Below are 72,089 nucleotides of genomic sequence, written 5' to 3' on the forward strand. Positions count from 1 at the left end.
ACAATGGTTTAGTAATGTTCCCAAATAAGGACTCACATTTCTCTTGGTCTGACACAATTAAAAACAAAAAGATATCAGATTGGAAACAGATTGGAAACAGAGCTTGGTTAAGTATTTGTAACTATAGTACCCAATCAAAAGGTTTAAATCTAATATGTGACATTAACAAAACCTGCTGGAGAGACAGGTTTGTCTCCCAGAGGCTGCCCCATCTCTGGAATAGAACCACCATACACGTCAAACAAAGTACGTAGCTGACCCTCTTCAAGCACAACCTTGATGAGTGAATGGGCAACCACAAATTTGTCCCAGGGTTCTACCTGTGTCCCTCATTGGCAAGGGCGACAGGTGCTGACTGAGTTTTTTTTGGGGGGATAAACTCTTGACTCGGCTTGTAAGAGCTCCAGAGCCATTAGCCTAGTAATCTCCTATGATCCTATGAGAATCCGGAACTAGTAATCTCCTGTGATCCTATGAGGAGCAGGAACTTGTAATCTCCTGTGATCCTATGATCATATGATCCTATGATCCTATGAGGAGCAGGAACTAGTAATCTCCTGTGATCCTATGATCCTATGAGGAGCAGGAACTAGTAATCTCCTGATCCTATTATCCTATGATCCTATAATCCTATGAGGAGCAGGAACAGTGCTGCCCCTGACCATTACGAAATGATGAGCTGCTCATTGAATAACAGTGACCCCAGTGACCCTATCAAAGAGCTTTATTTCCAAGATTTATATCTGAGATCTCATCCTTTCAATCACTGCCCAGAGCTCATGACCAAAAATGAGGGTGAAGACATAGTGTATCATGCAAAAGGAAATTTTCATCCTGTAACTCAGCTCCAGTTTTACTGACCCAGACTGACTAGGACCTGCAGTATTGCTGTCAGTGTATCCACCATCCAGTCTATCAATGCCCTCTCTTCCACTAACAGTCTTAAATTCCCCCACAGGTCACAGCTCTCATCTTACTTTGTAGAAACCAGTGGTCTCCTTTCTGAGATAGAACTATAACCTCTGATTTGGAGATGCTTAATTTCACATCATCCGCTTCACATTCAGTAGCAAATTGCTTCAGAGCCTTTCAGATATCAAAGTTGTTTGATGTCAGCAGGGCAACATCATTTGCACCCGCCATCCCCTGACTAAATACTGTCCTAACCTCAGTTGCCGCTTTGTATCCTTTGCATAAAGATTCACAAACAGGAGTGAAGACAAGACACAGCTTGACTACGTTTGCATTAATACTGAGAATGGAGGGACACTTGTTCCACAAATACATTGCGGTGTGCACTATTATTCATTCTGATAGAGAGATACAAAAAAACTCCTCTCTTTGAGTCAAAGAGTCCATTCACTTCAGAATATCATCCTCATTGGGTCAGGTCAGAAACATTTAATAGCATTTCAAAGTAATTTCTGAACACAGTAAATCAGCTGTCTAGTAACTGATTGCTCATATGTACACAAGAAATCACACTGCATTATGTAAATGTCATTTTTAATTGAAAATAACATTATTTGAGTGAAAAAAAAAAGAAATCATACTGCAATGGTATTAATTAACAGCACCTCCCGTCATTCAGTATAACTCATGCTGGAGTTCTTAGAGCACAATGCTTTGGCCATTATGTTGTATTTATTTATTTTATTCATTGGCATTTGTTTACCAGGAAAGTATGACTGGGCACAGATGGCCTTTTACAGTGGAGGCACGGGCCAAATGCTCCAAGGTAACAAATTTAATGCAAACAATATTTACAATAATGAATTTTATAATGCAGTTTCAGTGAATACATGGCCTAACAGCTAGTATAACAAAATATGTATTGATATTCACAAACACTAATATACAAGTGTTATATTGAGAATTTAATAACAGAAGAGTGGTGTATAAGATAAGTTGGTGTAATTTAAGAAATGCAAGAACATGTGGTATTAGATACATTAAACAAGTCTGAGTGTTAATAGAGAGGTAGTAATGGAATAGTAATTTGTTTGTGCTAATTAAATGTAGGTATAGTAGTTTAAGAAGTGCAATAAAGTGAGGTACTAGAGGGGGATGGGCAGGTTAAGTGATTTAGTGCTTTAAAGGGGGTATAAGAAAGGTGATGAAGGGTGTTAGAGAGCTATGTCTCAGATGAGGAGTAGCAACAAAGCCAGAAGGTAGAGAGGAAGTCTTTTAGTAATGGTTTGAAAAGATGAAGGTGTGTGATAGATTTGATTGATATAGGAATGTTATTCCACGTTCAAGCTACACTACTGGAATAGAGACATTCCCAGCAGCCCTTTGTTGTTTGTAGATGGAAAGCAGTTTATATACTGGTTTATTGACATTCAATTACTGAGAAAGTCCAATTGGGTAGGTGCCCATTTTCAGTTGATGGGAAAAAAGCTCCATAGTATTACAAAAACATTTTAAAAACAATAATTTTGCAAGCTTCAAAAATAATTTAAAAACATCTCCAGTTTAAATAACTATACAAATTAAGTATAATGAGACAACATTGGCTAAAAATAAATGCAACTTATATCATAATGATTTAATACATAGAGAAAAATTAGTTTTGAGAAATTAACGCTGTTATTATAATATGACCTGGAAATGCAATGTGAAGTGAGGGGGAAAAACAGGGTTATGGCCTACAGAGTCGATGAAGGAAAGTGATTAAAGTTAGGAAGTAAGGAAGGAAGCGGAAGGAAGGAGGCCTAAGTTATAAACAGATACTTCTCATATTTAGCCATATCGTTTATCCTGGGGTTGAGCAACAACAAGACGTCTTTCAGAATGGTTTTAAAGGACTGCAGAGTGGGTAGTGAACTGATCGATACTTTAGGAACATAGTATGAGTACAGACCGTGCCCTGCAGATTTGATATGATGTGGACAGAGTGGAGTTTGTCATCATGGGATCATAATTGTGTGGAATGGTATATAGTGACCAACAAGCAGCTGGAGGTTGGGTAATTTTATAGGTGGTGAGAAGCTTTGTATATTTTATTTGATGTGGTAGTTCTAACCAATTTAGGGTTTTTAGTGCTATACAGTAGTGGGTTCGGAAAGGGGGTATTTTCTGCAAATGTAGGCACTTCATTCTAGTTTTGCTTACATTTTGCCTTTTGGGATATCTGGAAATTAGTAAGGATGGGAGTGTCATAAAGTAGTGTGGGGAGGAGGTAACTAGTGGCAAATGTAATTTTATTTGCATTGTTGAGAACAAACATTTTTGGCACTAGAAAACTTCCATAGCTGTTGCTGAGTTTTTCTTGGGCAATTTTGTATATGCAGGTTGAGTTTAAGATGATTATCCCTAATAATTTACTATGAGAAGTGACTTCAATGGTTGTATTACTAAGAGAGATGATATTATTTATTCAGTCATGTATTTATTTATTTATTTATTTAGCATGAAAGATGGATTTGGGGGAAGAAAATAAGTATTTTTTGGGGGGGGTGGAGACTGGGTATGATCTGTGATTTAGAAAGCCATGTTTCAGTGGCTGCTAAATATTCCTGAGGTTTTTTTTTTTTGGTGGGGGGGAGATGTGTCATGTTGTCTGCTGTGCAAATGAATGTGGCATCATCTGTGTATTATATTAGGGAGGCCTGTTTAGTGGATGTGTACACAGTGTAGGTGAGAATGATGTTAAACAGGAGGGGGTCAAGAACAATTCCTTATGGTACACTTGTGCTGCCTGGAAGGTATGGAGAAAAGGTTGAATGCCATTCTATGACTAATACCTTGAACAAGTAGATTTTGGAACCATTGAAGGGTGGGCTAAGACAGACCTAGTCAGGACATTTGAAGTGGATGTTTGCTGTGATAAACTGTATTGAAAGCTGTGGATAAGTCTAGAAATAAGGAGGAGACTAGTTTGCTGTTCTCTCTAGCTTTATTGACAGTATCTATATAGGTTAGACGTGCAGCGTTAGCACTACATGAGGGACAAAACCCATGTTGTACAGGGATAGGAGTTTTTCCTGCAGGAGATAGTTTAGCAATTGTTTATGAGTAATTTTTCAAGTATTTTGGTGAGGGGGGATATGATTCTTATGGGTCTAACGTTAGTGATGCCTGTTGAATTTCCTTCTTTGTGTATAGGCATAAATTGAGATTATCTTTTCTAGAGAGAAGGAACAGGGAGGTATATCTCAGATCATTAACACCGCATGAACAGTGACCGAGTCATACTTCTGCTTGGGGTTAAGTGACCTGAGTGCATGAGAGGTTTCACGGATCCTGGACCTGAAAGGCAGCTGACCGTGATTCACTCTTTCCTCAGCCTGATGAATAGCACATCTGTGTGTCTAATTATGGAGTCTCATCTGACCAGAATACTCGGTTGTGTAATGATATGCCTTATGGACTTAGTAGTTGAACATCATGGATTGTGCTGTAAATGTTTTGTTGGTTGCTGTTTTTGGGGAGTGCTCTTGAGATTGCTGAGGACATTTTTGTGTACAGTGTCTGGAACGTGTTTGTAGTTTTGGGAAATTACATTTAAGAGCTTCAGCATATCTTATTCTCTGTGACTGGATTTAGGAAATAAGACAAGTAGTTGTGTTGAAAAAATGTAAATTCTAAGTGTTTGTATCTGTACAGGGCACTGCTAAATCCAGCTACACACAGCTAAGCTTTGCACAAATCAGTGCCTTTGTAGAGGGTCAAAATAACCAGTAAAGCAGTAAAATGTCAATCAAATGTAGTACAATCAATGGTTCCTTAAGTGATTTGCAGCTTAGAAGTTGACTAGCCTACCCTCAGCTGCCACCAGGTGGCAGTACTAAGACTTCCAGGCTCCTAATCACAAAATCAATTTGAAGTACAGAAAAATAACCATCTTTACAATGAAACAAGTCATAATGCAGCAGTTTAGCTTAACTAAACTGTAATCCAACCAAAAGACACAGTGAGAAGGCAAGAGTGAAGAAAAAAATGTTTAAAATGCAGTGGTAAAAATACAACACTCTAAAATGATTTAGGGTGTAAAACATATGGTAAAAATACAGCACTCTAAAAGGATTTAGGGTGTAAAACATAACAATTCACTCACAAACATGATGAATAATTCATAGAAATAACAGAAGCAATTAAAATAATTTGAAAGAAGTGCAATTTAGTAATGCAATATACTTAACCATTGAAGGGTGGTATTGGATTCATTCAAGACTCTGTCTACTCAGTGGCATGATCGTCAAGCATGTTTTAGCCTTGCGGAAATTATTAATACTCTGAAATTTGCAGTGTGTACTAAGTGAGTGGGATAGTATGTAACTCACGCTTTATGACTGTAAGAAGATAGCCTTCCCAGTTGATTTCTCAGTGTCCAGTAGAATGAGCATATAAGTTGACACTGAGCGTGTCCAAAGTCAAATTTTTAGGAGAGTAAAACTGTAAAACCACCAAAGTCAAATGCAGACTGACAACAACAGAGTCACACAACATCTCAGCTAAATAATAATACCACTGAATAATTGTAGATAAATAATAAATGCTATTTCTCATTTCCTCTCACTAATTAATGAGATTGGATTCCTTTTCAGTCAGTGAATGAAAAAGGAATTCCTTTCTAAATTACACTAAGAACTTTTAAGACTCTGAGGTAAAATGGAAATTATAATTATAACAAATTGTAATATAATAAAATATAATAAAAATGCAAGTATCCAAACCTTAAATGCATGAAGTCTAATCCAAAATAAAATGCAATTAGGGAACACAAATGCAAACAGCACAACAGCACTCCAACTAAGCTTTTGTAGAAAACAGCACAGCCGAGTAAGGCATTTTTTATTATATAAATTGTAGATTTTGACATATACAGTAGCATGCATGGAATCTAAATCCATGAAAAGGAAAAATAAAATAAAATATGATTCAAGTTTTTTTCTTCCGGGGGGGGGGGGGGGCACAAGCCAACCATGTTTCTGTATGTGAAGCAAAATCTTTACAAGGGCAACCATTCAGGTTTGATATGCCTCAGATGAGAAGCATTTCTAGAAGGTCTCCCTCTGACACTGCTATTTTTTTACAGTTTGCTCAGTGTTTAGCTCTTTTTTTATTTTGTCTATCTTTGTAGAATATTTTATATACAAATCTCTCACTCTCGCTCTCACAGCAAACCCCCCAGCAGCTAACACTGTTCAACCAGTCTACTTTATTGTGCCATGTGTACTAAAATGTTTTCATTTCTTTTTTGACATATTTTCTTTTTATTTACACCTTTCAGCATTTAGTAAGAGCCTTTGATTCATATGGTTTTGCAAAATGGCAATCGTTTCTTTTAAAAGATTGTTCATATTCTTTCTACAAATTGCTAGCATTGCATACGTTTTTGAGCAATTATATGAAGTGAAACAATGCTTTTTTAAACCATTTCTGATATCAACTGTGAAATATAATTCTACCTGATCAGCCTACTAACACAGTCCTCTTCAATGACATATGTTCAATTCTATAACACGCACAGCTGTTTTATGACTAAAAGTAGATTCATGCACTCTCCTCATTTTTAAACTTAAATGCTACTTTCAAATGACAGTGCATGCAGATCCTATACACACGCATCAAAAGTTCTGGTATTTTGGCACAAACTCAAACTTCAGATGTTTGTTTCCCTTTCAAAGACAATGCTGTTCACTCTTTGTTTTCTTTATTGTTATAAAGTAGAAGAATTTGATCCTTATGGAGATCAAGCCTTACATTAGTCAGAAATCAGCTTTTATTTCCTTTATATACTTCTTCCGCTGTGATACATTTATTTAGAGTCATAATGTGGATTTGAATAACCCATTTTTAAAAATATATTTTTATTTGTAGTTCATTTCCATTCATTCAAAGAATTACATTGCACAAAAGTGGGTAAGCTTAAAATGGCCGACAATGGCAGCTAGCCTACTATTTACATATAAACCTATGAACCTACAAAGTTTGTTTACATTTTACTACTTTAAAATCACATTGCAGAAGTCACATATGACTAAATCTGTCAGGTTCATTCTGTCCACAAAAGTATTTAGCATTAATAATTTATGCAGAAGCACAGTAATATAGCTTTTCCCGGTACACTCCTGCGTTGTCTACTTATAGTTTTCCAATCAAATCTTTACTCATAAAGTCCTCATTACCACCTTGGTTCATAGGTTCATAGGTTCATAGGTTTATACTAGGCTATCTGTCCTAAGGCATTTATAAGCCTAGCCCAAAGTTTTGTTTTTTACGCTTTACCCCTACCCTTATGTTAGAAAACTATTTAGTTGTTGTTTTTGTGTGTCTCTCCAGCAGAGAGACATGAGATGATTCCAGGGGTATAGGTTATAGGTTATAAACTAGGCTAACTGCCCTTGTGAGACATTTTAAGCTTAGCCAATTATCTCTATCTCTCTCTCAACTCAAACCCCTGTGCTTGTGTGTGCTTAACCTTTACACACCTACCCAACCCTCCCAACCAACCCATGGTTACCATGAGGTTCCCTTAAGCCTGCTGTACAGTTTTTTTTTCTGTATGAGGTTGTACCTACTCACACAAGCCACTCTTGTCAAGTTTGTTGTGTATTTATCCATAATAACATTTTATTACTTTTATTGAAATAAACACTTGCATGCTGACTGCCAAGATGCACTCGCATGAACGTGCACAGACATAATGCAGATGCCATTTAGGTGCCGACCATACATTTATCCTCCAATTAGGTACTAGCCTTACATTGGTCCCCCAGTTATGTTTTGGCCTTACATTCGTCCACCAATAAGGTGCCAGCCTTACATTGGTCCTCCAGTTATGTTTTGGCCTTACATTTGTCCACCAATTAGGTGCCAGCGTTACATTTGTCCTCCAATTAGGTGCTAGCCTTACACTGGTCCTCCAGTTATGTTTCAGCCTTACATTTGTCCACTAATCAGGTGCCAGCCTTACATTTGTCCTCCATTTATTTGTCCTCCAGTTAGGGGCCAGCCTTGCATTTGTCATCCAGTTAGGAACAGTAAGAGCCATGCTGTGTATACAGTGTTTTAGCTGGAGGTATTGAATTTACCTGCAGGATGTAAATGCTTTCAGGACCCTAGTAGAAAAGGAAAAAAAGAAACAAATAATACTAATAATGAAGTCTAATAATAATCCTTTTGCATTTGTTAGTTATCCTTTGACAGCAGTTTTTGTTATTCTCCCAAGTATAAGTAGCACTTGTTATGCACCAAAATAGTTTAACACTTTGACTGTTACATTAAGTGTTAGCAGAACACCTGTTATAACACAAGCTCTGACCAGTGCCATGTATGAAAGAGTCCTTTGATCTCTAACTTACCTGTTAATAAATAAAAGTCGAAACGTTCAGATGGCTAACCAGCAATAGAGGAAGATAATGCTTTAGTTCTTTCTTTAGTGCACAAAGGGCTTTCTCTGCAGAGCTGTATAAATAATATCATTCAATATATATATATATATATATATATATATATATATATATATATATATATATATATATATATATATATATATATATATATATATATATATATATATATATATATATATATATATATATATATATATATATATATATATATATATATATATATATATGTATACAATGTAGATTTCAAATGAAGTATAATTCTGTTTTTGTATAACTTTACTCCGATGTCCTTTAGGAGGGGCTGCCACTCTTTCAAATGCAATTCTAGCCAATCTGTGATCCATTTTGCTGTTTTTTCCAAAAAGAGGTTACATGCAATCATAGATTCAAACCAGATCATCTGCATGGATGGTTTAAAACAAGAAAGGCAGCCTCGTACTGATGCATAATGAGGCAGTAATAAGAGGCTGTTTTTTGCACTGTTTGAATGTCAAATACCACTATGTATGCATGCATGCATAATTACTGCTTAGAAGCAGAAACATATCTTTTGTCACTCCAGAATTCCTGTGAGGCACATGCTGGAAATCTAAATATATAATTCCGGTTTTAAATGTTCAAAAGAAAAAGCTAAGAGGGACATCATTTCAAAATGAGACAAGAAAACCTTGAATTTGCATTTGTTTTAGACTGTGTTGATTTGAGAAAGCTGTGTTACTTTCACAGTTCTCATTTATTTTTCTGGACGCCCCCCTGTATATGTTTTTTTTCATGCTTCAGTACCTCAGAAACACATAGGATCAGGGTTGATAGGTAAGATAGTAATACAATCTTTGTGGAAGTGAAGTCTGTTACTGCAGTTTCATTTACATGCTATTCACATTTACCGGACCAGGGATTTGAAAGCCTAGCAGCAATTCAACCACACTAACAGTTTCAAAACACCTATGTATTAGATTCATATGCACTATGAATCTCATTGACTGAAAATTACATATGAAAAATTGTAAGGAAATCTTTTTTTTTTAAGGGCTGAAGTGGGCAAACTAGGTTTTGCACTGAGTTACATATCCAAATAAATAATTCTGCTACTATCTTTGACAACATTTATCTTATACCATAAGCTGAAAATGCCATTTTCAGATGTACCCATGTCATACAGAACAGCAAATAATGCTGCAAGGTTAGACAGAATGTATTCTAATCATTTCTTGAAAATTAAGGATGTGGAAAGAAATACTATACATGGGAGAACATAATGCAAGAATATTGTAGTCCTTACTCTCCTGTCTATTAAGTCCTCCTACCTCCAAATAATCTGTGAAAGTCTTTTTCCCATCTCAATAAAGCCTGCAATATATACATTTTTAGAGATGCATCACCTTGCATTTCAGATTCCAGAGTTTCATTATAATTTAAATGTCAGCTCCAGCATTGTACGCAGAGTTGGCTGTATAAAATATGGCCAGGCAGACAGTGATCCCACATCATTCTGATTACCAGGCTTAAAGAACTCTGAAAGGTACATTTAGACTCTTGTAGTTTATCAATAGTGATAAAACATTCACACATAAAATTGATTAGCAGTCAATGCCAAGTATATACCTTCAAAAAAAAAAGGCAGAAGCATGTATGAGGAGGTGTTCACCATAGTGGTTAAGGTCTGCACCTCATAGACACAGGGTTTGATTCTGACCTTCAAGTTGTTGGCTATGATTAAATGGCCCTATAGGGGAGTTAGACTGCTATTTAACTATGAACATACATGTATCATTTGACTTATATAAGATGCCACTAATTGCATAAGTTGAAAAATACATGCATAAACACTAAAGCAGTAGAAAACAAACTAAACTTTTGCAATTAGTAGTTTATCCTACAAAACATCTTGTGGTCACTGTAACCCATTTATGAAGTGGTAAATAAATCATTTTACAATAAGGGGGGAAGCTTTCAAGTTTGTATGTGTACATAACAGATGGCCAACACTAATCTTTCTTGGAAATATAATTGCCAGACAGTCTGTTGATACAATATGAATAACAGAACAGATAATTAATAACTATGTAACATGCTAAACAATAATTATCTAGTTATATTCATAGGCAACTGCAATAAATATAATAGAAAGCAAATATACTGACATTAAAGGCAGAAGAGAGTATAACAGCAAAAAATAACTAAATTAACAGCACAGAAAATGCAATAATACCACCAGTCACAGGAGGTCAGAATTCAGACTGGCCCATCATATGCTGTAACTGTGGGCTGAATGTCAGAATTGCAGTTTAACTGCACTAAATTAAAGGAAATACATTATCATTTATTAACTGGGAGCCATTATTGAATCCCCAAATGATGTGGAGATTCTACGAAAGGGCCTTACTGAGAGAGATGCCTAATGTCAAAGCTATGGCCTCAAGCTCAACACCAAAAAATGAATAGTCATCTTTGAGAAAAAACATGTGCCCATGAACTACCACATAGGCAGAAGTTCACTTAACACAGAAAGTGTGATAAGAGACCTAGGGACATAGGTGAACAGTGGTCTCTCCTTTGATAACCACATCGCCACAGTAGTCAGGAAATCCTTCTGTGTGGAACACCTCATCACAAAAGGTTTCTCATGTAGAAAAAAGGAGGTCATTGTTCCTCTATACTCATCCCTCTTTAGACCTATTATAGAGTACAATACCCCATTTGGTCAAACCCAGAGCTGTTGGACATGCTTCACTTAAAGAAATCCCAATCCCTCTGAGTCACATGCTCTAGGGACCTAAACCTTGTCACCACAATAAACAAAACATGCTGGAGGGATAGGTTCCTGTCCCAGAGACTTGCCATACTCTGGAACAGACTGTCCATTCATGTCAAGCAGAGCACCTCATTAGCCCTCTTTAAGAAAAATCTTGACGACTGAATGGGAAATAAGAAATTCACCCCAGGGATCACTTGAAAATAAACACATATTCGCATTTCCTGTAAACACATATTCGCATTTCCTGTAAATGCATATTCGCATTTCCTGTAAACGCATGTTCTCATTTCCTGTAAACACATATTCGCATTTCCTGTAAACGCATGTTCTCATTTCCTGTAAACGCATATTCGCATTTCCTGTAAACACATATTCGCATTTCCTGTAAACGCATGTTCTCATTTCCTGTAAACGCATGTTCTCATTTCCTGTAAACGCATATTCTCATTTCCTGTAATTTTGTTTCCATTCTGTTTCTATAATGTCTTGCTTTCCAAACCATATTCCAAGAATTCTTTTTTCTTATTAAATTTAATCCCTGCAATTATATTTTCAGATCCCAATCCTTGACTTTTTTTCTTTATTTATTGAAAACCCTGTTACTTTAATAGTTTCCTGTAAATAGTTTTTCATTCATTCTACTCATACATATTTCATCTTTAGTAATAATAACAATATCATCTGCATATGATAACATAATCAGTATTTTTATTCCATCAGTCAAGTATAACTCATCCCCATGCTTCTGTTTATCTGTAGAGCTATCACATGCATTACTAACACAAACAATATACCACTGAAAGGGCCATCTTGTCTTATCCCTTTCTGAAGCTGTACATTTTTACTAAACCACCCGTTTTCTAATGTTTGACTATACTGAATGTAGATGCTGTAGTACAATTTATCTTTTCACTTATATACTTCAAATATTTCTCATAATAGCAAATGATGAATTGAATCAAAAGTCCTACTTAAATATCCCGTAATTCATTTTTCATGTGCATTTCTGTGCAGCATATCATCAAACCAATAAAATGCATAACTTAATTAAATCTAAATTACATCTTAAAGTGATGTACACAATACCCTGAAATAATGTAATTTGACTGTTAGGCATTATAATATTTTAATTTTAACACTGGGTATAATGAACATGAATCGTTGAGTCCTGGGATGCTTGTGGTGTTTAATTTGAGCTGCTAACCCAATTCATATTTATTTAAGTGCTCGTTAACAATAACCCCATGGGCATCCTTTTTCACTTGTTCAATAGCCATAAACCTAAATCTATGTGTATTAAACTCTTGTATATGCCTATATAAGGCATTAGTTGTTCTGACTTTTTTTGATATGTAAACAATGTTCATAAATTCTTTCTTTGAATTTCTTTACAGTTTTCCCTAAATAAAAGGCAGAACATGAATTGCAGCTTGTAAGATAAAAAATTATTTACGTATCACAAGTGAAATGAGCCTGAATATAGTATTTTACCCTTCTGATTTCAAAATTAGCTGCCCTATTTGGGTCTCTATTACAACGTTGAACTCACAGGAGTCCGAACGTTGTAATATCGAAGCCATATGTTTGAAAAGCCAAAATAGCGAAGCCACAGAACACCGATTTTTTTCCCAGGGAAAAAAATCGGTTGTCCATTTTCATGGCTTTACTATTTCCTCCACTGTGGTGCAATCTCAGAGTTGGTATATTTAAGTAGGGGGGTATGTGGGGCGCACAGCCCCTCATGTTGGGGGTGTGAAGCCCCCCTGCATTAGTTTATGTTTAAAGTGTACATTTTTTTTGTACCAGAACAGTGATTTTTTTTCCCTGGGAAAAAAATCACTGTTCTGTGTTTTCGCACTTTTTGTTTTTTGAACTTCCTGGTTCGATATTACATCGTTCGAACTCCTGTGAGTTTGACAATGTAATATAGACCCGCCTTATTTACGTTTGGACATTGGGAGCAGTGCCCACACTTAAACATACACAGTTTTAATGTGGTCTTGCTCTTACATCCAATATTTTGTCCCAATAAGTTTTTGAACGATCTCTCCCTTTTATACACTATACATTGACCTTCACCCACTTTAAAAGATCAGCTTTTCCACACAAAAAACCCCCACATTTTTGGTTATCCCAAATATCTAACCATGCCTGTGTCACCTTTGACATTAATAATACTTGGAATATGAACAATACTGCCATTTTCAAATTTCAAAATCACATTGCAGCTCCAAACCTCAGTCCATAAACCCCTGTATCATAACTTTTGATACATGTAATATGTCTTTACATAGCTTTAGTAAATGATTCTTTAAAGTCTCTTTTCAACTTCAGTCCTAAATTGAATGTTAATGTTCTTCTTAGTTTCCCTGTAAAATGCCTTACATATGTACAAGTGCCATGGTGAGCAGTCTTTTTTTCATATTCTGCTAAGCATTTTTCTATTATCTTACCAGTCTTAAAAATAATGTCATAAAAAATGTGTTTATTGATATTAATAAATGCTCTGATCTCATTTGGTCTGATGCCAACATCTTAATGACTTCATCCCACACGTTCTATCTATCCAACTCTGCATCTCCCTTCTTCTCAATCTGTATTTAAAGCGTCTTTTTTTCTTCTTTCTTTCTTTCTTACTTCCCATCCCTGCTTTAACCATTTCCACATGTGATTTTCTATCAAACTGTGTCCAACCTGTTGTGCTTCTTCCTTCTGGATACTTTCCATCAGCTTTCCCCACAACACATCCTTGCCATTTTATGGTTTGTTCTCATTCATCTCTATCAATAAATCATTCCACAACTCTCCTGACTGGAGGGTTGTAACAACACAATCTTATGCTGTAACTTCTACCTCAAAGAGGTTTCATTAAAATAAATTTTTAGAATCTGTGTTAATTACTTCCAAAATATACTTCTCAACTGTACAGATTTTTGCAGAATGTCCAGATTTTGGCCTCATATTTTTGTCTGATTTTCAAAAAATTGTGTTTTTGGGGGCAAATTTGTGGTAAACTATTAAAGACTGAGGTTAGAAAATAATAACAGACATTTAAGTTTCAAACTTCATATCCTTCAGAACATTCATGCTAAATCAAAACCTGTTAATCTATAGGTTCATAGGTTCATAGGTAGGTACTAGGCTATTGGCCCTAGGGCCTATATAAGCCTAGCCAAATGGTACCCTGGCTTTTGCCACCCATGAAAATTATTTTCCTGTGCCTCTGTCAAGAAGAGCCACAGAAGTGATCCTCGGGGTGAATTTCCTATCTCCCATCCAATCATCAAGATTTTTCTTGAAGAGTGCTAATCAGGAGCTTTGTTTGATATAGATAGGTAGTTTGTTGCAGAGTATGGGAAGTCTCTGGGACAGGAATCTATCCCTCCAGCATGTTCTGTTTATTGTGGTGACAAGGTTTAGGTCCCTAGAGTGTGTCACTTGGAGGGATTGGGATTTCTTTAGGTGTAGCATGTCCAACAGCTCTGTGTTTGACATAGCTTTGTATGTTAGGCAGAGATCGCCTCTGAGTAGGTGATATGCGACAGAGTAAAGCTGGAGTTTTTTGAGATGGTCTGCATAAGGCATCTGTTTGAGGCCAGTAATCCTCTTTGTGAGGTATTTCTGCGGCCTTTCTAGTTGTTGTAGATGTCTTGTGAGGTACATACCAACTGTGTAAGTTTTTAAGTGCAATATGTAAAAATTATCCCTATTTTTGGTCCTTTGTCACACTTTCATTTATGGATATGTCCAGATTTCTTGCTCTAAGAGGTTGAGAGGTATGCTCCAAAATCTTAGATTGTCTTTGAAAAGGCTCAGCTGCCTTTCTATTGTCTCCATCCTGCCATCATCTCCTCTAAACATCTCCTTATTATCCAATTCCTTCACCATTGAATGAAACACATCTGCTGTCCAAGTAACAGAACCAGAAGCACAAAATCCATTATCGTTAACTTCTCCATCCTCTCTGCTAGCTCGACCAACTTCCTTCTTCTCCAAGCCGCCTATGCACCCAGACTAGAAGAAAGGAGTGTCATTGCAAAACACATCCCCATACACATAAAGAGTATGGGAAATTCCCTTGTGCCCTAGACACATTTTGCCCTTGTCAGTATGAATACCGCCTTAGGTATCTACTGAAAAGATGCCACTGGCCTAGTGAATTTAACCCAGAATGCTAAAGATTAATATAGGGCTACGCACATAGGTTAGTACTAGGCTAATTGCCTTTGCGAGCCATTGTAAGCCCTAATAAATAGGCTACCCTCCCAAGATCCTGGTTTAACAATCTTCAAGCTATTAATATCTTCTTCTTTTGGCTTTTCCCAGTTAGGGGTCACCACAGCAGGCCACCTGTCCGCTCATGATTGGCAGTGGAGTTTTACAGTGTTGAGTTGTCAGCCCGGTGCCTAACCTTCCATGGAAGGCACACACATGCACACACTCACGTCTAGGGCCAATTTAGAGTATACAATCCACCTACAGCATGTCTTTGGGATGAAACCGGAGCACCTGGAAGAAACCCACATGACCACAGGGAGGACGTGCAGACTCTGCACAGAAGGCACCCCAGCTGAGGATGGAACTGGAGAACCTCTTGCTGCGAGGTGGCAATGCTAACTGCTGCACCACCGTGGCCACCCAAGCTATTAATATCTTCTGCTCCTTTCAAAACTCCATGCAACAACAAATTCCATATCTGTGTCTTGTTTACAAACAAAGCCAGATGTTCTCCAATGTACACCATTATGCCTGTAGTTTTCTGCAGCTTTATCTTTCATTTTACAGTGCCTCTTCTTTGACAGTAGTATGGTCTTATATTGTTCTTCCAAGAACTTAAAATTATGATCATCAGAACTATCCAGCTACCTAGCATATCTGATCAACATATACCAACTTCAGTCATGAAACTATTATGCTTGTAGATTTTAACCTTGACTGGACTATCTGCTCTTCCAACACCCCTACAAATTTTATAAACCTGTACAATTTCTGTCAAAAAATTAACCACCCCACATGCTTTGACAAACACACCAACAGGCAATCCATTCTTGACTTAATTTTAACAAACAAATCCAATATTAGCTATGATGCTGGGTGTCTCCCTGGCATACTAAACAATCATTTCCCTACCTACTTGATTAGCAAACATACAGACAATTCCTGTAACATTTCATTTTGCTACATTCACAATAAAAAACACTTTTATCCTACCTTATTTAATACTCGTCTTCAACAATTTGACTGGGCACCTCTAAAAACTCTTCAATTGGACCGTGCAGTACAGTACTTCAATAGTGCTTTCCTACAAGTACTTAATAATCTAACCCCAATTAGAAAAATTTGTACCAAATTTAAACAGCTTCCCTGGTTGTCAAAAGACACAATTCTTCTACTAAAACAGAAGGACATTGCCTGGTATCGCTTTCAAAATAATAAAAGGAAACAAAATTTCATTACCTACCAATAACATCGAAATCAAACCAAAAAACTAATTAAACAAGACAAAAAAAACACTACTTCCAAACAAGTCAGCTAAAATACCAGAAAAATCCCAAAAGATTCTGGTAAACAATTAATCTCCTTCTCAACCCAGGAAAATCCACTACCCCAGCCCCAACTCTGACCAACCCAAATGATTGCATAGCTACTCAATTTAACTCTCATTTTATTAACTCAGTAACCTCTTTACTAAACAGAACCCCTAATATGCCTCTGTCCATACCTCAAACCTCCAACAACAATTCTAACCACTCTATCTCATACCTATCTAAACAAGTTATGTTAAAAATCTCTTTTCTAAACTAAAACCTTGCACACTGGCTGCAGATCAGCTACCTGGTGACTTTCTACAACTAGTTGTTATTTCCATCACTTATCCTGTATCTATTCTCATTAACCATTCTATCCCTGAACAGTATGTACCACTCCTCTGGAAAATATCTCACATCATTCCCTTACATAAAGGTGGTCCCTCTACTGATGTATCCAACTACAAACCCATAGTCATTTTGTCACCACTTGCCAAAATCTTACAAAAATGTATATGCAAATAGATCTTAGACCACTTTCTGTCAAATAATCTATTATCTAATACACAACATGGCTTTTGACCTAGGCATAGCACCAGTGTAGCTCTAATTAGCTTTACTAATACCATAAATCAACTCAAAAACAAAAAACAACTAGTCTTTGTTACCTTCCTAGATATGTCGAAAGCATTCGACACTGTACCTCATCAAATACTTCTCAATAAACTGGCTTACTACCACTGCAGCTCTGAACCCCTAAGCTGGTTTCAGAGATACCTGTCAGATCGTGTCAGTCGTCCTGCTAGACAGGGGTCCAGAGAAGTAAATATTGTGGGAAGAAATATCCAGGGAATTGTTATGGCTAGGCTTGCATAGGCACTAGGGCTGATAGCCTAGTGCCAGCCTATGAACCTATGCACCTATGATGTACATGGATAGACTGAAAGCCCTGTCACTGTACTGTGGATTTTATAGGCTGATGAGAGGTGACTTGTGCCTAGCCTACAGGGGAGTGTCCGACCTTGCTCTAATGGAAATGCTACACATCTATAAATCAAATGGGACAAGAGTCACTCACTCCAGGGTTCTTAACCTAGCCTGTGACATCAACATAACATGCTGGAGAGACAGATACATCTCCCAGAGAATGATGCTCCTTTGGAATAGACTCTCAATTCATGTAAAGCAGAGCCCCTCACTGACCATATTCAAGAGTAACCTGGACAATTTAATTGAAGACTGCAAATTCATCCTAGGGGTAGTGCCCATGTCCTTCATGGACAGAGGTAGTTGCTGCTGACCTTAGACTCACTCTGCTAATAACACCCATCTAACCAAGATCATTTAGGGTAACTTGGGTATAACATGGCTAAGACTGTAAGGGTAACTCGGGTATAACATGGCTAGGCTTGTAAGAGCTCTGGGGCCATTAGCCTAGGAACCTCCTATGAAGCTATGAATCTATGCATGTCATGTTAAACAGAGTACCTTGTTTGCCCTCTTCAGGTGCAACCTTGATGAGTGGATGGCAAACCACAAATTTTTCCCAGGGGTTCTACCTGTGTCCCTCATTGACAAGGGGTGACAGGTGCTGACTGAGGTTTCTTTTTGGGGATAAACTCTTGGCTAGGCTTGTAAGGACCCCCAAAGCCATTAGCCTAGTAACCTCCTATGATCCTATGATCCTATAGGAAACAAGCCACTTTATGGGACAATAAACTCTCCCCCCCAGCTCCCTATATGTGTAGGAGTCCCACAAGGATCTATGCTTGGCTCACTTTTATTCACAATTTTTACCAATGACCTAAACTCCTCAGCAAATCCAGCCTTAATCATACAGTATGCTGACGATGCTTCCCTAATCTGCTCTGCTCCCTCTATCAAGGAACTCCAAGAAAAATCTCAGGCAGCCCACCACAATATGGAAAACTACTTAACACCCAATCAACTTATACTTAACCCCAATAAAACCAAGTGTATGGTCTTTTATAATAACTCAACAACTAGCAACCAATCTTCTATCTATATTTCCTCCTCCAATGGCACAAAAATAACAACAGTTGAACATACAAACCTTCTCAGTGTCACAACTGAGAGTGGACTTAAGTTTGACAAACATATTGCGCTAACAATTAAAAAGGTTCATGTCAAACTGGGTCCTCTCTATAGGGCTAAATCATATTTTACTGACCATGCCAGACTCACAAGACCCAGAACCCATCTCTTATCCTCCCTACTTTGCTGTTCACAAAAATTTACCAATCTTCACAAATATGAACTGAGTAGCTTTGAATCTTGCTGTAATAAAACAACCAAGTTTGCCACTAATCAGTCTCAAAGATCTCACCATTGCACTGCCCTTCTCCAGCTGAAATGGTTAGAGCTCTCTCATCTGCTTAGTCTGATGCAGCTACTAACTGCCCATGCAGTCTTATACAAACCTGACAACTGCCCTCGTCCGACCCTACACTAACCTAAAATCATTTAGGTCTGTTGATAAAGTACTGTTGAAGGTTAAGAAAACCCACAAGTCGCACGGCGTCTCCTTATACTCACATATCATTGCCAAACACTGGAATTCTCTACCTGAGCATATTCTGTCCATCACTGATACACATTCATTTAAACAGTCCCTAAAGGAATATTTCTTCACCAAACATAGGCTTTTCACATGTTCTCTACCAGGCTAACTAATTTAACCCTTTACTGTCCAACTTCTTTCTCTCCACCACCCACTGTCAATATTTCTTGGCAACTGACACTTCTTAGCTTCGGTTTGTAATATTTTTGTCCTGAAAAAAAAAAAAAAATATATATATATATATATATATTATTTTTTGTTTGTTTTGTCTGTATGAATAGTATAAGCTTATTGTACTACCATTGTTATATGCTTTTAGGTAGAATGTCAAAGAACTTGCGTTTGAACTCCTATTGTAATTGTCATATGTAAAAATGTATAATTATGTAATTTTCCTTGGGGCTTTTCTCCCCGGGTCTCCACTGAAAATGTGCTTCTGGCCCAGTCGTACACTACCTGGTTATCAAATGTAAATAAATACATAAATAATAATGAATAAATAAATCTGCCTTTACTTGTGCATAACCACATGTAATTTAAGTTTTCCATCTTTTGCAAAAAATGACATGGCATACTTCTTCAAACTTCTTTTCTTGCAGACAAGGCTAACTGTAAATACTCATCTACCCTCCGTACCTTCTAGTACAGCTTGCATATGTACCAGATGTTTTTAATTAACTTAGAACTTCTGTTGTTTGGTGTATAATTCAATCATAACAGCAATAGGGAGTGGACCAAACTAACAAAGCACAGTTACATCTCCCCATATAATTCTTAACATCACAGACTTCAACATAAATCTGTTCTTCTTTTACTGTACTGTTTATTAAATAAAGAGGGTCCTATTTTTGTGAACTGTTTGACAGAAACATCTACCTATTACTAAGGAGTCATCTACCAGCACGGTTAATGAAGCCGAACTCAAAATCATGGATGACTGTCTGCTTATTTTTCAATATGGCCATTTCACCTCTGCCCTGTTTTCTCCCTGTTAAGACCTAACACTACACTGCAAATTGTATGGTCATCAAGTTTAAGTGTTTGTATTATTTATGTATTTATTTATTTATTGATTTATGCATTATGGCAATTACATCAGGAAGTCCCCCATCCTTGGGTGATACCAAGATATTATGCCACACTCTGCAAAATCAGGGAGCTTAAGAGCCCAACAGTTAATCTAAATTTTCAAGAATATACATTCTACCTCTGTCTTAAATTCTAACCATCACTGGCGTTCAGACAAAATAGGTTCCCACTTCTCTTGGCAAGGAACCTCAAGTTAATGTAGTCTAGAATGTTACTTAATAATGTAGTCTCTACACTGATATATTGCATAGCACAAATCAGCAAAATTCTTACCCCATCACTGTCCTGTCCTGCTACTGTTACAATGACTGATCTTTCAAAAGCAAAATGATCTACTGCCTTCTATACGATGCCCTAAAATTTCTTTATCATGATTCCAAATTAACACACACTTAGAGTAAAGTACTTAAAATGCATGTCCCCTCTAGGACATGTGACAAATCAAATACGGCACTGATAAAAACTACACAAAGACTCCTATAGTCATATGTTACTCTGTAGCCAACTACTTTTCAACATAGCAAATATTGACCAAATTAAATATTTCTACGAGTAACTGCTCTTTTATTATGTACACCTGGTTACCTGCATCTGCTAATAACTGCCCTTCATCTAACTCCCTGACACTGCTTAGACTTCTCCATAAGAGCTGTGCATTCGTAAAATATAGGTCACATGTACTATCAGATCTTTGCATTCTTTTTGTCTCTATAAATAGTATCTATGTATCTATCTATCTATCTATCTATCTATCTATCTATCTATCTATCTATCTATCTATCTATAAGGTTTACATAATTATGCCCTGTACTCAGAACTCAGAAATGCCATTAAAATCCTTTGCTTATGGATTCAATTCATTTATTAGACTATGAGTGAATTTGTGTTTAATAATGTTTCTTAATATGCACATTTATTTTTTGTTATGCATTAGTGTAAACTATACAATCTGAAAAATGCCTTTAAAGTTTTTATTGTTGTGTTCAATTCACAACAAGTAAATTTGTTTTACAAATGGTTTCTGGTGTAAACACATATTTGTTATGTAGATTTTAAACTGTATTTCATGTATTATGATCTTGTAATCATAATACACATTTTTCTTGTATTTCTACCATCTTATATAATAATCATTGTTATTATGCTGGAGCTTTTCTCCCTAGGCTACCAATGAAAACAGACCCCGAGCTAATAGACATCACCAGCATTAAAACAGAAATAAATTAATTCTTACACACATAAATACATACTGATTCTTCTGATGCTTTCAGTACAGCAGATCTCAGCTTCTTACATGGGAATGTTAAATATTTGACCTATAAAACACATGAAATAATTGGATCGCTATCCAGTTATCCAGAATAGAATGCTGTATTCAGTTCGAAGGATAATCAAAGCTATGAAATAAAGTAGGACAGGGGTATGTCATTCCATTTTAGGCTGCTTCCTATTCCGTCTTCATATAAGAAAAATTAAAATAAGTAAGTCAGTCTTCTATCTATTCTATAATGATGGTACTAATGTAGGAAAATGATTTATTGTATACAAGGATTATCAATTTCCAGAATCCTGCAGTCAGATTTGGATAATATTGTGATGGAAAATAAAATACTTATCCACTGCATTAAAATGAAACTCATGTACCTTTATCTTAGAAGAAAGGGTGACATATAACATGAAAGCACACAACATAAAGAAGGTCAACATATTTAAAGACCAAGGATATAGATAGAGGCCATAGGAAGCTGCACGGAGTGGATAACAAATGTCTGTTTTGAAAGTTTGAAATTAATTGGAAGCCTACTAAGATTCATTAAATCAAAACGTCCTGTGATTTTGCTGACTATTCTAATTTAGGCTGGTGAAATAAAAATATGACAGTATGTAATGGGTTCCAGCCAGTGAACAACTAACCACAAAACTAGAATGTATTGAGAGAACAACAGCTATCAAAATAGAGGCACTAGAAAGTTGTAATAATTAGTAAATATTCAAGATCTTAGATCCATTTTCTGTGAATTACAGATGTGTGGGCTAATTGCTCTTTGTTTATAAGCCTTCAGAAATTCTTTCTTGTGGAATGTTTAGGATTTATTAAACCACTGAACATGAACACACACAAACAATATTTTAAATGTTAGTAAAAACAAAAGAGTAATATTAAGGTTCTCGGTCAGAATTGTGGAATGAAATTGATTACCTGAAAAAATAAGCTGCGTAAAACTGTAAGTTTATTTAAGATGAGGAAATATCAACCTTTAGGTGAAAAGAGGCAGGGGTTTGCATAATGGTTAAGGTCTTTACCTCAGAGATACAAAGAAGAGGGTGGCATTTGAACTTTGGTGTCTCAGAGAGTATTATACAGAAGAAAGAAACAAGAGTCTTAATCTGTATATAATGTGACGGTGCAGGATATATGAAGTTCATATCATTAACAACGCTCATTAGCCACTGAAGACCCAGAGAGGAGAAGGCTGTGTGTAAAATCTTCCATTATATTGACACATGGGTATCTGTACCCACGCATGCTATGCAGGAAATAACAGGCTTAACCGGTCTGAGACTGAACTTGATCAGAGTTAACCAATGCGCTCCCTCCGAAACAAATATAAATAAATAAATAAATAATTATATACAAGAATGGTAAGAATGCAGTCATCACAGGAGTTTACAGACTCTATGAGTCTTCTAAGCTAGTCTTATCAACGTGCGTAATGCTATGTCTAATAAACTTACATAATAAGGGCAGAATTTTATTTTTTAGACAATATCCTAACTAGTTCATCAGGCGTTATTGCATTAGCTGAAAACATTGATAACATCCTTGCTTAAGGGCCTGTTTTTCCATCTCAAAAGCTAATATTTAGATAAAGGTACCAATTAATACTAGTTATTCAGATGTGCTCCAATACAGCATTATAAGCAAACATTTCCCAAGCATTAACTTACTTCTCTTCTCAATGTAGCAAAACACAAGCCTCTTAGCTTCCCTTAAGGACTCCTCCCAAAACTCTTGTAAGAACAAATCCAAAAACAAATGAAACAGAGTCCAAACTGGTCGTAATCTTTTATTATAAAACACTGTAAGAACAAATCCAAAACAAACGAAACAGAGTCCAAACTGGTTGTAATCTTTTATTATAAAACACTGTAAGAACAAATCCAAAACAAATGAAACAGTCCAAACTGGCCGTAATCTTTTATTATAAAATGTATAAAAGATTACGGCCAGTTTAGACTCTGTTTCATTTGTTTTTAGATTTGTTATTTCTCTTTTTTGACTTCACAATCTCAAATCTTCCCTTATTACACCCCCATTCTGAAAGCTACCACTGAAAATTATAATGAAATGTTAAAGTCAAAGTAAACTTTATTGTCATTCAGAAATCACACAAGTGCAAAAACTGAACGAAATTCCTTATCTCCAGATTCAATATGCAGACAACATAGAGACTCTTTTCACAGACATTTACACAGGTAACGCCTGGCTATTACATCACAGACATGCAAGTAGACCGACTAATATTGCACATAATTAGAAACACATTTTAACACTTTTCAAACTGAACACGTACTTGCTTGAGGCTTTAGTATTGCACAGGTACTTGGTTAAGACATTGCACTGATCCTTGCACAGAAAGAGACACTGAGTATTGCACTCTGAATATTAGAGTATTGCACTATGGACCTTAGAGTATTGCACTATGGTTAATTTATGAATTTGCAAGTATTACACTGAAAGAAGAGATATTTCACTGCATTGCTTACTGCCATAGATGGCCTATAAGTTACAGTCATAGTGAATATTCCACTAAGTATTAGGTGAGACTGGTCACCAGGTTCTTGCACAAATTGAGACAGTTTCTACTGACCCAGTTAGACATCATGGAGTGTAGTGGTTGTTAGAGTTCAGCAGCCTGATAACATTAGGGAAGAAGCTGTTTCTGAATCTTGTAGTTGTGCAACGTAAGCTTCAGAAGAGCTTTCCAGATGATAGATGCAGGAACAGTCTGTAAGCAGGGTGAGTGCAGTCTTTAATTATTCCTCTGGACCTGCTGAGACATATGGATAAGTACAAGTCGTGGATAGGTGGTAAAATGGTCTTAATGGTCCTCTCGGCTGTCTTCACCACTCTCTGGAGGGATTTGTGCTCAGAGGTAGAGCAGCTTCCATACCATACTACGAGGTTGTTCGTCAGGATGCTTTCTATTGTACCTCTGTAGAAGGTAGCGAAAACTGCCGATGGGAGATTCGCTGTCCTCAGCCTTCTTAAAAAGTGCAGCCTCTGGTGCACTTTCTGGACTATGGCATTTGTATTTGTGTTCCAAGATAAGTCCTCATCGATGTGCACTTCCAGAAACTTCATGTTTCTCACTCTTTCAACTGTTTCCCCACTGATGGTGAGGGGCAAATGTTCCTTGCGATTTTTACTGTAGTCCACAATTATCTCTTTTGTCTTGTTCACATTTAGTGCTAAGTTGTTATTTCCCCACCAGGTAATGAGTAAGTTCCACCTCATCTCTATATGCTGTTTCATCGTCATTACTGATGAGGCCCACCATTGTTGTGTCATCAGCAAACTTGATGATGTGATTTGTACTGTACCTGGATGTACAATCATGTGTTAACAGAGTGAACAGCAAGGGAATACATACACATCCTTGTGGAACTCCAGTGTTAAGAGTGATGCTATCTAAGGAGTTATTTCCTATGCACATTTTCTGAGGTCTGTCTGTGAGAAAGTCAAGAATCCACTTACAAAGTGGAGTGTTGACGTCCAGTTGGAGTAGCTTCATTAGCAGATGAAGTGGGAATGACTGTGTTAAAAGCAGAGCTGAAGTTAATGAATAGTACCCTCATGAAGGTGTTTTTATTCTCAAGGTGTTCCAGCAATGGATGGAGGGCTAGAGAGATGGCATCTGCCCTAGAGTGGTTTGCTCATTAAGCAAACTGCAGAGGGTCAAGATCAGCAGGCAGCCCAGATGTTATGGCATCCTTGACCAGCCTTTCAAATCACTTCATCACTGCTATGTTCTCTCTCAGCCAAGAAGATACCTCCAAGCAGGAGGAGAGTAGGGCGCCCCACCCTTTCTTAGCGTGGTCTCTCTATTACCCAGCCAATGCTTCCAATTAACTCTCCATACCAGCCCCCTGCTACCACACTTCCACTGCCATATATCCCCAACAACCAGGCCTTCTGTAGCACTGCCCTTCTGCCTCCTGTCAGAGTGTGTTCCACCCCTTCATCATTGTAACAGCCAATGACCATTCCAATAAAAGGAATTTAAATTGAAGTAGTTGGTCTCAGTTGATCCTAGCATGCAGAAGGGCATTAATAACAACACCCATCACTCACCTCTTGAGAGAGAGAGAGAGAGAGAGAGAGAGAGAAAGAGATAGAGTCAGGTGACTTCAAACCAAGGAATAAACAGACTATAAGAATCTCACTGTGGGAGAGGATGGGCCTAACAACTGTCTCGAACGGGAGCCACTCGTGAGGGTGAATGACAGTGCAATGAATGTTATATAGGACTCTCATCCCCTTGTGGGGGGTACTCAGTACTTCTCAAGGTGTTAGGGTCAGAGAGCTTGCTCCAGAAGTGCAGTTCCTGAAGATGAACAAAGGGGTAAATTAAATGAAGGTAGTACAGCTACTGGATTAGATCAGGCATGGGAGGGTAAGCTGAACATGACTGGGCACAAAGTACCATTATGTACAAAAGACAGACATGGTTTTATTAACAATGTAAAATCTGTTGTAGTGCACACTGATGGTGTTTTGGCAGGATGAGATGTTTGTTCATTTTACTCATTCGTATCACCATATCACTTAATAATGGTTGTGAGATGCTATGGGACATTTTAGCAGATAGCAGATTAGATGGTGCTGACATGTATTTGCTAACTACACTTATTAACTAATTTGACATAATGGCTGGAATGCCTAGAAAACAAATTGCACAGTGCAAATTAGTTTGAGTCATGGCAAAGCAGAGGGTGTGAGCAATTTAGCGACATTGACAGCAGAGCTCTGCAATGGTCAAAATAGCCTGACATAATCTGCAAGTTAATGAGTGCATATTAACATGCAAATAAGGAACCCCATGCAAATGAGACACATGGATCATGCAAATGAAGAGGCCCAAATGACCAAATGATTCAGAAACATATAAAATGGCCATACTGAGCAAATGCACATACTCATTGTGAACAGCGTGATTCCTGATGCATGATGGGAGCAATGCCAGGAGTAGCAGCAGCCATAGCACACCCGCATGTGTTGGGAGTCACCACTGGAGCACAGCCAGCGGCCACAATGTTGAGTGTTACTACCCTTCATGTCACAACTGGAGTGGCAGACAGAACCTGACATTCTATAAGCTCACAGACTAACAGGCTGTGGACATTCTGGAGTGTACATGGGTAGAATAAGGGGGCCTAATCACGCTGTCACACACAAGTAGAATTGAAGGGACTGCATGGTATGCCTGTGCTTGTGGATTCAAAGGTTTCTATAGTAACTTTCACCACATTAGCTACAGCGACCTTCCAGCAAACCTTGAAGAAACTGTTAGCAATGATGAAAGAGTGAGCCGCATGAATCCTAAACTATTTCCTCCTTCTAGTACTGCAACATGTTTAGAATGAGATCTAGTTCCCCACTATAGGAGAGGAGATAACAAGCACCATGTGATTCTTTTATGACATATCCAGGTCCTGGGAAACATAGGCTGGATTCATGTTACTATGTCCCACCCAGTCCAGGGGACTATGATACATCAACAGGAAGGAATTTCACTTCCTGAACTTCTACGTGAACTGTAATTCCAAGTGTGTTTCTTAAAATGTCTCCATTCATGAGCTGGCCAGTTCACATGATTCATACATTTGGCACACATATGACATGTAACAATGGTTCCTCAAGATGACTACCAATAAGGTCACCTGGCTGGCATGTGCATATACACATGTTAAATAGACCACAACACCTGTCAGTATGCACCATATGTTTTATGTTGAAGGTGATATCAAACATGGGTTACAGTCCCCAGCTGATGATCCATATACACAGTCCCCAGCTGATGACCCTTATACACAGTCCCCAGCTGATGACCCATATACCCAGTCCCCAGCTGATGACCCTTATACACAGTCCCCAGCTGATGACCCATAAACACAGTCCCCAGCTTATGACCCTTATACACAGTCCCCAGCTGATGACCCATATACACAGTCCCCAGCTGATGACCATTCTACACAGTCCCCAGCTGATGACCCGTATACATAGTCCCCAGCTGATGACCCTTATACACAATCCCCAGCTGATGACCCATATACACAGTCCCCGGCTGATGACCATTATACACAGTCCCCAGCTGATGACCCTTATACACATTCCCCAGCTAATGACCCTTATACACAGTCCCAAGGACCATGGAGGAAATGGACTGTAACAGAGCCCATTCAGAAACACTTAATGTAGTAGAGCATGCATTTGCACAAATTAAGAAATGCTTCCAATGTCTAGCTATTCCAAGAAAGGCACTGAAATACACTCCCAACATAAGCAGCATGACCTTTATTGTGTGCCACAGTATACAACTTGGCATTTTGATAACAACTGAAGAAGCAGGCAAATATCATGGGAAGACATTCAAGTCTAGTAGTGGCAGTGTCAGAAGGCAGGGTGGACAATCAGGGAAGGAGCATACAGCAGCAGCTGCACCACCACCACCACAGCCAAGGCAGAGGTTAGTGCAACTCATTACAGAGATGGCATCTGGTCCACAGCTATAAGGCAGGGCACAGACAACACAGAATAAAATGATGCATGCAGTATCACACTCAGGCAATACAGGGCAGTGCATTGACTGGCCACACTGTATATCAGACATCACTATAGACATACAGGTTGGGAGAATGAGCGTGCCATACTTATCATATCTTGCACAAGAGTGAGGACACAGATTCAGGTGACTATAGCACTATAACATAAGTTGGGATCAGGGGAGGAGAACGTAGTAGCCACATACTTTGCAACTATTTTGGGAGCCAAGGATCAAATCCTCCAGTGGTGTGGCCAAAGTGTCACAATATAACCATTGGTGGAGGACACTATGCTTGCTTATAATATTTGGGATCAATACAGTTTGTGACAGAGAATTATTAAGAATATGGGACCATGTACATGCACCCTAATGGGGTATCCTGTGTGTTGAACCTGATGAGTATCATTGACTAATACCTGTGTAATGTGCATAACTAGATGCAGTAGGCTAAATGGCTGCAGGATATTGTACCTGTTCAACTGTGGGTAAAATGTGTCAGTTAGTCGACAAGCATGGTACATAAATAACTCTAGCAACAGCACACTTGCAGTATACACCTGGTTATCAGCTGCAGTTATTGCTGTCCACAGCCTCCATCCCTTACATGATACAGCCACATCTCAGCACATGGCCCCAGAACTCCATATCCCTAGTGGCACATAATTCCCATAATTTATAATGTTCCCAGTATGAACCCCCCACAGCAGCCACAGGCAGATAGTGAAGTGTCATGCCAGTGCCATGGGTTCCAGTTACACATGCACCAAGACATCTCCCTGACTCTCACTGACATCTACCACAAGGTTTATTGTTGTTGTTTGGTATTGTATCAAGAACTCCATCCTTAACTTTGGGAAACTCAGTTCTACAGAAACCTTACTAAAATGGTTCTATTTTGAAGATGAACAGTTGTAAGCAGTGTTGTGCAAAATGGATCTGACATTTCATATTGCGCAAATAAAAGGCAGCAAGCATAGCAGGTAAGGTTGTGATGCTACTTTGCACCACTAACTGTGAGTTGCTGTGGGTGACTACTGCAATAACTCTATATGTTATTACAAGCAATGCAAGTCAAAGTGAACATGAAACCTGTTACCTGTATAATCATGCATATAGCAAGAGTACTCCTGTAGTCCTGCGGTACAAAGTTATAGTCATATACCACTGCTGTGGTGTAAAGTTACAATTGTGTACTATTTATTGCAGTGCAACTCATAGCCATGTGGTAGTGCCATGGTATAGTACTATTGCCATGTCATAGTGTCATGTGCCAGGGTGCAGTGTTATCTCCATGTACTGGCATGATGGTGCAATACTATAAGCATGTGCTACTGTGATGGAGTGGTGTTATCATGTGCTAGCACAATTGTGCAATACTATAGTCATGTGCTAGTAAAATGGAGTGGTGTTATTGCCATGTGCTAGTATGATGGTGCAATACTATAGTCATGTGCTAGTGTCATGGAGTGGTGTTATTGCCATGTGCTAACATGATGGTGCAGTGCTATAGCCATGTGCTAGTGCTATGGTGCAGTTTTTTTAACTCTGTGCTGCTGTCATTGTGCCGTGCTATAGACATGTGCTAGTATCATGATACAGTGCTATAGCTGTGTGCTAATGCCATGGTGTAGTGATATATCCATTTGCTAGTGTCATGGGTCAGTGTTATAGACATGCACCAGTACCATGGTGCAGTGCTATATCCATGTGCAAGTGCATCTGTGCAGTGCTATAGCCAAATGCTACACTGTGGTCCAGTGTTATAGCCATATGCTTGTGCCATTGAGTGGTGTCATTGTCATGTGCTAGCATGATGGTGCAGTACTACAGCCATGTGCTAGTGCCATGGTGCAGTTTTTTTAACTCAGTGCGTCTGCCATTGTGCAGTGCTATAGCCATGTGCTATACTGTTGTCCAGTGTTATAACCATGTGCTAGTGGTGGTATAGCCATGTGCTAGCACCATGGTGCACTGCTATAGCCATGTGCTATAGTGAGGTACAGTGTTATAGCCATGATGCAATGCTATAACCAGGTGCCTGGGATATGGAGTGAATTTATAGCCATATTCTAGCACTGTGGAGCAGTGTTACAATTGTGTGCTAATGCCTTGCTCCAATGCCATTGCTATGTGCTAACATAATGGTCAGTACTATAACCATGTGCTAGTGCCATGGAGTGGTGTTATTGCCATGTGCTAGGATGATGGTGCAGTACTATAGCCATGTGCTAGTGCCATGGTGCAGTTTTTTTAACTCTGTGCCACTGCCATTGTACAGTGCTATAGATGTGTTACTACCACAATACAGTGCTATAGCTGTGTGCTAATGCCATGGTGCAATGATATATTCATGTGCTAGTGTCATGGGTCAGTGTTATAGCCATCTGCCAGTACCATGTGGCAGTGCTATAACTATGTGCAAGTGCCTCTGTGCAGTGCTAGAGACATGTGCTATACTGTAGTCCAGTCTTATTGCCATGTGCTAGTGCCATGGAGTGGTGTTACTGACATGTGCTAGCATGATGGTGCAAGTACTATAGCCATATGCTAGTACCATGGAGTGGTGTTACTGACATGTGCTAGCAAAATGATGCAGTACTATAGCCATGTGCAAGTACTTCCACCCATTGCTATAGCCATGTGCTATGCTGTGGTCCAGTATTATAATCATGTGCTAGTGCCATGCTACATTGCTATAGCCATGTGCTAGTGCCAAGGAGTGGCGGTATAGCCATGTGCTATAGCCATGTGCTAGTGCCATGTAGTGGTGTTATAGGCATGTGCTAGCACCATGATGCACTGCTATAGCCATGTGCTAGTGCCATGTAGTGGTGTTATAGACATGTGCTAGCACCATGATGCACTGCTATAGCCATGTGCTAGTGTCATGGGTCAGTGTCATAGCCATGTGCTAGTGCCATGGAGTGGTGTTATCAACATGTACTAGCATGATGGTGCTGTACTATAGCCATGTGCTAGTGCCATGGTGCAGTTCTTTAACTCTGTGCTGCTGCCATGGTGCAGTGTTATAGACATGTGCTATAGTGAGGTGCACTGTTATAACCATGGGCTAGTGCCACGGTACAGTGTGGTATCTATGTGCTAGTTCCAAAGAGTGTTGGTATAGCCATCGGCTATAGCCATGTGCTAGTGCCATGATGCAATGCAATAACCAGGTGCATGGGCTATGGAATGAAGATATAACCATGTGCTAACACCATGGGGAAGTGCTATAACCATGTGCAAGTGCCTCTGTGCAGTTCTGTAGCCATGTGCCATACTGTGGCCTAGTGTTATAGCCATGTGATAGTGCCATGTTACAGTGCTATGGCCATGTGCTAATGCCAAGGAGTGGTGGTATAGCAATGTGCTATAGCCATGTGCTAGTGTCATGTAGTTGTGGTGTTATAGACATGTGGTAGCACCATGGGACAGTGCTATAGACATGTGCTAATATCATAGAATAGTGCTACAGATGTGTGCTAATGCCATGGGGTAGTGCTATAGCCACATGCTAGTGCCTTGGGTCAGTGAACTAAGCCATGTGCAAGTGCCATGGTTCAGTACTATTTCACAGTGCTAGTGCCATGGAGTGGTGTTATAACCATGTGCTAGTGCCATTGTGCAGTGATATGGCTGTCTGATAGTGCCATGGTGCAGTGTTATAATTGTGTGCCAATGCCAATGTGCAGTGCTATAGCCATGCGTTATACTTTGGTACAGCGATATAGCCATGTGGTAGTGCCATGGTGCAGTGCTATAGCCATGAGCTAGAGCCATGGTTCAATGTTATAATTATGTGCCAATGCCAGTAGGCAGTGGTATAGGTTATAGCCATGTATTATACTGTGGTACAGTGATATAGCCATATGCTAGTGACATGACACAATGCTATAGCCATGTTCTAGTGCCATAATAAAGTGTTATAACCATGTGTTGGTGCCATGATGCTGTGTTATAGTCAAGTAGTAGAGCCAAGGTGCAGTTCTATAACAATGTGATAGCACCATGATGCTGTGAAACAGCTATGCACTAGTGCCATAGTACAAAGCTATAGCCATCTCCTACTGACATGTTCTAGGACCATGAAGCAGTGCAATAGCCATGTGCTAGTGCCAGTGTATTAGTGGCAGGGTTCAGTGCTATATGCTACTCCCCATGTGATGGTACCGTGGTTCAGTATTATATCTGTGTGCTAGTGCCATCGTGCACTGCTATAATCATGTGCCAGCACAGTGGTGAAGTGCTATAGCCATGCACTAGTGCGATGTGCAGTGGTATAGCCATGGGCTAGTGCCCATGTACTAGTGCCATGGTGCAGTGCTATGTCCTGCTGTCCATGTGATAATGCCACAGTGCAGTGTTATAACTGTGTACCACTGCCATGGTGTAGTGTTATGTTTTGCTGCCCATGTGCGAATGCCATAGTATAGTGCTATAACTGTATGCTAGTGATATGGTGCAGTGCTATATCCATGGGATTGTGCCATAGTGAGCTACTGACACATGCTAGTGCCACAGTGTATTGTCACAGCCACGTGCTAGTGTCTGTGTGTTAGTGTCATGGTGCAGTCCTACCCCCATGTGTTAGCACCATTGTGCAGTGCTATTGCCAAGTGCTAGTGCCATGGTGCAGTGCTATTGCCATGTGTAAGTGCCATGGTGTGGTGTTACTGATGTGTGCTAGTGCCATGGTGCATTGTTATAATGTGCTACTGCTCATATACTAGTGCTATGCTACATTGCTATAGCCATGTGCTAATGCAATGGAGGACTGAAAAGTTCTTTTTCTCCTGTGGTAGAGCCAGGATACAGCACTATAGCCATGCATTAGTGCCACAGTGCACTGCTATACTCATGTGCTAGTGCCACGATGCAGTGTTATAGCTGTGTGCTAGCGCCATGGTGCAGTGTTATAGCTGCGTGCTAGTGTCATGGTGCAGGGCTGTAGCTGTGTTCTAGTGCCATGGTGCAGTGTTATAGCTATGTGCTAGTGCCATGGTGCAGGGCTGTAGCAGTGGTATAGTACCATGGTGCAGTGTTATAGCTGTGGGATAGTGCCATGGTGCAGTGTTATAGCTGTGTGCTAGTGCCACGATGCAGTGTTCTATTTGTGTGCTAGTGCCGTGGTGCAGAGATGTAGCTGTGTGCTAGTGCCACAGTGCAGTGTTATAACTGTGTGCTAGTGCCACTGTGCAGTGTTACAGCTGTGTGCTAGTGCCATGGTGCAGTGTTATAGCTGTGTGCTAGTGCCATGGTACAGGGCTGTAGCTGTGTGCTAGTGCCACAGTGCAGTGTTAAAGCTATGTGCTAGTACCACAGTGCGGTGTTATAGCTGTGTGCTAGTGCCATGGTGCAGGGCAGTAGCTGTGTGCTAGTGCCATGGTGCAGTGTTATAGCTGTGTGCTGGTGCCATGGTGCAGTGTTATAGCTGTGGGATAGTGCCATGGTGCAGGGCTGTAGCTGTGAGAGTGCCATGGTGCAGTGTTATAACTGTGTGCTAGTGCCACGGTGCAGTGGTATAGCTGTGTGCTAGTGCCAAGGTGCAGGGCTGTAGCTGTGGGATAGTACCATGGTGCAGTGTTATAGTGATGTGCCAGTATCATGGTGCAGTGTTATAGCTGTGTGCTAGTGTCATGGTGCAGGGCTGTAGCTGTGGGATAGTGCCATGGTGCTGTGTTACAGTGATGTGTCAGTATCATGGTGCAGTGTTATAACCACCATAACATAATCACTTTGTTTTATATTTTCTAATGTTATCCAACTTATTGTGTAATCTATGTAAGTTTGTCTATTTGGAGCTTTTATCCCTGGGCCTCCACTGAACATGGACATGTATCCAGTCGGACTATCCCGGTAAACAAATGTAAAATAAATAAATAAACATATACTAGTGGAGTGGTGCAGTGCTTTGTAAACAGAAATTTGATACATAAATGTGTGTCTGTGCAGATGGTGCTACCCTTTTCCTCTTTGATTTAACCTTACAAAGAGACTCTTGCTAAGTTGGAAAAACAGCAGTAGCTTTTGGTTTACCAGGAAGAGCAGGATTTTCCTATTCGTCTTACACAGAAGGTTCAGACAGTGCCTGCTGGCCACTACATTTGACAGTTGTGCTATGCTGATGCCTAACATGAACCAGTACAAATGTTCGATACCACTGGCATAACTCATTTGGTTGAGCAATGCCTGCATTGATAGAGTGACCTGAAAGTGGGCCACCTTAACCTTCTACAGCAGTTGGAGGCAGAGGTTGAAGAGATAGCTCCAGAAATGTCCTGCACATATGATTTCAGTATGATTGTCTTGTAATATCTCACTTGTTGTAGCTGCATACTAAATATTACATAGAATGTATTCTTCCTTCAGGGAGAAACAGCTGAACATGGTTTGCTGCCCTAGAAGGTAAGATTTCCTCTCTTAACAGGAGCATGTATATGACATCTGTGCCAGTCCACTGTACAACTGTAATTGTGCAAACCCCTCAACCACTTAGCACAAGTAATCTTTACAAAACCTAAACTAATGGGGAAACAAGGGACCAAAAATATGGACAGATTTTAAATATTCCTCTTATAAATTTAGAAAGTAGTTAGAATAACAAGGTTTGTGTTAGCATGCATTTTCTAAAATATATGAAGTCTGAAACTTATGTGGCATTATTTAGACTTCATTCCTCAGTGATTTGCCAGAATACCACAAATATAATGAGGATCAGAACAAAAATATGAGACAAAAATCTGGACATTATGCAAAAATCTGTCCAAATGAGAGGTATGCAACTGCAGCTGTAGCATATTTATGTTATACTTTTTTCTAATGTTTCATCCTTGTGCACTTCCAGTTGTGGAATGGGTGAAGATACAACCACGGCCAACTCACTCTCTGGTGACTGCTACATCTAGTGCTGGATGACCAATGACTACCTTGTTTGCCTGTCAGTGGGAAGGTAATGGTCCTCCTGGTGGAAGTGACCTGCACATTACCAAAGAGAAAGGCTCTTCTCCTGAATGTGGATCGGAACGTGGATCAGAGGTGGTTCCAGTAATCTCGTGGATCAGCTGGTTTAAAAGAAGCATTGGCAGTTGAATGTCCATTTCAGCAGCAAGGAATAGCTTCTGACATGACATGCCCTGTAAGTCCCACCTACTGGGATATGAGGGGAGCGATGAGCCATACAATTGGCCCCCCAAATGAGTGATGCCAGGACAGGGTACCCTGTGTTCTGACTTGTCATCCATCCATTACACAGTTCCATCCTAATTCCCATTGTGGTGCTTTCCCTCCCATACGTGTCACTGCCTTTCTCATTCTCTACCCCCTTCCACATCACCGTTTGTCTACCATCTGTACAAATGCATCCAGCTACTGTTTTTGAAGTTTACAGCCTTTGCATCATTTGAACGTATTAACTATTCAGATGTGCTAGCATTTAAGAAAATAAACAGTGATATGTTATTTACAATAGCATTAGGAACACATTTTAAACTGTTAATCAGCTTGCTTCACTGTTCTATCTTACAAATTTACATGCCAATGCCTCGTCCCTATCAAATGATAACAAATGGTCTTCACCATCTCAGTTACAAATGCATCCATCTTCTACATCATAGGTTGGCAGCTGTGTTACACATACATACTTAATGATACTACCTGATACAAACATAGTGGCATTCCTAAATCATGAAGAAAACAAGTCCATAATTCCACCTCTTGTCATACCATCTGACATATTGATCCAAGCTTCCACATCAATGGTTTCCGTTTGTCTACCATCTGTACAAATGCATCCATTCCTTCCACATCACCGTTTGTCTACCATCTGTACAAATGCATCCATCATCACCGTTATTCACCATCTGTACAAATGCATAAATCCCATCCCACATCACCGCTTGTCTACCATCTGTACAAATGCATCCATCTCTTCCACATCACCGCTTGTCTACCATCTGTACAAATGCATCCATCTCTTCATCACTGTTTGTCTACCATCTGTACAAATGCATCCATCCCTCCCACATCACCGTTTGTCTACCATCTGTACAAATGCATCCATCTCTTCCACATCACCATTTGTCTACCATCTGTACAAATGCATCCATCCCTTCCACATCACCGTTTGTCTACCATCTGTACAAATGCATCCATCCCTTCCACATCTGCGCTTGTCTACCATCTGTACAAATGCATCCATCCCTTCCACATCACCGTTTGTCTACCATCTGTACAAATGCATCCATCCCTTCCACATCACCGTTTGTCTACCATCTGTACAAATGCATCCATCCCTTCCACATCACCGTTTGTCTACCATCTGTACAAATGCATCCATCCCTCCCACATCACCGTTTGTCTACCATCTGTACAAATGCATCCATCCCTTCCACATCACCGTTTGTCTACCATCTGTACAAATGCATCCATTCCTTCCACATCACCGTTTGTCTACCATCTGTACAAATGCATCCATCTCTTCCACATCACCATTTGTCTACCATCTGTACAAATGCATCCATCCCTTCCCCATCACTGTTTGTCTACCATCTGTACAAATGCATCCATTCCTTCCACATCACCGTTTGTCTACCATCTGTACAAATGCATCCATCTCTTCCACATCACCATTTGTCTACCATCTGTACAAATGCATCCATCCCTTCCACATCACCGTTTGTCTACCATCTGTACAAATGCATCCATCCTCCCACATCACCGTTTGTCTACCATCTGTACAAATGCATCCATCCCTTCCACATCACCGTTTGTCTACCATCTGTACAAATGCATCCATCCCTTCCACATCACCGTTTGTCTACCATCTGTACAAATGCATCCATCCCTTCCACATCACCGTTTGTCTACCATCTGTACAAATGCATCCATCCCTTCCACATCACCATTTGTCTACCATCTGTACAAATGCATCCATCCCTTCCACATCACTGTTTGTCTACCATCTGTACAAATGCATCCATCCCTTCCACATCACTGTTTGTCTACCATCTGTACAAATGCATCCATTCCTTCCACATCACCGTTTGTCTACCATCTGTACAAATGCATCCATCTCTTCCACATCACCATTTGTCTACCATCTGTACAAATGCATCCATCCCTTCCACATCACCGTTTGTCTACCATCTGTACAAATGCATCCATCCCTTCCACATCACCGTTTGTCTACCATCTGTACAAATGCATCCATCCCTTCCACATCACCGTTTGTCTACCATCTGTACAAATGCATCCATCCCTTCCACATCACCGTTTGTCTACCATCTGTACAAATGCATCCATCCCTTCCACATCACCGTTTGTCTACCATCTGTACAAATGCATCCATCTCTTCCACATCACCATTTGTCTACCATCTGTACAAATGCATCCATCCCTTCCACATCACTGTTTGTCTACCATCTGTACAAATGCATCCATCCCTTCCACATCACCGTTTGTCTACCATCTGTACAAATGCATCCATCCCTTCCACATCACCATTTGTCTACCATCTGTACAAATGCATCCATCCCTTCCACATCACCATTTGTTTACCATCTGTACAAATGCATCCATCCCTTCCACATCACCGTTTGTCTACCATCTGTACAAATGCATCCATCCCTTCCACATCACCATTTGTCTACCATCTGTACAAATGCATCCATCCCTTCCACATCACCGTTTGTCTACCATCTGTACAAATGCATCCATCCCTTCCACATCACCGTTTGTCTACCATCTGTACAAATGCATCCATCCCTTCCACATCACCGTTTGTCTACCATCTGTACAAATGCATCCATCCCTTCCACATCACCATTTGTCTACAATCTGTACAAATGCAGCCATCCCTTCCACATCACCGTTTGTCTACCATCTGTACAAATGCATCCATCTACTTTTTTTGAAGTTTACAGTCTTTGCATCATTTGAACGTATTAACTATTCAGATGTGCTAGCATTTAAGAAAATAAACAGTGATATGTTATTTACAATAGCATTAGGAACACATTTTAAACTGTTAATCAGCTTGCTTCACTGTTCTATCTTACAACTTTGGTGTGATTTACATGCCAAAAAGTGTAGAAGTGTAGGATTAGATGGGTAGGAAAATTTAAAAAAATGCCTCATGCCTATCAAATGATAACAAATGGTCTTCACCAAGATCTGTTAGAAGAGGGCATGGACCTCCATGAAACTGACTACATGCATAGGTTGGCAGCTGTGTTACACATACATACTTAATGATACTACCTGATACAAACATAGTGGCATTCCTAAATCATGAAGAAAACAAGTCTATAATACCACCTCTGCTCTAGGTAGTAGAAGCGTTTAGGTAGGGAGCAGGCATAGAAAACAAATGACAAGTGGAGAAAAAAATGGGTTGAAACAAAAAGTGCAAAAAAGCAAAATAAAGAATATAAATATTATGATCAGAAAAAAGAAAAGAAAAATTGAAAACCCAGTTATTGTGGAAAACATACAGATCTGCTGGAATGAAAACATATTGATCAAAAGCTGACACATAAATGGTTTAGGAGAGGTGGCGTTCAACCAAAGGATGAAACGGGAACAATGGCAGCTCAAAGTAGAGGTCACCATTATGGTCTACAAAACCTCTACTAAAGGTAAGAGACACACACATACCTCTTAATCTCTCACTGCAAGAATCTGGAAAAGCTGAAAATAATCATGGGCAAAGGCCAAAAATAGGGACAGATTTAAAATATTGCTCTTATTAACTTAGAAACCTGCTGGAATAGCAGGGTTTGACATATATATGATCATAGGATCATAGAAAGTTACTAGGTTATTGGCCCTGATGCCCTTAGCCAATAATTTAGCCCATGTTCTAACAAGTTAGCACTGAATGCCACTGTCCAGCAGCATACCAAAAATAAGATTCAAAAATCTAGACATTCACCAAAAATCTGTACAGTTGAGAGGTAAGGATCATAGACAATGTACGTTTGCAGCGTGGGAGTAGAAACTATTCCACACTTTATTGCAGATTGTTCACTTGTATACATAATTCTCATCTGTCCAGAATTTCCCAGACTGTCCAGATCTTTGACTCATATTTGTTGGTCTGTTCCGCATAAAATGTGCAGCTTTTTTCTGGCAAATCATTGAGGATTACAGTCATGAAATCATGACAGACATTTGGATTTTGGGCTTCATATCTTTCAGAAAAAGCATATATCTACATAACACATTTACATAACGTACGCACACAGCAACAGGTGAAGAGACATCCCTGTTCTACACATTTATATATATATATATATATATATATATATATATATATATATATATATATATATATAATTTGTGAGCCAGCAACAAAAAGCTGTGGAATCAGGTTTATTGGGTCAAGACTTCAAATAACAGATCAGTTTTGGCTTGGATTTCACCTAGCCTTCATCAGTGTAACATAACCAAAAGACAATTGAAGTCATATATACCTTGGAATTAATTAGAAACAAAAATTGATTGGAGAACTCATAAATATTAATGTAACCAATCATAAATATTCATAAATATTCATGAGTATTCATTCAATCCAGGATGAAAAAGTGAGCCCAGTTTAACAATCCATTTTTTCTCCTTAATATTCAGTTTACTGTGCCAACCAGATTTATGCGAACGATCACCAATGATCTTGTCAATGACCAAAAAATGAAATTTAGCTGTGCTGTGTTTAAGTGTATGTTTGTAAAGTGCATTACTTGTTCTTTTACATTTAATATCACTCAAATGTTCTGAAACCCTTAGCTTAAAAGGTCTAGACGTTTGACCGATGTAAAAAGCGTGAAAACTGCAACAAGCCATGTAGACAATCCAATCAGAATTACAATTAGCAAAAAACTTAATATCATATACAATGCTGCTGTTATTGCTGGAAAATTGTTTAGTTCTTGATACATATTTGCAGTTATTGCAATGGCCACAGGGCATACAGCCAATAAGCTTGTCACCCATAATGGTAGTCTGTGCCAACTGTAAATGCATAGAATCAGAATGGTGCTTATAGTGATTAAAATAAGCACTCAAATTTTTGCCCTTCCTAAAAGAAAAGGAGCATGTTGGAGCTATAATGGAAGACAATGTAGGATCCGCTAAAAGAATATTCCAATTATTTTTAATAATGCCAATAAACTTATTGGTATTTCTCCCATAGGTAGTGGTAAGACGTAGAATGCTGGATTTAGGTACTTGTTTGTGTTTATATTTGAGAAGTTCATCCCTGGGTAGATGTGATGCATAATTCCTGGCAGTGGAAACATATCCTGAGCTTTAGCCCCTGTTTTTAAACCTATCAGTCAAATCCTGGCTATAAAGGCTAAAAGTATCATCATCAGAACAATTCCATCTTACCCTAATAAACTGTGATTTAGGAATATTTCTGGCTATGTGTTTTGGATGAAAGCTGGATGTGTAGAGCAAGGTGTTGTATTCAGGAAATTTCCTGTATATTTCAGTATTTAGTGTGTTATTAAGTTTTCTGGTTATCATGATGTCCAAAAAAGTGATCTGATGTTGATCATAAGTAATGGTAAATTGTAATCCCCATTTATTATCGTTGAGGTATTGAACAAACTCATGTAAATATTCAATATCTGCCCTCCACACCATCCAGCAATCATCCAAATATCTACGCCAGATGTCAGTCTCTGGTAAGTAAAGATTATGTGTATCATCATAATGATATGATCCTCAATAAACGCCATATATAAATCAGCATAAATAGGGGCAAAAGATGCCCCCATAGCAATACCTTTAATTTGGAGATAACATTGCTTGTCATAAAAAATGCATTTTTAGTAAGCACATGTTCTGTCAAAATTATCAAAAAAGTGTTAAAGCCAGGTTTGTATATGTTTAATTTATGAAGCCAGTATTCAATGGCATCCAGACCTGCCCAATGGGGTATATTCGTGTATAATGAAGTCACATCTAAAGTACATAACCACCAATCATTCTCGATCTGCATTTCATTAATAATACCCAGAAATTGTGTAGTATCCTGTATTCTGGATCTTACCCAGGATAGTAAAGGTTTTAAATATTTGGTCAGAAATTCAGATAAAGGCTCAGTTAAGGAGCCAGTCCCAGCCACAATTGGTCTACCTGGTGGATGTAACAGATCCTTATAGAATTTAGGCAAGAAATAAATATATTGCCTGATGGGGTCTGTGTGTCCTGTTATTATGTCAGGATCATTGACCAGGATACACTTAAGGTCAGCAAGCTTATAGAGCAATGTAATCAATACCGAGATGAAACCTTTTTTCCCGGTTTTTTGTCCAAACTCAGTTCTGATCTGCTCAGTTTTGAAACACAATTGAAGGAAAGGAAACTTAAAAAATTCTCTAGAGACCAAACAGACTATGAACGTGGTCAACTGTTTAGACAAACTAGACATGTCAGGTTTGGGGATAGTCATAGAAGTACGAACCCAAATCCCAAACGTAAACATCCGAGATCTATTTTGAAAAGACATGGCAATCTTAGTGACACCACAGATGCTGAAACCTCCTCTGGTACAGATATTGATTCACAGCAAGCCACGGACTCCCCTACCCCTAAGCGTAATAATTTTGGGATCCCTTTAGGCCATACAAGAGGGGAGGCAGGAAACACAAAAAAAGTCACAAGTCTACAGAACCCTATGAAATTATTGACCAACAAGTAAACATTTCTGCAAACAATAATGTATGTAATATTTCCAACACTGTTTTAACTGAACAACAGATTGCTTTGTTAAATAAAGGGTTGTCTTTTATACCAGTATTTTTTTGTGTCTGAACACATCTTTGCACAAAATATAATAGCTTTTTGTAGGTTAATTAACCTTAAATTATTTTTTCAGGACAACAATGAACAGCATCACTTATCTGACAATTTCAGATATCATCCTTCTAGTTTTATACCACCCATGCATCCATCTGTGAGCTTATTCCAACATTGGGTCCTCAAGGATTTGCATTTCCCTGCTAATACTATTTCACCTATGTCTAACAATATTTCCGAGTCTGAGTCATTATGCTTAGCAGAATTAGTGCACAATAAAGAATTGGTAATCACTACTGCTGACAAAGGAGGGGCAGTTGTTGTAATGAACTGGATTGATTATGATATCGAGGCACACAAACTACTTGATGATGCCAGGTACTACATTAAGATGCCATTAGATCCTACATCCATGTTCAAGCAACAAATCAATACATTTCTTGATTCAGCATTGGAAAATGGGATTATAACATCTAATACTTAAGACACTTGACCATCACAGACCCAATCAGGCAACAAATTTAGTTCTTGCCTAAAATCCATAAGGATCTTTTACATCTACCAGGTAGACCAATTGTGGCTGGGATTGGCTCCTTAACTGAGCCTTTATCTGAATTTCTGACCAAATATTTGAAACCTTTACTATCCTGGGTAAGATCCAGAATACAGGATACTACACAATTTCTGGGTATTATTGATGAAATGCAGATCGAGAATGATTGGTGGTTATGTACTTTAGATGTGACTTCATTATACACAAATATACCCCATTGGGCAGGTCTGGATGCCATTGAATACTGGCTTCATAAATCAAACATATACAAACCTGGCTTTAACACTTTTTTGATAATTTTGACAGAACATGTGCTTACTAAAAATGTATTTTTTTATGACAAGCAATGTTATCTCCAAATTAAGGGCACTGCTATGGGGGCATCTTTTGCAACTATTTATGCCGATTTATATATGGCGTTTATTGAGGATCATATAATTTATGATGATACACATAATCTTTACTTACCAGAGATTGACATCTGGCATAGATATTTGGATGATTGCTGGATGGTGTGGAGGGCAGATATTGAATATTTACATGAGTTTGTTCAATACCTCAACAATAATAAATGGGGATTACAATTTACCATTACTTATGATCAACATCAGATCACTTTTTTGGACATCATGATAACCAGAAATCTTGATAACACACTAAATACTCAAATATACAGGAAATTTCCTGAATACAACACCTTGCTCCACGGATCCAGTTTTCATCCAAAACACATAGTCAGAAATATTCCTAAATCACAGTTTATTAGGGTAAGACGGAATTGTTCTGATGATGATACTTTTAGCCTTTATAGCCAGGATTTGACTGATAGGTCTAAAAACAGGGGCTACAGCTCAGGATATGTTTCCACTGCCAGGAATTATGCATCACATCTACCCAGGGATGAACTTCTCAAATATAAACACAAACAAGTACCTAAATCCAACATTCTACGTCTTACCACTACCTATGGGAGAAATACCAATAAGTTTACTGGCATTATTAAAAATAATTGGAATATTCTTTTAGCGGATCCTACATTGTCTTCCATTATAGCTCCAACATGCTCCTTTTCTTTTAGGAAGGGCAAACATTTGGGTGCTTATTTTAATCACTATAAGCACCATTCTGATTCTATGCATTTACAGTTGGCACAGACTACCATTATGGGTGACAAGCTTATTGGCTGTATGCCCTGTGGCCATTGCAATAACTGCAAATATGTATCAAGAACTAACCAATTTTCCAGCAATAACAGCAGCATTGTATATGATATTAAGTTTTTTGCTAATTGTAATTCTGATTGGATTGTCTACATGGCTTGTTGCAGTTGTCACGCTTTTTACATCGGTCAAACATCTAGACCTTTTAAGCTAAGGGTTTCAGAACATTTGAGTGATATTAAATGTAAAAGAACAAGTAACGCACTTTACAAACATACACTTAAACACAACACAGCTAAATTTCATTTTTTGGTCATTGACAAGATCATTGGTGATCGTTCGCATAAATCTGGTTGGCACAGTAAACTGAATATTAAGGAGAAAAAATGGATTGTTAAACTGGGCTCACTTTTTCATCCTGGATTGAATGAATACTTATGGATATTTATGAATATTTATGAATGGTTACATTAATATTTATGAGTTCGCCAATCACTTTTTGTTTCTAATTAATTCCAAGGTATATATGACTTTAGTTGTCTTTTGGTTATGTTACACTGATGAAGGCTAGGTGAAATCCAAGCCGAAACTGGTCTGTTATTTGAAGTCTTGACCCAATAAACCTGATTCCACAGTTTTTTTTTCTGGCTGTTTGCTTTTTGGTTCAGTTTATTTTGGCAGTGCAACACACTCCATGCAGGGGAATTGTTTTTGGTTGCTGATGTCCCCACAAACCCCTAAATGCTGGGGATATATGCATTTACACATCACAACAGTTGTCTGATGGGACCAGACCAAGGTGGCCACAGTATATAATCCACTCACCTACACACCCCTGTGCCTATAGAATTCACCCTGTAGACAGGCACAGCTGAGCAGGTGTTGTAATGTACAATGGTTGCAACACATGCCTTGGACAAGCCATATTGTCCCTCACCACATGTCTGCCTATCTAACCGCAACCAGCCACATATGGCCATAGTGGTAATTGTACACACATAGCAGGACTAATAAGAGGTATATCATGCTTAAGATACTAGATACAATAACAGTGCCAAGCAATATCACTTTGCAAGCTTTACATGCTAATGCAAGGCTATTTTGTGTACTCCACAAGTACTGTGCTTGCATTCACATATGCAACAGATGTAACCTGTGGTGAGTGCAATCAATACTCCAAGTTCCAGTGTGTACTAGTAGATAGATAGGGGATTCTAATCTCACATCAGTCAACTGGTTTGTGTGTGTCTGTGTATATATATCCTCTTGCAGTACTACAGAGATGCCCATATGGCCTCTCTCTGTGCAATGGTTATGCATTTTAAGGCCCTGTGACTACCTGCTGGCCTCTACATTGCCCTACTTTACAAGGCCTGGTGATGTCATCCACCTTAAGATTGCTAGCTGACAACCTAATATCCAATAAACACTGTGGTGCATGTGATAAGTACTGAAAGCTAGAGTGTGTAATACTAGATAGGAAAGGGTTCTACTCTCACATCAGCCACCTCTGTTTGTAAATATATCCCCTTGCAGCACTACAGATCTGGCTTACTTCTATCCAATGGTTATGCATTTTATGGAGCTGTGACTAGCAGCTGGCCCTAAATTGCCTCCTTTAGAAATGCATAACTGATGTCATCCACCTGTCTGAACCTGACATAGGATATTTGCACGTGTCAACTCCATCACCACATCTTGTTAATTTGTAGGGTCAGAAAACCCAGGTGGCACGTAGCAAGGGTAGCATTCCTTAACACAGAGTATGAATCCATGCGTATAGTGACTGCCACCATTGTTCTTCATAGACTGTTCTACACATATGGACCTAGGGAGCACATATACCTGCTATCACAGACCTCACTTACATCCATTATTATGTCTTTGGTTGTCAACTGGTGTATTATTGCACCAGGGTCCAAAGTACACTCCTATTTTTCACATTAATTTTTTTATTTCAGTTACATGCTTAATGACTGTAGGTAGCAATCAGTATGTTTTGCTGGAAACACCTGTTTAACCTAAGACCTGTGTAGCATGGTGGGTTAATGCAATGTGTTATAGTTAACAGGCACCTGGGTTCAAAACTTGGCAGAGGTGTTTATTTTCTACATGTGACTAACACTGTAATAAACACATATAATAATTAAAACTTATTAAAGGACATTATAGCTCATTTAAGCTGAGCTAAGCAAAGCAGCTCTGTGCACTGCTCCATACAAATTTGTGCAAACCCACACTAAAAATATATAAAGAAAAGTAAAAGGGGGTGATAGGAGTATGGTGAAATGGGGAAATCAGGGGGGAAAATATAGTGTAAAGTAGATAGGGATGTGCAGGAAGGGTGTAGGAAAGAAACATAGCTATCCATTTCTTGTACAGCAACAGCTGTGCATTTTGATAGATTTTTGTAGATTAATTTGGACTGTCAAACCCCAGAGAGAAGGGCGCAGACAACATAAATGTGTTGTCAAGCCAATTGGACCAAAGTAGTTGTGTCTAGTGGACACATGAGCAAATTGGAGAGCTATGTATAGGACAATATTGTTTTATGGGACAGATGCCCATTTTTTTAATAAGGAGAGAGTGGAATGTTGGGGAAGTGACATAGCTACATGTGGGGAGCTAAATTGGGTAGGAAATGCTGTTTTTGCAGACAGACAAGACAAACAAGACAGCAGCCAGGGGTGTGTGTGACACATGAGGGAGGTAAATACCTTGGATGGGGTGGGTGTTGTGGACTATGAGACACACGTGCCTCCACTGCTCCTTCATTTCCCTGAAGGTGGCTGTGCTGGAGGCTAGGTGCCAGGATCACCCTGCCTTGACAGGATGACCACTGTGCCCTCAATCTGGTGAGGTGATATTCATAGGTCCGATGAAAGATCATGTCCCCTATTCCAGCTATTTATGGTGCATCTGTGAACAGCTTGCATATTCTGGAGTGGTGTTGCACTGGAGGAGCTTAGGTGAATGACTGTTTTGTTTTTACAACTATTTTCAGCAACCACAGTGAGGTTACATCACTCAGATAAATGAGATGAAAGAGTACAGATAGTGTGTAGATATTTGCTTTGGTGCAAAGGGGTCATGTGGGATAAAAATGAAAAAGCACAGGAAGTGACTTAACTGCCCATTAGATAAGAAAGACATGTATTAACAATTAATGGTATGAGCTAACAGGAATAAAGGTAGTTATATTATTAAAAGTCCATTAAAAAGTAAACTTTTGACATTATACAGCATATCAGAATGAAGTACCTTTATGTACTGCAGTGAATTATTAATAAGTATACATTAATAAGTATATATGAGTTAGTGATATTATTTTTTATTTTACTTCATTTTCGCTGTTTCTATATAGACTTTTCCTTCTTATATTTTTCACTCACTTATGGTGTTTTCAATATCCATTAACAGAATCTTTTCTCTCTTGTCAATTTCATTATCTTAAGGCCCACCCTCTTAGAGCCTCCACTTGCAGAATGACCTATGTTTTAAACTCTCCTACAATTGTGGCACTAATTTTAAATCTTCTCTAGCCCCAATACTGCTTTATCATTAGCGTTCCAATAGTGTACTTGAAACATGTACTTTAGAGTCAGTCCTTATCTCTGTTCCTTGTTATTGATATCTAAGTTTGTTTTAATGACCAGAAGTGTAATAGTTTGGATTGTTAAAGAATTGTACTTATCACTTAGTTATACAACTATTCTAACATGTTTTATTCTAACTTGTTTTAATCCAGTGTTTATGATGTATGTATGCATATGACAGATTGCTTTTGTATTTTTAGCTGCTATAGGTTAAGGCTGTTACTTGTATCTGTTACATTGTTATACTTTATCTTTTTCTTTGTTTAATTATTAGCACTTTGTCTACTTTGTCTATACTTAATTATAATTTTTTGTCTATTGTAGCCCTGGACTTATTCCATGTGGTTATCATGAGTGCCATTCATTACCTAAGCACTACTGGTAGCTTTTTACTTGCACAGAACCCTGTGATTACATGTTTCAAGAAAAGGGCTGAATTATTGTACAAACCCTTCTAAACTAGAAGTTTACAGTGTACGCTGTAGTTTTTATTAGTTTTTAGTACCTTTCAGCTTTATTACAACTTGTTGGCCTGCCCCCCTCCCCATTTGCGGTGCTCTCTTTTAACCTGTTCTTTTTTTTTTTATTTTTGTTATTCTGCTGCTGTCTAGGACTTTGCTTCCAAAGTCACTATCCAGGCTCTATTTTTTTTTCCTTTATTGTTATTCTCCTATTTAATCTGATTAGGTCTACTGTATCCCACTAAATTAATTCCCAAGACATTCTGTACGTACATGTCCTGATTGTTTCTGGGACGCTATCATTTGTGGTTCAGTGGTACCAAACGTGGTATTGTACACAATCTCTCAAACTACTGGCCAATCCCCATTCACTCCCTGCTATCAAAAGTCCTAGAAAAATGCGTACAAACCCAACTACTAAATCACCTCATTAACAACAACCTCCTAGCTCCCACTCAACATGGATTCTGCCCTGGACATAGCACAACCCAGCAGTACTCTCCTTCACTGATACTGTGAATAAAGCTCTTCATGCTGGCCTATCTACTTCAGTGCTCCTGTTAGACCTATCAAAGGCTTTTGATACAGTATCACACCCTAAGTTATTAGAATATTTAGAAAAACTTGGATACACTCTAAGCATATTAACCTGGTTTTCCTCCTATCTAAATGATAGACAACAAATGGTTAGATGACAAAATCAGCATCAAAATCTAAGTATCTGGCAAATACCACAGGGGTCCCACAAGGGTCCCTTTTAGGCCACTACTCTTTAATATATTCATTAATGATCTTAATGAAGCCTCTCATCAAAGCATATTAATTCGATATGCAGAAGATTCAACTATCACCTCTTCCCCCAACAATTTCGCTAACCTCCAGAAGATCACCCAAGATGCATTCACTTTCATAGAAACCTGGCTAAATGATGCTCAATTAATGTTGAACCCCCACAAAAAAACTAAATTGTTACTATTTTCATCAAAACCTCCAGCTGCAGAATTCAAGATTTTTTCACATAACAATACAGAACTACAACAAGTGCTATCTGCAAAGCTTTTAAGAATCACTATTGACAACGAACTCTCTTTTGAACAACACATTCTCAATGCAGTAATGAAAACCCATTTCAGAATTGGTAAACTATACTGACATATACTCTACCTAGATAAACAAACTAAGATAAAACTAGCATTTTCACCAACTTCCATACATCCCTAAGTAATAAGCTGCAATCGTGCTACTACAGGATAGCAAAATTCACCTATAATGCCCAACTGCTTGCACCACTGGCTTGAATTTCACCACTATCTCTATTAAACTCCATCAACACTTGCTCATAGGCTAATTTTCAAACCGGATAGCTGTCCTGCACTCCAGTCTATCTTACACACATACTCCCCAACTAGAACCCTCCGGTCTTTTGAAAAGTCACTTTTAAGTGTAGCTATACCCAACAAAAGAGCAGGACAATGCCTTTATTCCTACAATATTGCCAAACTATGGAATAGCCTTCCTGCATATATTATTCAACTCAACTCCCTAATAGCCTTTAAAGTTGCACAAAAAACCCACTATTTAAACAATCCCAGCTGTACCTGTGAAATACAGTGTAAGCCCCCTTAACCCCACACAATTAACAATTCAGATTTTACTCTTTATCCCCCTGTTTAATTTTTTTCTTCCTCCTCTATTTGACTGTTTCTCCTACTTATGATATGTGCAGTTTACTAAGGTTGATGATTCCATTCTTGTGGACTGAACGTATGTTATTATGTATCCATTCAGTCTGACAATATGTATTAACTTCTATACTATTTACTCCTCACCCTATGCTTATGTAGCTATATCTCTTTCACTGTGTATTTGTTCCGCATAATATCTGATTAACTGTGGAGCTTTTCTCCCTGGAACTCCACTGAAAACGGGTTTATAACCCAGTGGACTTTCCCAGTCAACAAATGTCAATAAATATATATAATAATAATAATAATATGTTTTAGGCTAATTCTTTTTAAAAGATTGCTTGCGTGCACTTTTTATTGTTTGATGAAGCCCTGTAATAGTAAACAGTGAAAAGCTGAAATCATTCCTGATTTATTTATTGTGTGTATAGCATATACTTTCTTTTTGTTTGAGTTGTGAAGTCTGGTTTTGACATTCTGTGTCCTTAGAGGTCACGTTCTGTGCCTTTAGAGGGTCCTTCCATGCTATTGTTTGCTTGAGCCAGATACACATAATAAGAACATATACAATTTCCACTTGTAAGCATGTGCCCTCTCCAGTTTCTAGTCCTTCTAAATAGAATGCCTAAAGGTGTAATGTCTATATTGTCTCCTTATCACACACCTTTGCAAACACCTACCCCATCTGCTTCTGAAGCATCCCTGCTTCCTCACTCGCATGGAAAAGTGATGATAATCTTCTCCCCCTTTTTTTCTTCAAGCAAACTATCTCTGGCATAAACATAACTTTTTTTTTAGTTTTCCTGAGGTTATATTTCACTGATGGAATTATTTCATTTGTAAATCAAATGCTGTTCTTGCTTTCCTTGCATTACAATAAAATACCAGTCATTCTCCGAGAAACTCTCACTTCTTTACTATGTCTTCTATTCAAGCTTCTTTATCAGCCTCTCCACACAGTAATTACACTTTCTTACTCTCAGTAAGTAGATCTCCACAGTATAACCACAGACTACTACTTTTTTCTTACTTTTTCACCTCTTGTACTAGTAGCATTCAGTTCTATCTACATTTGTCAATATCTACTTTTAGTCCCTAATAGATCACCCTGGCTTCCTCATGTTGCACAGACTCTTACTAGAGCTACTGAAAGCCCTTGAAGTCTTGTTAACTAGATCATTCAGTTTTTCCTCTTCTCTAATTACCCTTAGCCCTTACCACTCTCCCCATCTCCTTAATAGGAAGCCCACAGTGTTTCATCCTTCACAACCAATGGATTAACCAAACAGGGCAAACATCTATTAAACATCAGTGATGAAGCCCAACCAAATTGGTTAAACATCTATTAAACATCAGTGATGAAGCCCAACCAAACAGGTCAAACATCTATTAAACATCAGTGATGAAGCCCAACCAAACAGGTCAAACATCTATTAAACATCAGTGATGAAGCCCAAACAAACAGGTCAAACATCTATTAAACAACAGTGATGAAGCCCAACCAAACAGGTCAAACATCTATTAAACATCAGTGATGAAGCCCAACCAAACAGGTCAAACATCTATTAAACATCAGTGATAAAGCCCAACCAAACAGGTCAAACATCTATTAAACATCAGTGATGAAGCCCAACCAAACAGGTCAAACATCTATTAAACATCAGTGATGAAGCCCAACCAAACAGGTCAAACATCTATTAAACATCAGTGATGAAGCCCAACCAAACAGGTCAAACATCTATTAAACAGCAGTGATGAAGCCCAACAAACAGGTCAAACATTTATTAAACATCAGTGATAGAGCTCAACCAAACAGGTCAAACATCAATTAAACATCAGTGATGAAGCCCAGCCAAACAGGTCAAACATCTATTAAACATCTATTAAACTAAAGTCCAACCAAACAGGTCAAACATCTATTAAACATCAGTGATGAAGCCCAACCAAACAGGTCAAACATCTATTAAACATCAGTGATGAAGCCCAACCAAACAGGTCAAACATCTATTAAACATCAGTGATGAAGCCCAACCAAACAGGTCAAACATCTATTAAACATCAGTGATGAAGCCCAACCAAACAGGTCAAACATCTATTAAACAGCAGTGATGAAGCCCAACAAAACAGGTCAAACATTTATTAAACATCAGTGATAAAGCTCAACCAAACAGGTCAAACATCAATTAAACATCAGTGATGAAGCCCAGCCAAACAGGTCAAACATCTATTAAACAGCTGTGATGAAGCCCAACCAAACAGGTCAAACATCTATTAAACATCAGTGATAAAGCCCAACCAAACAGGTCACATAACCTATTACTGATTTTAACTAAAACCAAAACACTTCTCTATGGAACCCTTAGAGAATCTCAAAAACACCAGTCAACATTTCCATTACTGTTCTAATCAGCACTATCTTAGAAACTACAACCTCCATCTAGTACCGTGCCCTCTGGCTTGACACAGCCTTGAACTTCCACTCTACTATAGAAAAAGCACATAGAAAAATAAACTCCATGCTGTTCTGGTTAAAAAAAATCTCAATGAGCATCCTGTTAATAATATGTCTACTTCAGAGAAATCAATGGTTGCTGAATTACCTGTAACAACTGAGAATGATATAAACCCTGAGTCTATTGACTCTACCAATGACTCAGCATCTACGTCAAAGCAAAGACCTATTGTGATTTATGACACAGTAGGAGGGACTTCCATTCAGCAGCAGCAAGATGTTAGGAGAAAAATTCCCTCTTCTCAACAGGTTTTTGGGGATTTAAAACCGCCCCTACCAATGAAATGCATCAAGATGGGGGAAGGAAAAGGGAAAGGAACCCGAGCAGAAGCAGAAAAAGGGGTCATCAGTATGTTGACAAAACATCGGGTACAATGCTCAAACGTATGTGGAAGATAGTGCAGAGTCCCTGATTATCAATCTTTCTAAAAAGGTACTGTCTCAAGCTGAAACATCATTACTAGAAAGATATTTGACTTTTGTAAGAGCAGAGAAGTGAGACTTCTCTGAAGTGTTGACTAGTTTAAGACTCTTTATCAGAAATGTAGCTTTAAAGTTGCATTTTAACAACACTGGCTATTCTTTAAGTGGAAATGTTTTTTAAAAAAAACAAGCTTGTTTCAACTACCCACAGACTCCACTTTAGAGGTGTTCTGTGGAAAATGTGAACAGGATTTATTTTAGTTATTTTCAGGAACATCTACATCTTGCTCTGAAAAGCCTAAGGGACGTAAGTTCTATAATTAAAATAATAAAGAGAAATCAGCCCTAATGGCTTCAGAGAAAGGTGATAGTGTTATTTTACTTATTATTTGTTAACTGGGAAAGTCCGACTTGGAACAAAGCCGATTTTCAGCAGAGGCCCAGGGAGAAATGTTCCAGATGCATGTTTTTGTAATGTGGGAAGAAACTGGAGCACCCGGAGGAAACCCACACGAATGCAGGTAGAACATGCAGACTTTCCACAGAAGGCACCCCAGCTGAGAATCGAACTAGAGAACTTCTTGCTGTGAGGCAACAATGCTATCACTGCACCACTGCGCCATCCATAATTATAAAGAGAGCAAATAAAAGTGGAGTTACTGTTTTGCTTGATAGTGATTATTATGTAAAGTGTATTTATGAGATGTTAAATTATGGTTCTGTCTATGAGAACATTGAGTTTGATTATATATGGGAGATACAATGCACGGTGTTTGATTATATATGGGAGATACAATGCACGATTTTCTTCACTATTCGTGATTGTTTAGAAAATTGTTTGATTACTGAACAATTTTCACAATATTTGAATGTTAAATATCCTGTGATACCAGTCTTTCAGGGCCTTTCCAAAGTCCATAAAAATGTAGTCTCACCTCCATTCAGGCCAATGGTTTCAGGGAGGAAATGGATAATGGAACCATTTTCTATATTTATAAATAAGCAATTACATCCAGTACTTAACAGTGTAGTCACTGTGCTTAATGATACACAGCAATTTTTAAATGACCTATATGTATTTGTTCAAGACAATGTTGCTGACCTAAATAACTGTTTGCTAGTTACCCTAACTGTGGAGCCATTGTTCACCTGCATTCCCAATCTAGGTGGTATTAGTATGGTTAAGTCCTTTCTAACTTTACATAGTGATTTAGATATCAAACAGATAGATTTAATATGCCTTTTTCTTGAGGTTGTACTAGAAAATCATATTTTTATGTTTCAGGGAAATTACTACTTACAAAAAGTTGGCGTAGCTATGGGCACTTCCTGTGCAAATAGCTATGCCAACATGGTACTAGCTAGATACGCAGATGAATGTGTGTTTAATAGCCCTACAAAGGTTCTCTCTTATTCTGTAGGAGGTTTGTTGTATGTGTTTAATAGCCCTACAAAGGTTTGCTCTTATTCTGTAGGAGGTTTGTTGTATGTGTTTAATAGCCCTACAAAGGTTAGCTCTTATTCTGTAGGAGGTTTGTTGTGTGTGTTTAATAGCCCTACAAAGGTTCGCTCTTATTCTGTAGGAGGTTAGTTGTATGTGTTTAATTGCCCTACAAAGGTTCTCTCTTATTCTGTAGGTTTGTTGTATGTGTTTAATAGCCCTACAAAGGTTCACTCTTATTCTGTAGGATGTTTGTTGTATCTGTTTAATAGACCTACAAAGGTTGTCTCTGATTCTGTAGGAGGTTTGTTGTATGTGTTTGATAGCCCTACAAAGATTCACTCATTCTGTAGGAGGTTTGTTGTATGTGTTTAATAGCCCTACAAAGGTTCACTCTTATTCTGTAGGAGGTTTGTTGTATGTGTTTAATAGCCCTACAAAGGTTCACTCTTATTATGTAGGTTTGTTGTATCTGTTTAATAGCCCTACAAAGGTTCACTCTTATTCTGTAGGAGGTTTGTTGTATGTGTTTAATTGCCCTACAAAGGTTCACTCTTATTCTGTAGGACGTTTTTTGTATCTGTTTAATAGACCTACAAATGTTGTCTCTTATTCTGTAGGAGGTTTGTTGTATGTGTTTAATAGCCCTACAAAGGTTCACTCATCCTGTAGGAGGTTTGTTGTATCTGTTTAATAGACCTACAAAAGTTCTCTCTAATAGCCCTACAAAGGTTCACTCTTATTCTGTAGGAGGTTTGTTGTATGTGTTTAATAGCCCTACAAAGGTTCACTCTTATTCTGTAGGAGGTTTGTTGTATGTGTTTAATAGCCCTACAAAGGTTCCCTCTTATTCTGTAGGAGGTTTGGTGTATCTGTTTAATAGCCCATACAAAGGCTCTCTCTTATTCTGTAGGAGGTTTGTTGTATGTGTTTAATAGCCCTACAAAGGTTCACTCTTATTCTGTAGGAGGTTTGTTGATGATATAGCTCTGGTTTGGCTAGGTAATGAGTCACAGCCTGCTGATTTAATCGATTATTTAAATAATACTACTTCTTTCTGCATTTTACTTCACATTCATCCAGGAAAGAGGTTATATTTTTAGATGTTCTTGTTCAAAAAGACAGTATGAGGAATTTTGTTACCAGAATCAATCAAAAATCATGCAGGAAAAACACGTTGCTTCAGTGTAGTAGTATGCATCCTCCCCATGTTTACGAGAATGTCCTGAAAGGTAAAGGGATGCGAGTCTCACAGCTCACCAACACTGAAGAGGGTTTTTGAACTGAGCTTGAATCACTATCTTCTGACTTTATGGCCAGAAGGTAAAGTAATAGAGAAATTATAGTAATAGAGAAATAAGTGGAACGGTAGAAGAGGTAAGTAAATTAAGGGCTAATACTGCTTCCCCCTATTTCTCTAAAAAAATTGTGACAAGGTTTTTGTCAGTAAAAGAGAAAAGGAATAATTATATACTATTAGTATTGCCTTATGCTACTGGTTTTAGACAGGTTAGACGTGTCATAGATTCTAACTGGAACATCCTCACTCAGGATGACAGGATTAAAGGTATTGTGCAGGTTCCCCTTTTTATACATATAAGAACAAGAAGTCTTTAAAAAGACAGCTCTGCCATAGGGAGTCCAAATTGTGTCAGGAAGACACTTCAAATATGCATTTACCTTTTGGTGCCTTTCCATGTGGTGGATGTAAATATTGTTATTTTATAGAAACGTCAATCTGTTTATACATCCTGCTTCTAAACAAAGATTTGTTTTTAAGGTACATGCACATTGTAAAACTGGAAACATTGTCTATTTAGCAAGTGATTTAATCAATGCTCTAGCTAAACATGTGCATGAGTCAGGACCTTCACATAGTTTTATGTTTAAGGTTGTAGAAACTGTGTTTAAAGGACAATGTGGAGGTGATTAAAAAAAATTATACTGAAGAAAGGGAATTGCATTGGATTGTTATGTTTTGTGCTGATAGAAAACTGGGTATTAATGACAAGGTCTCTTTAAGACCAGTTTTAAAGTCAAGGGATTTGCATAAGTAATTGCTACAAGCAAAATGACTGGTTTGTTTTTAATTGCAACAACTAATTAACAAACCCAAAAGACTCCGTATTAATGAAATAGCCAAACTCAGAACCCAGCATTTTAAGTTGCTACACATTAACACTTCCCTGTACTCTTACGAAAGCTCCAAATAAAATTACACTTACAGCTTGCATCAATGCTAATAATCATGAACCTCCTCCTCAACCCCTTCAATCACCAGATCAGATCTCCAAATCATCAGACATGCTTTCTCCATATAAGACAAACAGTTCAAATAAGGAAAATACAAACGTAGTCCAAAAACCAGCTCTTTATTTTCGGATCTGGTACCTCGGCCTTTCGCCTTCAAAGGATCACAAAAACTATCCATATTCTCACAGTATAAATATACATTTGCTTAATGAGATAATTAGTTAATTAATTAATTAACACAGCTTATAGAGATGCTCATTAAAGTGACTTCATACATTTAAAGGGACATTCTTAGTTACATTACATAGCACAAGCAGTAACACTTTCAAAAATTTCAAATTTAAATAACATTTCATTCCACTTAGTAATATCCCTTTAAAATGTGGAAAATCCTAAAATGCATTTAGAAATATATTACTATTATTAAAGTATATTAGAAAAAAAATATTTTATAATTATTTTTTATTTTTTAATATATTATTTAACATATTATATTGTTTTTATACAAAATAGAAATAGTCAGAATATTCTACAAATAATAAATAATAAATAATCAATGATAAATAATCAGTACTAAATATTTTCATAATTTCATATCAAAGACACTATATTACGTCAATATTGATTCATAGTAACACTAGATGCTTAGTTCCAGATTTAATCCACTTGGTTTCAAAGTGTTATATTTAAGAATCATTTTGGTTTCCAGTTCTAATAACCTTTGAATGAACATTTCTCCACCTACAGAGTAAAATGGTTTACCCAAGATACAAAATTTTAAGCTATCAGAGCAACTGCCATGATGTTCCAAAAAATGTCTGGCCACAGGACTAAATTCGCTTTTATTCTTTATATCCCTTAAGTGTTCAAGTATACGGACTCGAACCATTCTTTTGGTCTGTCCAATATACCACATATTACAAGGACATCCCAAAATATACACTACTCCCACTGACCTACAATTAAAATGAAATCTAGGTGAAAATGATATCCCATTAATTTTACTTGGATTTATAACCTTAATACAAATGCTACAGTGACCACAGGGATGTGTACCTACCGGAAGACCTAAATTCTCATTTTCTTTCACAAAATTAAAATTCAATAATTCTTTTAAATTTTTCCCCCTCTTATAAGAGAATATTATATGTTTCGGAAAAAAATGACCTATATTCTCATCATCAATAATGAGGTACCAATAATTTCTTATCAACTTTTCAACCTCACCCGACAAAGGAGAGAATTTAGTCACATAAAATAATTTTTCTTCTTCTTCCCCCATCCCATTAGTGTTAATTCTGTAGCTATTATATTCATCATCATTAACAAATTTTTTCTCAGTTACCCGATAATTAATATCAATAACCCCCAGAACTTTATTTTTTATCATCCTCAAATTTTCTATATTATAGCCTCTCTCACTCAGTCTTGATTCAACCTTATTTAGTTCTCTTATTCTTTCACTTAAATTACTCGTATGGTCAGATATCCTCTTAAACTCTCCTAGAGGTAATGAACGTATAAGATGACCAGGGTGCATGCTATCAGCATGAAGAAACATATTAACAGAAGTATTTTTCCTAAATGGCCTGTAACCAATGTTTCCTTCATTCTGATATAATGTTACATCCAGAAAGTTTATTTCTTCCCTACTAAATTCAAAGGAAAAAGTCAACCCGTGATTATTCCCATTTAGCATATCAAAAAATTCGAAAAATTCCATAACATCACCCCTACATATTAAAAAGAGATCATCAATATAACGCTTATAAGTGACAACATTCTTTTTATAGAAGGAACTAGGGTAAATAAATAGTTTTTCAAAATAACCCATATAAATAATGGCATATGAGGGCGCAAAGGCAGCCCCCATAGCCGTTCCCTTCAACTGCAAAAAGAAGTTATTATTGAAACAAAAATAATTGTGAGTGAGACTAAATTCCAATAGCTGAATCAAAAACATTGTTCTGGGTCCATCACCCAACATTTCAAAAACTGCATCCAGTCCCCACTTTCTGTTAATATTAGTGTATAGGGATTTCACATCGATTGTCACCCAATAGTAATCATTAGACCAATTGATATGAGAAAGTTCATTCAATAAATCTTGGGTATTGGAAATGTGTGCCATCACTTTACCTAAATGTTTCTTAAGATGAAAATCAAGAAATAAATTAACATTACTTAGAAATGCACCTATGCCAGATACTATTGGCCTTCCAGGGGGTTTAGTTAAACTTTTATGTACCTTAGGTAGGATATAAAATGTAGGTGTCAAAGGGTTTTTAATGTATAAATTACATACATCATTATTACTAAAAAAAACCAAATGTTCCCCTCTTTCCAGCAGGTTCAATAGGTCAGCATTAAATCCACTTATAGGATTTTTAACTAGTTTTTTATATTCATCTTCATTGTGTAAAAGGTCATATGCCATATCACAATAAAAAGTTCTATTTGTAATAACCCAGTTGCCCCCTTTGTCTGCACTTTTAAAAATAAATTCCTTCTTTACATTTATTAGGCTTTTCAAGGCATTCCATTCACTTTTCATTAGATTGTATTGTTTTCTATGGTCATTAGACCTTTTCATTAATAACATCATTTCCCTAAATACAATCTTAAAAAACATGGCAATCACTGGAACTTTTATGTTAGGCATAAACCTATTATTAGAGGCAAGTTTTGGTAACATAAATTTTCCATAACCCGTAAAGAAATTTTCCATCTGGTCAACATTATTATCTAAACTTGATACATCTTCTTCTAACGGACAGCAGTCCATATTTTCATAATCATATATGGACAGGTTCAACAAATCCATATCAGCATCAGTTACATCATTTTCATCAATACTACAACTTTCCATATAACTAGTGTCATTCATATTAGAAAAATAAACTTTTAAATATAATTTTCTTAAAAAGTTTTTTAACTCCATATATAAATCCCCAAGTGATGGAAAAAAAGTAGGCACAAATTTACTGCCCTTCAATAATACCGATTCCATATCCTCACTCAGAGTTAAATCAGATAAATTAACCAAACTAAGACATCGTTTATTAGGCAAACTCACATTATCAGTCCTTGAAGCGGTTCCTTCCCTTTCGGCCGTTTCTCCCACGGCCCGATTTATTTCCCTGAAAGGAACTGTCATTTTTAGATGAATTCACTCCGCCATTAGTGCTTTCAGTCTCAATGTTCCCATTACCTGTAAAATCTGCAAAAGTCACATTTTTAGGACCAAAAATGCCTTTTTCGCGTTCTCCCGACGATGCAGACGCACTCCGCTGTCTAGTAGATGAATTCCTTCTCACCTTTGACCTGCTATGCGTTTTCTCACGTTGCCAGGAAAAGAGTATACCCGTTTCATAGTCCTTCAAATCACGTAACAGCTTATTTCTCTTCCGTTGAAGGATATCAGTCTCTAATTTAGACACCTTTTCCTTAATTTTAGTGAATTGCACCTTAAAACAGGACTCCTCCACCACCTCGTCCTGTAGGTGCACAATATCACTTTTAAGTTTTTCATGTAGCCTGTGGTTCCGTTTTACTAAAATACGGAGCCACTTAGTAGTACACTCAAGTGTCGCTTGCTTCCACTCATCTAACAGGTCATGCTCATCCTCGGAAAAAGCCGTGGCAGGCAGTTTATCAATACGTAGTCCTCTAGGCGTCAAATTTAGACTAATATACTTCTCTAACAAACAGGTGTCGAGAAATAAAGCAATCTCTTTAGTCATGAGTTTGTCCAAAGTAAAAAAACGATCATCCATTTGACTATTGCCACCAATATTCCATAAATCCACATTCACAAATTTTTTCTCAGGTTCGTTGAACATCTCCGCAAAATTAAAGGCTCCTGGCATATAATTCTGCCCCGAAGCTCCACTTGCCTGTGTCATGATACTGGTAGTAGTCTCGGACCAACAAGAACTTCACATAAGACAAACAGTTCAAATAAGGAAAATACAAACGTAGTCCAAAAACCAGCTCTTTATTTTCGGATCTGGTACCTCGCCTTCAAAGGATCACAAAAACTATCCATATTCTCACAGTATAAATATACATTTGCTTAATGAGATAATTAGTTAATTAATTAATTAACACAGCTTATAGAGATGCTCATTAAAGTGACTTCATACATTTAAAGGGACATTCTTAGTTACATTACATAGCACAAGCAGTAACACTTTCAAAAATTTCAAATTTAAATAACATTTCATTCCACTTAGTAATATCCCTTTAAAATGTGGAAAATCCTAAAATGCATTTAGAAATATATTACTATTATTAAAGTATATTAGAAAAAAATTATTTTATAATTATTTATTTTTTATTTTTTAATATATTATTTAACATATTATATTGTTTTTATACAAAATAGAAATAGTCAGAATATTCTACAAATAATAAATAATAAATAATCAATGATAAATAATCAGTACTAAATATTTTCATAATTTCATATCAAAGACACTATATTACGTCAATATTGATTCATAGTAACACTAGATGCTTAGTTCCAGATTTAATCCACTTGGTTTCAAAGTGTTATATTTAAGAATCATTTTGGTTTCCAATTCTAATAACCTTTGAATGAACATTTCTCCACCTACAGAGTAAAATGGTTTACCCAAGGTACAAAATTTTAAGCTATCAGAGCAACTACCATGATGTTCCAAAAAATGTCTGGCCACAGGACTAAATTCGCTTTTATTCTTTATATCCCTTAAGTGTTCAAGTATATGGACTCGAACCATTCTTTTGGTCTGTCCAATATACCACATATTACAAGGACATCCCAAAATATACACTACTCCCACTGACCTACAATTAAAATGAAATCTAGGTGAAAATGATATCCCATTAATTTTACTTGGATGCTTTCTCCATAGTTGAGTTAAGAGGTGTTACTAGCTGGGACAGAAGAAGGCTAGATGTTGAGAGGCCTCTAAGTGATGTGGGCTATTGTTCATTCATTTCTTTAGGACAGTTACTTTGTTAATACGCTAATTGTACAAATAAACATATAAACCTAAACTGTTTTTCATTGGGAAGAATGTGTATTTTTAATTTAAAAAAAATCTATATTTATATGTTTAAAATTTAAATATTTGGGAAAATGAGTTATCTCAGTTCTGAATGATCTTAGCAGTGACATTTATTTATTTATTTATTTGCAGTTTGATTACCGTGGAAGTCCACTGGGCTGAATTAACCCATTTTCAGTGGAGGCCCGGGGAGAAAAGCTCCAAGATGCATTATACAATTTAGATACAACTGATAGTTAATATTAAAGATAATATTTTGTAGAATCACAGGATATTCAACATTCAAATATTATGAAAATTGTTCAGTAATCAAACAATTTTCTAAACAATCACGAATAGTGAAGAAAATCGTGCATTGTATCTCCCATATATAATCAAAAATCGTGCATTGTATCTCCCATATATAATCAAACTCAATGTTCTCATAGACAGAAACATCATTTAACATCTCATAAATACACTTTACATAATAATCACTATCAAGCAAAACAGTAGCTCCACTTTTATTTGCTCTCTTTATAATAATGGACGGCACAGTGATGCAGTGGTAGCATTGTTGCCTCACAGCAAGAGGTTCTCCAGTTCGATTCTCGGCTGGGGTGCCTTCTGTGTGGAGTATGCATGTCCTGCCTGCATTCGTGTGGGTTTCCTCTGGGTGCTGCGGTTTCCTCCCACATTACAAAGACATGCATCTGGATGCATTCAATATAATGCATAGTTAACAAATTCATTAAGCTTGAAGGTAGGGATCATACAAACTCATTTGAGGAAAACAGATATGTGTTAGGTGTGGAAACAGTTTACATACAAACCTTTTAAGAAAATGTAAATACACTTTACATACACACATCAACAGTAGAATGCTAGTTACAATATTTACAAGGTTAGGCTGTGTGAGGGTAGCTGTAGGAGTTGTTGAAAGCTTAGAGAGAAGCTACAGAAATTGTTGAGAGCTTAGATTGGCTCATAGGAAGATAACTATGAGAGTTGTAGAGCTTGGGAACCAGAGCGTGAATCCCCTTGGATTAGGTTGGGTGAAGGCAGGTACATTTCCATTTAGTGAACAGGTGTTTGAATAGTTGGGTTTTGAAGTTTTCTGAGTTTGGTATGGTTCTTAGTGTGGAGGGAAGGGAATTCCATTTTTTGCCTAGTGAGAAAAGATAGGAGAAGTTGGCCAGCAGGACGTTTAGGTTTATGGATAGTAATTAAGTTCTGATTTTCAGATCTGAGAGCTCTATTGGGTGTATAAGGGGGAAGGATATTAGTTAGAGCGGGACATTTTGTTAGGTGAAATATGAGTCGATATGCAGTAGTGAGTTGGAGATAGTCTAGGTAGTTTGGGAGTTCAAGTCAATTCAGGGATTCTAGAGTTAGGCAGTGATGGTTGGTATTTTTAGATTTAGAGGCAAATTTAGAGATTTTATTGTAGCAGTTTTCTAATTTAGAGGTGATAGAGGAGGACAGGTTGGTTAAGAGAGGGGCTCCATATAATAAGGAAGGAAGAAGATAAGTCGAGGCCAGAGTTTTCCTGGTAGAGTTGGCGAGAAAGTAATTATTCCTATACAGCATACCTAGCTTTTGGTGGGTTTTCTTAATATTTTGTTGAATATAAATATCAAACTTGAGGTGTTCATCTACAGTAATGCCAAGTAGTTTGGCAGAGGGGGCTACTTCTATAGGTGAGGTGGTCTGACTATAGACTTTGAAGTTGTTTTTATTGTAGGAGAGGGTGTTTGTGGGAGGGAATAGTAGAATCTTTGATTTATTTGCATTGATAGTTTTCAGTTGTTGAGAAGGCAGTTTGAGTTTTAGTCAGCAATTCAGAGAGATTTGAGGCAGAGCAGACTAAGGTTGAATCGTCTGCATATTGAATGATTTTAGCATCAGGAAAAGCAGTTTGAAAGTTATTGATGAAGATGTTAAAAAGCAATGGCCCAAGGACGGATCCCTGTGGTACGCCAGTTGGGGTAGGTAGGAAGGAAGAGATGGAGTTCTTCCATTTGACTGCCTGTGATTTGTCTGATAGATAGCTGGAGAACCAGGATAAAGCATTATGTGAGACATTAAAGTTTGAGAGATGACAGAGAAGGTGCTTGTGGGAAACAGTATCAAAGGCTTTAGACTGATCGAGTAAAACAGTAGAAACTAAGTGGCCTGAATCTCAGGCTTGATTGACAGTTTCTAGGAAAGAGAGTAGAGCGGTTATTGTGCTACGGCCTGGACTGAAGCCATGCTGGGTAGGAGTGAGAAGATTGTTTTGGGTCAGGAAAGGCATATGTTGGAGGTGAATGCATTTTTCTAGGATTTTGGAGACTGATGAGAGCAAAGCAATGCGGTGAAAGTTTGAGATGCTTGTATTTTTGCCTCCTTTATGAAGAGAAGAATATAAGCTGAGTGCCAGAGTTTGGGGACATATGATTCTTTTATGGATCAGTTAATAATGATGCTGATTGGGAGAGCAATGCCATCAGCAGCACATTTTAGGAAGGAAGAGGGAATATTGTCGGGAGCGTTAGAGCAAGGTTTAAGTTTGGACAAAAGTTTTTTTATAAAGTTAGTGGAGATGGGTTTGAGTTCAAACAGATGAGGTGAGTTAGAAGGGGGAGACCATAGAGCAGTTGGGTTATTATTGGGAAATGCCTTGGTGAGGGTAGTAATAGTTTCTATAAAAAATGAGTTAAATTCAGAGCCTAGTTCAAGGTCAGATTTGCTTGGGTCAGAACAGGGATTATTCTTGGAACCTGGATTGAGGAGTGAGTTTATTGAGTTCCAGAATATTTTGGGGTTTTTATTGTTATTGGACTGACGTTTGATATAGTTGTATTTTTTGTCTTTGGTGATTAGTCATTTTGCACGGTTGTGGAGCTGTTTATATTGGAGCAAGGTATTGTCCAGTTTATTGTTTTGGTAAAGCGTCCATAGTTTGTCTCTGTGGTGCATAATCTGTTTTGTCTCTTTGGATAGCCAAGGAGTAGTTTTAGTTTTTATCCTTTTGTTTCTTAGTGGGGCTAGTGAGTTTAAAGTATCAAGGAAGACAGAGTTAAAGTAGTCTATAGCCTTGTCAAGAGGAAGGAGGTTTAGAATTTGCCAGTTCATTTATTTGAAATTGTGTCAAGATGCACTCACATGAAAGGGGGTGACTAAACATTTGCTAAGAACTCAGCATTCATAATATATTGTGTTTGTCTAAACCTTTGGGACTGAGAATAACCACAGCTGCTTACTAATTAGATTTCCAGCTATGACAGAAAGTAATACCTAAGAATAGATCCTTCTGGAATTTGTTCTTCAAGGACTTAAGGGATTAGGCCTTATGGCTGTGAGATGTTTTTGTGGTGTTTATCTTTATAGCTTTACTGGAGACATACAACTCACAAGGATGTGTTGTAACTTAGAAGCAGATGTATTAAAATGCTTACATACATCATTCTACTGACCACTGACCCAGAGAAACAAATGCACATGTGAGAAAAAAAAGGTAGCATCAGTAATGCGTGGCAACTAATAATTTACCCATTACCACTAGGACCAGAGGTAGTGCTGCTTAATGTTTTAATCTAAACAAAAATAAAAAAATAGAAAAATGCTGTAAAAAATCAGCCCTTGACAAAATGCTGTTCATAAAATTAGTTAAACTTTCAGTAACATTACAACATATAAAAATATGTCAGTAATAAAACATTTGAATAAAAGGAAGTGTTGGTCACATAAAGATTTATAAACAAAACCCTTCTCCTAAAAAGCCATATTAAATCGGCATATTTGGGGTCTGCACCCATGACCACTTATAAAGGCTCTTGCTGAATTGCATACAATTATCTGTGAAAATATCCATGATTTGAAAAATTAATCAGACTTGTGGATGATCTGACTCCTTCATGAAGTACCTGCTAGCAATTTCCACAGCTAAGACATTTAAAATAACCGAATAGACTGATTTATTATGTACAATAACAGAATAGCCTCTCTCATGCATCTTAATACTTTATACTTGTCTATAAAATCAAATTAAGTCTTAATATAGGAATAATTTCTAAAATCAATTTTGATTATAAATATATCAATGTAAATTGCCATTGCCCCAGTTTTTCCACCACTGTTAACACTAATAGGTTGCAATAGGTCAAAAAGGTGAGCCCAAAAAGACATTTTCATATTTTTAGTACTCCAAAAATTATACTAATTCTGGATGTCTTAATTCTAAAATAATCAGACATCCATTAAAGAACAGTGTTGAAAGTTTAATTAATTTACTTAAATGCAGCTTAAGAATTGTAAAAGTTTAGTTATAACTAAGATTAAAACAGTATAATTTTCTAAAACTGAAAGTCCATAAGAAATCAATCATCCATCCACCCCCTTTTTCTTATATTTGTGCATGGGGTCAGGGTGTCACTTCAACACTTGCAGTCATAAAATGCCATGGGTCACACTGCCAGATAGCTATTCCTGCTGCAGTTATTCTAACATACCTCCCATACACATGAACACTTACTTTGTCCAATTTACTGCCCAATCCACCCACTGCATGCCTTTGGAATGTAGAAGAAAAATGGAGCACCCAGAGAAAACACACATGAACACAGTAGACATACAGACTCCACAAGAAAGGCACCCCAGCTGAATATTGAACTGGAAAAATATCTTGCTGTGAGGTGACACTATCCAGTGCATCACTGGAATATGCAGTTATTAAAGATAACATTTTCAGCAAACAACTGCAGAACAAAGCATATTTAAATTATGACAGCAGGCACCCTGTGCATATGAATAATAATATTGTAAAAAGCCACGTAATATGATCTAGACACTTAAATGAAAAACAACATTTTTTAAAACTAGGTGCAGAATAAAACTTATATAAAATATCAGAGTATGCACCCTGTACATATGAACAACTGTAGCTTAAAAGGCCTGCTCATGAGATCTAGCTGCTTAAATGAAAATGATTATTTTGATAGAAAAAGTTTCTTCATAGCTACCCATGTTATAGGAAGGGATTCTGCACCAGATATTTTGAAAGAACATCTGAAAAAAAAAAACAGGAAGGCAATTTTCTAGCAACCGAAATATGTAAATAGTTGGCTAGATTCAATAAACCCTACATGGCCCATTCACACTGTTCTGAATTCAAGAAGCGATTCTACATGGTGTGTATGGCAGCCCTGCACTTACACCTGTTACTACAAGAATGTTGAAATAACACTTGTCTATGTTTCTTTTCATTGCTATAAACTGGATTATCACAATAACAAAAATATGTTGCACTTCCTGTATTAGAATCAAGGACCATATGTATTACAGCCCTACACTTACGCCTACTAACACAGGAGTCATTACATGCCAGTTCCATAATTTTCTTGTCATTCTTAAGTTTTGTGTGTTAACTGGATGCAGCTTAGCATGTTTGTGCGGTGCCCAACAGAATTAATTGAATGTATTAATTTTCAAGTTATTGACTGTCTGCGTCCTGTCTGCAGCTATTCGATGGTTGCAGGTGTTGGGGAATAATGCTAACTGTCGTGCAATGTTGGTTAGTGGCATTGCATGATAGAATTAAAAAATTGCAACAATGTAGTATTTTTGACCTTTACACTTTTACAGATGCCCTGTTTGCAGGTGTTCTGTCTGCTTCCTGTCTGGGTCACTCGTCCGGGTTTGCTCACTGCTAAGCTCCACACAAATAAGATAAGCAAATATAAATGTTACATTTATTGTGTTTCTCTGATTCCCTTGTTTGCACTAAGCCACACACAGTGTAAACACTGGCATTTTAAAAATAAACAGAAAAGTAGCTGAAATTAAGAAAATCAATCTATGAAATAAATACTTCAAAATGTTTGTTGTTACACATGTAATATTTTTACAGGGTCTGGATTTTAACTCTCACTTCAATGAACCTTCAGAACTTCTGAACACAGTAGGAGTGTCTTATCCCTCTTTGCCACACAAACAGCTTTGCAGCAGAGAATGATAATCATTGTGCAACATCATCCGCAGTACTAACAAAACATATGACAGTTGTTTGTACATGTATTAATTTCAAAAGTGGTGCACTGAGTAATCACACAACCATTTATGACTATTGCTTGCATAATTGCAGCTGTGTCTTTTTTCTCAGTGTGTGTTGGTCATTCTTATTTTATCTAAGCAGTAATCTGAGACATGCAATCTATCTGTAAGGCATTCTGTATCAGTTGTCAACAAATGAAGGGGAGGTTGGATATTATTGAACAGAAACTGTGAATTGTTTGCTGCTTACTTATATTTCAAACCTTGATACAATTACTTCTACACTTTGTAATTCTAGCCTTGCTGACTGTTAAATAAAAACAATGATAACAACACAGGAGGCTCAGATGCAAAAGTTTACTAGTGTACACCAGGAGGCAAAAAAACATACAAGTACAGAGTTTTGTCTGACATGATGCAGGAAATACATAATTTTATATAGTCTTACATTCAAGCTGTGCCCACCTTACTGACGTGGTTAGTCACAGGGCACCTACATCACTATGGTCTACAATATTCTATTCATAAGAAAAGCTGATGTTATACATTTTAAAAAGTTTTCCCATGGGAATAATACAGCCTTGCAAAGCACCTGGTTAGTTATAATGTCTTTCTGTAAATGTTACTCTTTCAAGGTTTCAGGCCTGTTCGAATACAATAGTTGGTTCAATCTTGTAATACACTTCTTTGTTCTTCTAGCAACATTACTTTAGCAGCTGTGTCTTTATCTTGTTAACATTCACAAGGCCAATTATCTCAGAGGAAGGAAGAATATTTTCAATGCTTTATACATTTAATTTCCTGACCCAGCAGATAATCATTAGTGAAAAACATAAGCTTGCTGAGGTGGCTACTGCCAGGGTCAGAGTTCAAATACACTGCAGCTCCAAAGCTTCAAGCAATTACATGTAAAATCATTCTTATTGCCATATTGTAAATAGAATAAAATGCATTATATACTATTTGCTTTTAAACTAGCACTTTATACATGTTCAAATACATATTTTTCTAACATTTTCCTCCCTTTTAATACTTTTTATTCTATTCAGAAACATAAACAATGTTATATCGTCCCCCTAGCCTTCTCCTTTAAGGACTTTTAACTAGGCAAGTCATTTAGTTTATATTTCGGAAAAAGTTTCGCCTGGAATCAATAGTTCCAATTCAATGTCTTGGTACAAAGTTTCAGTTACAGATATATCAACAAAATCTTTGACTAATCTTTTCATGCAGGGGATCCCACAACAGACACATGCTCCTAATAGGAGCAGACCAACACAGATAGCAATCAAAATATTCATTAGGATAGAACCCCACCCACCTAACAGACTCTGGAAAAAGTTCGTCAGTGGGTTTGGGCCTGGTTCAGTCATGGCGGATACCTGCTGTATTACCTCTAGGTGGTCATTAATCTTGTGTCGATTGTCTGGTATGAACGCACAGCATTCTACTTTGATAAGCGCGCACGTAACACCTCTCGCCACTAGGGTGAAGTCAAGAGCCATTCGATTTTGCAGCACAACAGTTCTCATTGCATTCAGTTCATCAGTCACTAGTTCGAGAGCAGAAAAAGTTGCGTTACTCATTACTTCGAGAAGCTTCGACAGCTTTCTCAACTCCCAGATTGATTTGACTACTCCATATGCTGGAAATATTCCAGCCCAGGATATAACACTGTCACTCAAGTCCATATGAGTCAATTTTTCTTTATCTTTCACGGAATGATGGTTCTTCCAACCAGCTTCGATTTTTCCCACTGGATTTACAGGTTTTCCGATTGGATCTTCAGGTTTTCGGGCTACATCTCTTACATTTTGTATCTTACCTAGAGGTAATTCTGCAGTATGCCTTATAGCTGGAACCAGATAACCCAAAAAACAACCGCCGGACCAATTCTCAGGTAGCCATTTGTATGCCTTTTTCCCACAAACAAAATAACAGTTTTCTACTTTAGTACTGATGCGGGTTAATTCTGAATGAAACATTTTCTTGTCTATAACAGACAATTGTTTATGCAAAACAGGATTTCTCTGCACATCACTTAATGTTGTTTTCATTAAGCTCAAAAATGAATCATAATTTGTGTTACAAACAGGGGCCTGGGGACCCAGGTTGACAGTGGCCTTTCTTTTGACACTCACATTGCTAAAGTGGTTAGAAAGACCTTCTACATTGCCCACCTGATCATGAAGGGATTCACATCCAAATCAAGTGAGGTCATTGTTCCCCTGTACTCTTCACTTATCAGACCAATGATCGAGTACAATGACCCATTCGGGATGTATCTCATCCGACACCTGCAGCAATTGGAGAGACCCCAAAAGTTCCTCACCAAAAGGATAAAGGGACTCCAAAATCTGTCATATGCTGCCAGACTGAAGAAACTCCAGCTGTATTCAGTCGCATACCGTCTGCTCAGAGGTGACCTGTGCCTGACATACAAGGCCATGTCCAACTCGGAATTAATGGACATGCTCCACCTCAAAAAATCCAAATCTACCAGATCCACTAGAGCAAGCGACTTAAACCTTAGCACGGATATAAATAGGACATGCTGGAGGGATAGATTTGTCACCCAGAGACTCCCTATGCTGTGTAATAAAATCCCGGTCCATGTGAGGCAGAGCACCTTGCTGGCTCTGTTCAAGAGAAATCTTGACCGGTGGATGGGATATCGTAGGTTTACCTGAATCATCTCTGTGTCACTGCTGGACAGAGGCACAACAAACTAATGGGCACAGTATTTTTTAACATAAGGGGTGGCGTATGCCACAAAACTTTGGGCTAGGCTTATAAATGCCTTAGGGCAGATAGCCTAGTATAAACCTATGAACCTATGAACCTATGAACAGTGCCTTTATCTTTAGCTTTAATATAGCATTTATAAGATATAGTTATGTTACAGTTACTCCAACCCACTTGGAGTGTATCATTATTATAGAAACATACAATTCCCCTCTGTGTAATAGGCAAATACAATGCAATTTTGTCCTGTGATCTTACAGATCCTGTATCAAAAAGTAAATTCTCCCAAGTCTCATTTATCCCCAAGGGGACAGCGGACATCAACAGTCCTCCATATGCTGTTGGTATAGCAGTACAAACCCAGCAATTTGAAACGTTCATAGTCTCTACATATACACGCTTCATAGCTAGGTATGTGTTAAAGTTTGGATGCCAGTCTATAGGCAGTTCATCACATTTTTCCACTTTCACTTGTGTGGTTATATGTAGGAAAAACAACAACAAAAGGAAGGTCATCACAATCATAGTCAATAATGTTCAAAATTGATGTCTAGCATTTGGCGGGCCAAACCTATTTGTTCCCCTTTTTTATGGAGAAAGGCCTTGATCTCTTTTTTGATGGTTTAAAAAGATTTTCGGGGTTGAGTTATGAGAAAATCAATCTGTTGGTCGACATGATGAGGTTGGTCCTCGAACACAATTATCTGAAATTCCAAGGGGAATTATTCAGACAAAGTAGAGGAGTTGCTATGGGGGCCTCATATTTAATGTAGTAATGCTCGAATGGGAATCCTTGTTTGTATTCCCAAGCACTTATTACAAGTACGTTTCTTACTACAGCAGATATCTGGACGACCTATTTGTCTTATGGAAAGGACCAGCCAGTTTGATACCTGAATTCATTGATTATTTAAATAATACAACTCAATTTTTAAAATTCACTTATAACGTGGAGTCCCAGGGTATAGCATATTTGGATACATATATATCCACCACGGAGAGTGGATTTCAATCTCAAATATTTAGGAAAAAAACATTCTCGAATGACTACCTGTATTACAACAGTTGTCACCCTCCACATATATTTAAAAATATTTTTAAAGGTCAGTGCATTCGAGCTGCACGCATGAGCTCGACTAGGGAGGTTATGGAGAGAGAACTCAATATGATATCTGAAATGTTTTCCAATAGGGGATATCCTAACAATTTAATAAAACCAATACGAACTTACATTATGAAGGAATGGGGGAACAAATACCCACCCTTATTAGGTAAACCCTTCATTTCACAAGAAAAGAAGAGAGTTCAAGAAGGATGTTATTGTGTCCTCACTTATAGTCCATACGTCAATACCCTTAAGGAGATACTCTTAAAACACTGGAACCTTTTCAGAATATCAGACGATTCTACTAGTGTCGTGGGGAATGCCCCTAAGTTTGTGTACAAAACTTCTTTTAACATCAAAAGGTTGTTGGAAAAGACACAGGTGAAACACAGGGAGGTCAAAATGCATGAACACACCATGAAATGTGGATCCTGCAAGCAGTGCAGATTAATCAACACTAGCAAGGTTGTGAAATTAAATAACATCACGCACAATATTCTGCACAGCAAAGGTGGCAACTGTAATACATCCAGATTAGTTTATGTGGCAAATACCTGTGAGATGTGATGCATTTGTGACAAAACAGAAAGGAGATTCAAGACCGCATTTATGAACTGTATGCAGGATGAAAGAGGTTAATGGCGTGCATTAACTTGGTATATTATAGACGGGGGTGGCGAGCATTCCTTTTGTTTAGCATCCTTAGATCACATTGATATAACAGCAGGGGGTAAAAGATGTTATTTATCTTCTAAATTAAATGGCAAATGATTTGTGATGCAACAACTAAACCCGGCCTTAATGACCACATAAGTATCAAACCTTTCCTCATTTTTGATAGTTAATGCAGTCATTTTAACATAGGCACCAATTCATCCATTATTCTTAAAAATTAGTTTCCAGTAATTATTTATTTATTAATCATTGTTTAAATAACAATTACTTTACATGTAAAAATGTAAAAATTATTATGCAAAAATTATTATGCATTAATCCTTCATTCAAAATGTGATTAGCCTTATAGATTAGGAAGATTTTGTGTGTACATTTTTATTATGATATATTTATTTGATCTATTAATTGCACCACTGTTTTGTCACCATTGAATTTTTATTGACGTATGCACAGACCATTTTTGTAGGGT

Source organism: Protopterus annectens, chromosome 1.part1 (genome assembly GCF_019279795.1).
Source record: "Protopterus annectens isolate FY-2018-M chromosome 1.part1, PAN1.0, whole genome shotgun sequence".
Taxonomy (NCBI): domain Eukaryota; kingdom Metazoa; phylum Chordata; order Ceratodontiformes; family Protopteridae; genus Protopterus; species Protopterus annectens.